Genomic DNA, 72,089 nt, shown 5'->3' with positions numbered 1-72,089 from the left:
CCGCAGACAGGCGGTCCCTTTCAGGCGCATTCACTCCGGGTGACCCCCGACCCCCAGGGTTATGACATCAGCAGCCCTGATTTGTGATCATTTTTATTGGCACACACTCAACGCTTGTTTCCTGTGTTTAACTCTGCCTCCCCCCACCGCCCCCCCCTCCTTTAGCCTAAACTTATTGGAATCTAATAGGCATCTGCCCGGCACCACAAAGTGAGCCCGCAGCGTTCTCACAGAGGGCCCTGGCCATTATGCCCACAGCGACGACCGGGCGCTCATTATCTCCGCGCAGGGACCCGCTAATCGCCGCCACGCCGAACAATCCCCAGCAGATGTCCCCAACTTTATGAGTTTTAATTAAAATGTTCTACTTATTTTTATCAATGCACCCCCCCCAAAATTAAAAAGATGTTACTTCCTCGTAGTGTTTTGCAAATTACGCCTTCCTTGGGGTGATTAAGAGACGCTTATTTGGAACTAATCGGGGTTTTTTTTTCCCCTCTCCATTTTCCTTTTAACGTGCTGCTGCTAAATTATTTTTTTTAAAGAATTAATTAAACTCGAGGTTTAAAAAGATTCTGTTTTCTTATGTCACAACAACTCCATAAAGCGGGGGGAACTGTGTACGTTTCTTCCTTCTGATGCAAAAGATGGCAATTTACACGAATTCCTTAATTTCAAACGTGGGTTGACAGAAAAACTCGACTTGGGGTTTTCAGTTCGCGTTTCTTTCCAAACTGTTTGACTCCGTGAAGGACGTTATTGTTGCTGCGTGACTCCAAGTTTATGAAAGATTCACTTTACCCAGAGCAGTTCGGGCTTTTTAAAGTATAAACTTGATACTCTTTCGCAAAACTCCTTGAGCACATATGGTTTTTAATGTAATTTTGTTTAACCACAGCCATAATTTAATTTGCCATAAAACTGAAATGAAAGGACATTACAAACGAGCTTTTGACTTGAGTGTCAGTTAAAATAACCATTTGCGGACAGGTCAGAACTTAAAGAAAATGGCATCATTTCATTGCAAGCAGGATTCCTGAATTTGAAAGAAAAAAAGAACATATTTTTTTAAAGGTAACTTGCCATCTATGATTGCAGAACCTTAACGTTCACATGAAATAATATCCCGACTCCAGGGGAATTGCCCTTGTGTTAAAATACTGTTGATCCTGAGTGAGAATTAATTAATTTTCAGGAAGAAGACACAATCGGGAGAATAGATAAAGGGTGTGCTATAAGTCGTGGATAACAATTTCCAATTGTTCAAAATTGCTAGGAGTAGTTGCAGGAAGTGAAAAGTGAAGAACTAGGAGACCCTTCATTCAAAAAAGAAATTCAAATAACCAGCTTCAGATGATGTCTCCATTAACAAATTCTTGGACTTGAATATGAAGAAAGTTGTTTTGGTAGCCACATAAATTATTTATACCTTCTAACGACCATTTGATTGACGTCCTGAAAACGTTTAAGAGTCCGCGTCTTATTTGTGCTACCTGAGATTCTGCAGTCGGCCACACTCCAGAAGACTTTCAAACATCTACTACCTTTGAGGCATCTTGAAGAACTCCAGCTTTTCCAAATGATTCTCTTCTGGGGACCTCAGACTCCATATAGAGTCAGAGATGCAGACTGTCACCCTGCTCTCGGGGTTTAGGAAAACAGACAACAGTGGCCACAGCCCAACCGAAAGAAATTAGATAGCTTCAGAAACACACACACATACACACACACACACACCCCGTAATTCTACTTGCACCATCACAACCCACAACAAGTGATGAGTTTGTTTGTCCTCCAACCTCCAACCTAAATTTTCCTTAGCAGCGATTTTAAATCCTGCACTGAGTCCCACCAGAGGGATCTGCGGTGGTGTGACCATCTAGCCTCAGACTCTAGAGAATTCCTAACTTTTCATTCCATGACCAGGTTGGGAGAGTAATCGGATTTGACCACTATAAACACCACGATTCCTTCCAAAAATACAACCACCGGGAAACGTCCCCTCCCAGCCCCACCCCGTGTGCAGATCCCCGTGGCCCGTTTCCCAGGCAGACTTGGCCTAGCGCGTCAAGCGATGTCACCACATCTCCTCTGTCGGGGGCTGGAGGAGTAAAGGCAGTGGAAATGGAAACCGCGTGCCCTGCCAGGATTAGGTTTATACAAGATCCGAAGGCATATTGGAGCTGTTAGAAATGCAACCTCAGAACCGTAAATATTTAGCCATCCAAATCCCTCGACGGGGTCCTGCAGAGAACAGGTTTGGGCTGTGGCCCCTGGCGCCCCGCGGAGCCCCTCCAGCAGCTCACCTGTTCACTCCCAGGTAAGAGCTGTTTGGAGCCTCAGGACGTGGACGGTGCTGCAGAGGGGTGCTGGCCCCGAGTCATGGACCGTGAGCCACACAGGGAGCCACCCGTGCCATTCTAAACCCTCTAGTGGCCACAGTTTTGAAAAAGGAAAAGAGCCAGGTGAAATTAATTCAGATAATATATTGTACTTACCCTACTATATCCAAAATATTATCATTTCAACATGTCGCCAATATAAAAAGTTATTAATGGGCTATTTCACATTCCTCCTTTGGTATGAAGCCTTTGAAATCAGTGTGTGTCTTATACTCACAGCACATCTCAATGAAGACCAGACACATTTCCGGCGCTTAAGAGCCGCCTCAAGGCGCTGATGGCTGTCAGAAGGGACAGCGCCCCGCAGCACAGCAAGACAGAGACTGAACATGGGACTCACCGCTTGGCCTTAAACTCTGGCTCGACCAGTTCCGTGCTGAGACCATGACAAGCCACTTGGGCTTTCTGAGCCTCAGTTTTCTCCTCTGCGAAATGGGTCTGTGTGGATGTGAATGTGTTGGGGGGGAGGGAGGGAGAGGGAAACGGTAAGAATGGTACCCCCCTCATAGCACTGGTGTGGGGATTAGAGCAGAAAATCTATGTCCTCAGAATAGTGCCTGGCACTGTCTCATTCTGCCCCCAATATATTCTTCTGCAGAGTCAACAACTGTTGATGAGCACGTACTATATGTGCCAGGCACTTTCCTAGATGTCAGAATCACAGTAGAAGGCAAAATAGATAGAGTCCCCACCTTGTAGCTAACTTTCCAGTGAGATGACAGACAATAAATTAGTAAATAATAATCACAAAATCACATAGCTGATGTGGATATAAGATATAAAGGTCTGTTCTTTTATGCAGGTGACGCACAGAAAGGTTAACACCGAAGCGAAGGCTTGAAAGAGACAAAGTTGCTAAGGATGTGGGCAGAGGGAACAGCCAGTGCAAAGGCCCTGAGGCAGGAACATGTTTAATGTGTGAGAGAAGCAGCCGGAGCAGAGAGAAAGATGAAGCAAGGACTATGCGGTGAAGTCAGAGATTGATGTGGAGGCTGGATCCCATGGATACTTGACGGTTCTGGAAAGGATGCTGACAGGGAGCCACTGGACGGCTCTGAGCAGAGGAGGGCTTGACCTGACCTGCGTTTGGGAAGAGTCCCCCTGCTTCTCTGTGGGTGAGAGATGATAAGAAGGCAGAGGAGGCAGGGAGACCACTGAGGAGGCCCTTGCAAGAATTTGGGAGAGCGAGGATGCGATGGGAGCAAGAATGGTATCTGTGCAGGGCGTAGGCTGAGAGCAGACCCAGCAGGATCTGCTGACGGATGGATGTGGAGTGGGGAGGAGAAAGCGTGGCCAGGCTGACAAGGATGGTGGCTTAAACAACTGGATCATGGGGTTACCAGCAGGTGAGGGTGGGGAGATTTGCCGTGAGTTCACCACGTCCCAGGGACTCTGGCCAACGTTTTCAGGGTGGGTTATGAATCCTGACTCCAATCGTCCGAGGCGGGCACTGTGATTATTCCCATTTTACGGAGAAGACGGCTGAGGACGACAGAGATGAGATCACCGCCGTACGGCTGGGCTCACTGAGTTCAAATACTAGCTGTTGTTATCTCCAGAGGCCAGAGGTCTCACCTCCAAAGCCAACCAGCTTGTCCAGCATCTTAGCAGAGGAGAGGACAGGACAGTTGTCCCCTCACTTTTCTCCCCCAAGGACCTCCCTGGGCTGATGGGGAAGGGGGCTGGGGCAGGAATCATTCTTTCCCTGAAGCCTTAGGACCTCTGAGCCTGGGTGCTGCCCATCTTGCCTAAGACGTTCTGGAGCTATATGCTTGGTCCTTGGGACCTTCTACAGGAAGCCAGAGACTCCTGGGGCTGTAGTGTCCCTTTCAGAGGCCACCACGAAACCTCCATGGTGAGGACCCAGCCAGTAGGACACACTTTTAAGGCCAAAGGGTAGGCTGAGTGATGGCCCCCAAAGATTTTAAGCTCCCCATTCCCGGGACCTGTGAATGTGACCTTACCCAGTAAAAAGAAATTTGCAGATGTGGTTGAGTAAAGGGTCCTTGGATGGGACTTTGTGCTGGATGGTCGGCATGGTCCCCGATGCAATCGCAAAGGCCCTCATTAGAGAAAGGCAGAGGAAGTCTGACTACACAGAAGGCCCAGGAGGGAGTTCCCATGTAGCTCAGTGGGTTAAGAAACTGTCTAGTATCCATGAGCATGCAAGTTCAATCCCTGGCCTTCCTCAGGGAGTTAGGGATCCGACGCTGCCACAACCTGCAGTGTAGGTCTCCTCGGATGGAGGCGGCGCAGATCCCGCCCCGAGTTGCTGTGGCTGTGACGTAGGCCAGCAGCTACAGCTCCAATTTGACCCCGGCCTGGGAATTTCCAAATGCCGCAGGTGCAGCCTTAAAAGAAAAAAAAAAAAAAATAGTATCCAAAAAGCCAAGGGGAAGCTGAAGGAAGATGCTAGGCTGCTGGCCTTGGAGGCGGAAGACCGGGCCAGGAGCCAGGGGAGCAAGAATACAGCTCCGGAAGCTGGAAGGGCAAGGAAATGGTTCTCCTCTGGAGCCAGAGGCGCCGGCTGTGCCCACGCCCTGACTGAGTTTGCTGAGACCTGTTTTGGACGCTGACACCCAAGAACGTAAGAGAATAAATCTCCATCATTTTAAACCACCAAGGCTGGGCTAGTTGTGACCAGAGCCCCAGGAAGCAAATGCAGCCCTCAGTCCTTCCCATGATGGCCTGGTGGGTACGCGCGCAGGATCTGGGGTCAGGGCCCCGCCCCGGCTCATAGCCTGACTCCGCTACTGACAGCTCCAAGCCCCTGGGCACGTGGAGGCATCTCTGGGCCAAGATTTCCTCATCTGAACTTCAGGGGGTGGGCAGGACTAGAGGGCGCGTGAGAATTCAACAGGAGCCAGACCCCCCCCCCAAACACCTGCAGCACCGACCTCTGCGGGCCCGGGGGTCACCGTGGACCCCTTGGAGGTTGAGATGGGCCAGCCTGTCATCATTTTATGGGGCTCCCAGCATGTTCAGAAATACGGTAACAAAAACGGTGGCATAGTTTTAATGCGTTACACTTGAAAAGGACCAGAACACGCCACCCCAAAATATCACACTCCGGCATATTAACTATTTAGAGCTGAGAGCAAGTGAGCAGCACCAGATGCAGGAAGGGCTCTCTGACCTCCCTTTTCTACTTAAAAGCAGGGCATAAACTTCCTACGCGGAAGGTGCCCTCCCAGTACCAGAAAGAGAACTTTTTTTTTTTTTTCCAGGGCTGCACCCATGGCACAAGGAAGTTCCCAGGCGAGGGGTCGAATTGGAACTGCCAGCCACAGCCACAGCAATGCCAGATCCAGATCCAAGCCACACCTGTGACCTACACCACAGCTCGCAGCAACACCGGATCCTTAACCCACTGAGGGAGGCCAGGGATTGAACCTGCGTCCTCACGGATGCTAGTCGGATTCAGCACTGCTGAACCGCAAGGGGAACTCCCAGAGAACATTCTTATTTCTCAGGATGGACAATCCTGGCCGAAATGAATCTGTATGAATAAACCTATTAAAATAGCCCTTAACTTCCATTAGTTTTCCCCATGAATTTTTCTGGTCACTTTCCCACAGTTTACTGTCCCTAACCCCAAATCCCTTTTTCTTTGGTCTTGTCACCCCTCTGTAATTTATCATTCTTTGTTAAAATAATATATAAGCTCTTAGACCTGTACGCTTTTTGTGGTCTCCCTTTTCTTATATATGAAGGCCTCCACATACACATAAAAATATTAATTATGAATAAAATGTGTATGCTTCTCTCCTGTAAAGCTGCCTTTTGCCAGTGTAATTCTCAGGCCCCAGGTACAGAACTTAAGAGGGTAGGGGCAAAGTCTCGCCTCCTCTTTACATTTATCAAAGCCATTCTTTTTTTTTTTAGGCAGCTGTACCCGTACCTGTGGCATGTGGAAGTTCCCGGGCTACGGGTAGAATCAGAGCTGCAGCTGCCAGCCTACACCACAGCCACAGTAACACTGGATCCAAGCCACGTCTGCGACCTACACTGCAGTTTGTAGCAATGCCAGATCCTTAACCCACTAAGTGAGGCCAAGGATTGAACCTGCGTCTTCACGGATACTAGTCAGGTTCTTAACCCACTGAGCCACGATGGGAACTCCAACAAAGCCATTCTTTGAACACCCAAAAGGGTGGTCTGGGCCATAGGGTGAGAGGCACCACGGTTTGAAAGCATGCCTTCTTGCCAGCCCCGTCAAGGTTCTCGGTGCTAAATGTACATCATCAGAAGTGACATCCAACTTCAGCTCCCAAAGCCTCTGGGAAGGTTTGGCCTTGGGCTGGGACACCCGCTGGCTCGGGCCCCTGAAGCCCACACAAGGACCACCGAGCGGACTGTGCACAGGCGTGAGATGGCAGGGGCTGCTGGTCCCAGGAAGGCACAGTCACCAACATGCTGGGGCCACTCTTACCCCAAAGGGGTTCAGGCTGTTAACGGAGGAACGAGGGGAGGGAGGGCGTGGGGGCGTGAGGAGGAAGACCTTAGACAAATCCTCACCCGCCAGGCTGAAAACTGGGGAGGCAAAGCGAAGCGTAAAGAGGCTGCTTTACCACCTGGCCAAACAGAAAGCAGCCAGGAGAATCCAAATGAGTTTGCTCTGGGGCCCAGGGGTCGGGGTAGGGGAAGGTGGCAACAGGAGGGCTTTCCTTGTGGTTATTGTTGCAAAGGTTGAGTACCTTTGCCTTTTTAAGTTGCGGGCCTGCATTTTTTTAAATTTAAAAGATATGGAAGTTAAACGAAAAAGTACAGGGGATAAAAATGTAAGAGCAAAATAAAGTAAAGCCCAATGAGAGAACAGAAAATGAAGTCAAACCCTCGGTGCTTTGTGGGCTGCAGGCGGCTGGTGATGCGGTGGAAGAAAGGAAGGGGCATCGTGTGAGAAGGGGGTCCCAGCGAGAGGGGGACCTGGGAAAGGGGATCCTGGGAGGAAGAGGGGGATCCTGGGAAGAGGGATCCTGGGAAGACGGGGATCCTGGGAAGAAGGGATCCTGGGAAGAGGGGGATCCTGAGAAGAAGGGATCCTGGGAAGACGGGGACCTGGGAGGAAGAGGATCCCAGGAAAAGGGGGATGAAGAGGCAGCAGGGGAGGGAGGATGTTATCAGACCCAACTCGAGTTGGGTCCCTGGGCACCCGGGTATTCAGAGCTGACTGAACCTTAGCACCTTCTCCAGCTCTTGGGAGCCAGACCACCCAGAGAAGGAAGAGGCAGAGGGCTGCCCCCCGACCCAGCTCCCCACCAGAAACAGTCAAGTCCTTCCCAGATGCGGCCGAGGGAGCCTGGACCTGGGGAAATGGTTAATTCAGTTTTGTGGGATCGAGAACCCGGAGTGGGAAGAACCAAGAATGAGACAAGAGACAAGATGAGTTGACAGGATGGGCGGCAGCTGCCCAGAGTGCCCTTGCTTGTGCCAGCCCTTTTCACTGTGTCCAGTTCTCACAAGCACCGGGTAGGCAGGACATCAGAAACACGGCAACTCCCTTTCGGGACATTTGCAAGTCTCCCTTTCCCTGGGCTCCCGTGACCCGCCGAGCGCTGGCTCAGACGTTCCATGAGCATCCCCTCACTGAAACAGGGCCGCCAGGCTCCGCAAATAGAAACGCAGCACTTAGGGCTTACATACACCAAAAACAGCATTCACTGTTTATCTGAAATTCAAATGTAACTTATTTGGCAATTCTATACTGAACCCTCCCAACAACTAGTAACTGCAAATAGCACTCCACTTCCAAAGGAAGACTTGGCGCCTCAGAGAAATTAAGTAACTTACCCAAAGCCACACAGCGAGTAAGCGGCCAAAGCTGGGACTTGCCTCTGCTCTGGATTTGTCATCACCACAGTCTCCTTTCATGAGCTCTGATGGTGGGACATCAGCGAACCGAGCAGTACCTCCCCAACCACCAGACTCTGAGCACCTGCTGTGCGTGGAGCAGATCTGCCGAGCACTTCACAAAGAGCCGCCACCAAACTCAGGTTGGGTGGTATTGTTTCTGCCTTCTTAGAAGAGAGGGAGGGAGGGAGGGAGGGAGGTCTCCACGCTTGACCCAGAGGAGGCAGAAGAAACACTTCTGCTGCACGTGAGGCGGTGGCAAAAATTATCTGGGTAATTGAGGATCCATGAACTTCAGAATTGCACGATCGCCACAGCAGGGCTTGGAGTGCCTGTCGTGGCTCAGTGGAAATGAATCTGACTAGCATCCATGAGGATGCAGGTTCCATCCTTGGCCCTGCTCAGTGGGTCAAGGATCCAGCGTTGCCCCGAGCTGTGGTGTAGGTCAAAGACGTGGCTCTCTGGCATTGCTGTGGCTGTGGTGTAGGCCGGCAGCTACAGCTGCGGTTCCACCCCTAGCCTGGGAACCTCCATATGCTGAGGGTGCAGCCCTAAAAAGACAAAAAATAAAAATAAAAATAAAGCAGGGCTTGGCCACTGCAGCCCGCAGACCAGATCTAGGTGCCCGCTGGTCTGCTTTGGTAAATAGAGTTTCATCTGGACACGGCAGCCCCCTCAGCATCCTGACCACAGCTGCTTTCCCACCTCGTGAGTCTGGCCCTTCACAGAAAACGTTTCGCGCCCTCTGCTCTATTCCTTCTGCACTCTTTCAGTAAGTTCTGTGGATGTGTTTGGTTTTCATTTGAGAAAAAAGAGAGACACACACACAAGGGAAAAGATTTCCATGTGTGTTTGAGTTCATTTCCACAACCTGTGAATAAAGCATTTTTCCTCGTCTGGGTGGTCCGGGGGAGGGGGCAGCAAAGGTGAAGGTGGATGGAGAGGAGCCCCCACCCTCCGATCCCGAGTGCCTCCTTCGGGGCAGCAGCAGGCCGGGCTCCCCACCAAGAGAGATGTTGATGCTGTGAGGATGAGTTTCTTGGGGGACTTAAATTGATGGGGTTTGGTAGGGGGGGTTGTTTGTTTGTTTTTGCCTTCATCTCATGTCCCTTGTGGATGACAGAGGTAGTGGGTTCCCTCTCTGACTGGATGGTGGCTTAGAGCTCAACTTGCTCACTACTGGTCTCCAACAGATGAGACTCTATCATTTGTTGATGAGTTTCTTGCGCTGCTATTACATATTACCACAGACTGAATGGCTCAAAACAAAAATGTATTATCTTAAAGTTCCGGAGGTCAAAAGTCCACTTCGGTGAGCAAAAATCACAGAGGTGGAGGCTCTACAGGAGAATCTGAGTTCTCCTCTTTCCTAGCACCCGAGGCCACCTGCTTTCCTCGGCTTGCCGCCCCTCCCTCCACTTCAAAGCGGGCAGCTCAGCATCTTCCAGTCCCCCTGCCCCACCTCCCTCTCTGGCTCCAGCCCATCTGACTTCCTTTTATAAGGACCTTTGAGATCACTTCGAGGCCACCCAGACAATCCAGGAGAACCCCCCCATCTCAGCGCCCTTAACCCCATCTGCAAAGTCTTCTGCCATGTAAAGTCCCTCTCCGCAGGTTCCAGGCAAGGCCGTGATACCTTAGGACATTGTGCTGCCAACCACAGCACGTGCAGTTTTATTTCTAGCTTTTTTTGATATTTCCATTATAGCCTATTCTTGTTTTCCTTTCCTTCCAACTTCTGAGTTATGTTTTCATCTTGTATTGCATGTACCCGGCAAGCCTCTTGAACTTCCCTTAGAAGGAAGAGTAAAAATAATTTGATAGGAGTTCCTGTCATGGCACAGTGGTTAACGAATCCGACTAGGAACCATGAGTTTGCGGGTTCGGTCCCTGCCCTTGCTCAGTAGGTTAACAATCCGGTGTTGCCATGAGCTGTGGTGTAGGTTTGCAGACATGGCTCGGATCCTGCGTTGCTGTGGCTCTGGCGTAGGCCGGTGGCTGCAGCTCTGATTCAACCCCTAGCCTGGGAACCTCCATATGCCGCAGGAGCGGCCCAAGAAACAGAAAAAAAAAAAAAAAAAAAATTGATAAATTTTCCTAAACCCAGCAGGTACTCCCTAAATTGCCACACAACCACTTGCATCCCCAAGCTTGGCTCTAGGGCTTTGGAGTCAGTTTGATGAACCTGACTGTGTTCTTGCCCCTAAGAAGTGAGGTGTTGCCTGGCTACACCTGTCTACCAGCAGGTGTGACCTCAGGACTCCACAGGGTTGGACCAGGTGGAGAGCTGGCCCACCCAAGCGTTGAGGTGGGCTACAGGAGGGCTGGAGTGACTGGAGGCCTTCCTGGAGGAGAAGGAATCTGAGGGTTAGAGGAGAAGGAGGCAGCTGCATGAAGCGCTGGCCTCCCTTCCCAGGCTGACCTAAGTCAGTCAATCATCATCAAGCAGCTCCGATTCCCTCGGGAGACACAGGCTGAATGGCCTGTGCGAGATGCTCAAGGCAGAAGGGAGGCTCTGCGAGGGACCAGCCGGGCCCCACCCCCATGCTGTCGCCCCCCTGCTGGGTGATCTAGGGACAAATCCCTCGGTCTCCTCGGGCCTTGATTTCTTCTCTTACAGATTGCAGCTAATGCTGATGGTGCAAGTATCAAGATTAAAAAAGTGTTGAGAATTTCAAGACGGTGATCGCAGAGCATTAAACGTGGCCCTTTGCGGTTCAGGGCCCTGTGCCGCTGCCCAGGTCACAGGCCCAAGGAGTCAGAGAAGAAGAATCATCCACAAAGAGGTAGAGGTGGACCCTCTACCCGGCTCTGGGCCTTCCAGCGAGGCAGGGGGCTGGGATCGTCCGGAGCCTGGTGGGGGTTGGAGCCAGATTCTGAGTCCCCAGGGGCATCTCTTCAAACCATTCAGCTGCATGTCTGCACAGGAGCTCAGTTGAGACGCCTCAGCCTCTCACCTTGCACGCAGACACGTGCTTCCGTGGCTGACTTGACCCAAACTGCGACGCTCGTGGCAGAACCCAGCCCCTGGCCCAAGTGTCGTCCTTCCAGCCGGCAGCAACCTTGAGCAGGCACATGAAACTTTCTGAGGCTGATGCCCTCGCCCGGTCATTGCCACATTCATTTATACCACAAACTCCAACCACGAGCCTGCCATGGGCCTGGCGCAGTCCCAGCCCAGTGAGCAGCAAGGCAGCTGGCCTCGTGATCCTTACATTCTAGGGGCAGGCAGATGACAGACCCGTAAACCACAGTGCGACAGGTGACAGAATGGTGTGCAGCACGCTGAAGATGAAACGAGATGGGAGCAGGAGGTGAACATGGGTTCTCAGCAGCCAGTACTTGGCAGGTGGGTGCCTGCGATCCGTGGCCTCTGAAGAGGTGACAAATGGGCAAAGACTTGGGTGAATATCAGAGGAAAGAGCGACTCATCCAAGTGCAAAGGCCCTGTGGAGGGAGAGAGACGGCACCTTAGGACAGGGGTCAGCCAACCACAGCGGCCACCTGCCTTTCTGGATAAAGTTTCCTTGGCAAACGGCTGCACCCATTCACCTCCCCGGCCTTTCCAGCCGCTGGAGTGCTGCTAGGGCAGAGCTGAGGAGCCGCAGCTGAGACAAGACGGCCCACAAAGTGGGGAGGCCAATGTTCCCTTTTGCTTGGGACCGAGGGGTTCCTGGGAACACAGTTTCAGTAGAACAACTAGGAAGCACTACCCTAAGCCACAACACCTAAAATATCGACCATCTGGCCCTTTAAGGAAAAGGTGGCTGACCACTGAAGGCAGGCCACTGTGGCTGGAGCGGAGTGGTGAGAGGTCAGGGGACAAAGACAGGCAGGTGGCAGGGGTGGTGAGGGGTCTGCAGGGGAGCATGCGCTAACAATGCTGCCGCCCCTTCCGGGTTGGGCACTGTCGGCCGAGAGCTTCTCCGCCACGAGTCCGCCGGGCGCGGGCTCAGAGGAAGCCCCAGGAAGAGGGAGCCCTGTGTGTAGCACCATCTCCACCGTGGGCGCTGTCCCCTGTGTGCCCAGCTCACGGTCACGTGCATCCTCGCCGGAGAAACAGGACGCCCGCCGGAAACTGACACTGGAGATCAGAATCCCCGAAGCTGCAGCATTTCCCTCAGCCTCCAAACAGGAGGCAGAGCCTGTCAAAAGCATCCAACTCGGAGAAGACAAGACCGGGAGGGAGGAGGTGTGCGAACGCGAACCCATCCTGCGAGGTCCCATCCGCAGCCGGGCGCCCTTTCCAGGCGCTGCGGCGGCGGGGAGGGGGCGGGGCGGCCCGAAATGTCAGCGGCGTGGAAAATAAACATTGATGTTAATTCTAAGGAACAAGGTTTTGTTTTATTTACTTTTATCCAGAGCAGAACGTTTTCAACATAAGCGCGGCGTCCTGACCACCACAAAGCCCACAGCATTTTCCCACATGGCCTAGCTTTTCTCTCTGCAACAGGAGGTGGGAGGGTGAGCATGTGTGGCTCTTCTGTGTGTTTCTGGAAGGGCTGGTTTCAAATGAGGGCGCTGGCAGCTGTGTGGCATCAGATTTGTGACTTCGGATGTTTTTTTTTTGGAATTCTTAAATCCCTGGAAGGGGCAGGAAGGGGCGAGAAATGAGCTTTGGAGTGTCTGTCAGATCAGCAGTTTGCCTGACAAATCAAAAGTAGGGGGTGAGAAGGGACAGACACATAGGATCAGCACTATAAACTGGCAAGTTCTTTTGTTCAGTCATTCAACAAACACTGAACAAGCTGCTATTCAAGGGAAGGTCCCATCAAGCAGGTCCTTTGGGGAACATAAGAAGAAAGCCACCAAGAAGCCCATCGACCACGTGGAGCTTGTTATAGACTGCTGACTCAAAGGCTGCGAGCCGGGGCCTGGGGTGGGCTTTTCTCTCTCCCACTTGTGAAAAAGTGGGTTATTTGCCAATATTAAATCGGAGAAGAAGTTGTGAAGAATTGGAGGACGGAAGAACACGGCGCCTGCGCTGCCCCCGGGCAACCGGAGCGGCAGTTGAATGACGGCTTCTCCCCAGAGACCGGCGTTTCTCAGCTGGGCATGCATTTACCCTGCAGGGGACAGGTGGCAACATCTGGAGACATTTTGTTTTGTCACCATGTGTGTCGGGGGGAGGTGCGACTGGCATCGACTGGGTGGAGGTCAGGGATGCCGGTAAACATCCTCCCAGGCCCGGGCCAGCCCCCCATCCTGAATGGCGAACATGCAGCCCCGAATGTCGCCCGGGCCGAAGGTGAGCAGCCCTGCTGTAGGCAGGCAGGCAGGCAGGCCCCAGTTTGCCACAGTCCTCACCACTCCCAATTGCTTCCCAGAGCAAGGCCAAGAGTGAGTTGCCCTCTGTCATTTTATCCAGGATCCCTTCGTTAGCTTTCATCCGCGAAGGGGCCTCCACAGGATCCTAGGTTAATAGCTGTTTCTGCGTTGACTCTGCGGCCAGTCCCCCTGCCCACGGCCACCCCTGCCTCCCTCCACGGCAGGCCGGCCGTCCTCCTAAACTTCAAATGGGAGCCTGCTACACCCCCGTCCCTCGGGCTAGACTACGACCGTGATGCCTCCTGTCGAAGCCAGAAGACAAACAAGGGACAGGAAGTCTGGACTTTCCAACAGCATCAGCCTGAGCCCCGGCTCTGAGACACAGAAGAGAAACCGACTTCCATCCAGCCTCGGCCGCTGTCCGTTTGATCCCGGTTACAGCAGCCACTAGGGTAACCTAATAAGGCACGTTAGCGTCTGAGGCTCAAGGATGTGACCCTGACTCATTCTGCGACCTTAGACAAGTCCTTGAATTGACGTCTCTGACTTCAGTTCCCCAGAAGTGGAAAGGGAGCGTGTGCACCATTTAGGGGTCCCTTCCGGTCCCAGTTTTCTGGGACTCGCTTCATTGTCATCCCGAACCCCAGCTTCCAGGAGAGACACAGGCTGGGCAGTGTCTCCTGTGTTAAGGGGCCCTTTTCAAGGCACACCTGGGGCCGGAGCACAGGGTGGGGAGTGGTGGCTGGACACCCTCCTCCTTGGAACACGCTTGCTCTATCATCCTCCAGAAAAGCCGGGCAGAAATGGCTGCCCTCGGGACTTCGCCATCTGGCGTGGGAGTCCTCAGGAAGACAGGGGTGCGAGAAATTCCCCCACAGAAAGGAGGGAATTAGTGATGCTCCTTCATTTATTCCAGAACGAAAGCTATGGCTTGAACTCAAGATTGCCTCAAACCCTGCTACCTGCCAGGAAACACTTGAGCCAGAGGGAGCCTCGGCAAGGGGCACCTTTTCTTATTATCATCGCGTTGCAGACCAATACGTGGTCCTGCTGTAGACACTTGTGGCCTTTTGAGGTTGTACCTTTGAGGGGAAGAGACAAGCCTCCCCATCCCCCACCCCAAACTGAGAGCTGAATCCTTGTGATCTTGCTGGCTGTTGGCCAGGGGATGGGCTGCTCTCAGCTCCCAGGGGGTTTTTACTAGGGGGCCCCTCCATCAGCAACAAAATACCCTCTTCCACTGAGTCCTCTCATGTTGAACCTCTCATTACTTCTCCTTCTGCTACCTCCCAGAGAAAGCTCTCTGCTTTCCGGGGTCTCGTGTGATCAGAACAGCCCCATCAGGGAGACTCCCTTTTGTTAACTCAGAGTCAACCGATGAGGAGCCGTCATCAGTTGTATGTAATATCACAGCATCTCTTTTGCCATAAAATGTGCCATAATCACAGGAGCGATAGCTCAGCGTGTTCTGGGGATTCGGGCGAGAAATCTTGGAGGGACCTTGTTGGAATTCTGTCTACCACGGAAGAACGAGGCCTTCAGAGATACAGACGTGTCTCTTTTTTCCTAGGCTGGGAGGCCTTTCCAAGGGTCCCCCTGGTACATTCAGCCTTTATCACAGACTTAAAGGGTTTGGTCAGAAAGGAAGAAGGTGGAGGGAGGAGATGGCTGTTGGGAGGCAGCAGCAGTGTCTGCTGTACATGCTCAGACCAGGTCTAACTCATTTCTTTCCATCTGTAATCAAGTTTTGACTCATTTACTTCCTTGTCTATCTTCCTGCAGAGACTGGTCTATATCTGTGGACATCTTCCTAGGAAGCAGCACCTGTCACTCACAAGCAAGGTCTTGATACCCACCCCCCCCAAACGTAGGATGAAATTTGGCTGCTAACTTGTATCGGTTAGCTTCCACCGTGTAACAAATCATTCCACACTTAGTGGTATAAAGCACCAAGCATGTTTTTTAAACTTTTCATGAGCCTATCAGTTGGCCGGGCCGTCTCTGGTCTGTGTTGGCTTGACGGGGGCTGGCTGATCTAGAATGGCCTTGCTCACATGCCTGGGGTTGTGTCTGAGACAGCGAGCCTGTCTCCATGTGCTGGTATTCACAGTGGCAGAAAGGTTTTCTGCAGAAGCAAGGGATGGTAAACCCAGGGAAGAAGCACTTTGCAGTCTTCTGCTTGTATCATGGTGGCTGAGGACTCATTGGCCAATGAAAGTCACATGACCAAGCCAAGATCAGAAGGGTGGGCCAATGAACACTATTTCTTGATGGGAGAAGCAACAAACTATTGTGCCACTTTCTCCCTACCGGGGTCTTTGTTTAGCACAGACCTCTGTGAAGCAGAATGTTGTTTCCTAGTGGCCCAGGGGTGATCATCCAGAGGTTGACTCTATTCTCGGGCATGAAAGAGGCGAATTCCAACACTCCGCCATCCGGCTTTGATGAGAATGGCTCGACAATCACAAGGCAGGACCAGGAACCCTCAGACGCATTTTCCCAGGAAACAGTCAATCCTGGTTCCAATCATCTCCACTCCACTCAAGTTTTCCATTTGGGGGGAAAATTCATTTTATGCCCAAAGTTTTCATGTCTCAACATTCTAAAGTCACTATTGCTGACAACCAACCAAACTTCTCACGAAACGCGGCGCATGCATCTGTCAGAGAGAAGGCGTCCTTTCAGACACCTTGACCACCTTTTCATCACAGTCTGCAGGCATCTGTCAAAATGTACGGTACCTTATAAATATGTATAATGCCAGTTCTCATAGTTTGTGCTAGGAGAGGGTATCAATGCTACAATTAATGAGTCTCATTTGCATTCAAGACTATACATAATTAATTTCTTCATTAAAAGCTTTCAACATTTCTTTGCAGAAAGTGCAAAAGATCATTGATGAGGTTTGAAGAAGCAATTAGTAATAAAATATGTCAATGCTGGAATGGGAAATAGTAACAGGAGAGCCTCACACCACTCAAAGCCGGGACCATCCTGTGTGACTTGGAGACATTTGTCACCATGTCTGTTCTAGGTTGTCATTTTCAGGTAAAGACAGTTCTTCTCGTTTATTCTTCCTCCTTGAGATGTTTTTCCTCTTATGTGGTGTCTATGAGTTGCTACAGAGGAGCTTTCATCAGAAGTACCTGATGAACAGACTGTTCTTGGTCTATCTTTATGGTGTTCCGACGGATAGACTGCTGGAAAAATCAAGCATATTCCTCTTCATGTAACAGCTGCAGTAATATGGTCAAGAAAATAATAATAAGCATCTATTGATGCTATTCTCAGGCATCACTAAAAGTTTCATAGCACTTTTTCATTTAATGCCAACAAAACAACATTCTGCTATTATACTCCCTGTTTAATACGTTAGGATGGAAGTCCACATACTACAGTCCAGCGGCCAAATCTGACCTTGTCCGTTCGTTTACCATCAATGGCAGAGACTGTGAAAGAGAACATACAATCCTCAAAGCTGAAAATATTTACCCATCTGACATTGGATTAACTTCCCGTGGCTCCTGTAACAAATAAACAGAAACCTGGTACCTTCACACAAATGTGTTATCTTATGGTTCTAGAGGTCAAATGTGAAGTGGGTCCCACTGGACAAAAATCAAAGTGTTGACAGAGGCGCTCCCATCATGGCTCAGTGGTTAATGAATCTGACTAGCATTCATGAGGACACAGGTTTGATCTCTGACCTTGCTCAGTGGGTTAAGGATCTGGCAAGGCTGTGGCTGTGGTGTGGGCTGGCAGATGTAGCTCTGATTGGACCCCCTAGCCTTGGTACCTCCATATGCCACGGGTGCAGCCCTAAAAAGCAAAAAAAAAAAAAAAAAAAAAAAAAGGTGTTGACAGAGCCGTGTTCCTCCTGCAGGCTCTGGGGAGAATTCATTCCTTTGCCTTTTCCAGCGTCCAGAGGCTGCCAACCTGCCTTAGCTCAGGGCTCCTCCCCGACCTTCCAAGCCAGTGGTGGCTGATGGAGCTGTTCTCCCACTGCACTCCGACACCACACCTCCCACCCCCTCGTTCCCCTAGAAGGACCCCTGGGATTCCATGAAGGCCATTTGGATAATCCGGGATAATCTACCCAGCTCTAGGCCCTTAACCCAATCACATCTGCAAAGGCCCTTTTGCGCAGAAACAAAACATGTTCACGGGGTCAGGGGATTAGGATAGAGATACTGAGGGCCACTGCTCCCCTGAACACAAGTCCTTTAGAGGAAAAAAGCCCTTGATTGGCAGTCTCATCTTCCAGGAGCACATATCTGGTTCCTCGACTAACTAGTTATCAGACCCTGCAGCAAGCAATTCTATTTGCCTTGTCTCTGTATTGTTTAACAGACACAGGGGATTCTGTTGGCTTCAGTCTCAAATGCTTAGAGTGTAGGAGGTGTTCAGTTAATATTTGTTGAGTAGATAGATGAATGGATGGATGGATGGGCGGATGGGTAAATGGCAGCATGGCTTGCCCAGGGTCTGATGACTAGTTAGTAGGATTGGAAATCAGGGCTGTTTGACTCCAGACACTTCACTCATTCCAATGGCCTCACAGCTGATGGCTTGTTAGGGTGAAGGAAACCTGAGTCACACAGCAAAACTCTAGTTCATTACAGTTTTGTCTTGTTTGTTTTTTGCTTTTAGGGCTGCACATGGAGGTTCCCAGCTAGCAGTCAAATCGGAGTTGCAGCTCCCGCCCTATCCCACACCGATAGCAATGCATGATCCGAGCTGCGACTGCAAACTACACCACAGCTCAGGGCAACGCTGGATCCTGAGAGAGGGTAGGGATCGAACCACATCCTCATGGACACTAGTCGGATTCAGTTCTGTTGCACCACAATGGGAACTCCCCCTTCATTGCAGTGTTTTCGTTTGTTTGATTTTTTTTTTTTTCTTTTTAGGGCCACACCCACTGCATGTGGAAGTTCCCAGACTAGGGGTCTAATTGGAGCTACAGCTGCCAACCTACACCACAGCCACAGCAACGCCAGATCCTTAACCCACTGAGCAAGGCCAGGGATCGAACCTGCAACCTCATGGTTCCTAGTCAGATTCCTCTCTGCTGCACCATGACGGGAACTCCCCATTGCAGATTTAAATGTGAAAATAGCTCAGACGTAAATGTAAGTAAATGTTACTTACCTAGTAGTTACTTACTTAGTCGAGGGAAAAGATAGCACCTGTAGAGTAAAAAGCTAAGGCAGAATCTTTTCCCCTCTACTGAAATTTTGCTGCACAACTCATGGACAGTCAGGAGGAGAAAAATTCTCCACTGATGCTGATTACTGCTGTTCTTAGCTAACTTCCACCTTAGCCAGGGCAGAGATGCCATCTGGCTGGAAGGATGCCATCAAACTAGAAACGGGGAAGAGCTGATCTTGCCCCTGTTTCCTCCTGCACCTCTTCCTCCCCACTGATTCTTTGGTCTGCAGTGTGTTGCAGCAGGAGCTCCAAAGGGAAGATGGTGGCTTTGTCTCCTCTTTAGTCATTCAACAAACACCTGCCTAGTCAGCAAATCAGCCGGGAGAGATGGACACTCCAGGGCCTTCCTTGTTTTTCTGGATGGCACCACAACACACTCCCCCCCCCCCCCCCCAGTGTCCACTTACGGGAGGGAGGAGAACAGGTGACAGGCCTGAGCTCTCCTGGAATGGGGTCACCTGCTGTCTGTCGACTGGCAGAACATAATAAACCACTTATCCTCGTGAACCTGCCTTCCTCCTCACTTAGACAGCAGTAACCCCATCTCCATCAGCGGACGTGAAGAACCTCGCCCTCCGCGGCTCCGTTTTAAGTAAACTTCAGAAGAAATATAGCATCCGGCAGGTCTGAACAATATCCTGACTGAATGACTCAGACCGCCTGATTCACAAGCCACTGGGCACAGGGGCCATTCGTTCACACTGCAAGTACTGATTAACCGCCCGCCAGGGCCCAGCACATTTCAGGAGTTCGGCAGACATCAGAAATCAAAACTTTGTCAAGAAACCTCATGCTCCTGGGGTGTACAACTAAACACGGTTTAAAATAAAGCAAAGCTGCGGAGGGAACTAAAGCTGGGCCTGAGGGGCAGTGGTCGGGGTGACATTCAGGGGAGACTTTCAGAGGTAAGCGAGGGTGGCTCCCTGGGACATGCAGGCAGAGGAGAGAGCAGTCCACGTTGAGAGCAGGCTGATGGGTTCCAGAAAGACAAGGAGGCCAGTGAGGTTGGATGGAACAAGCAGGGGGCAGGAGGAATCAAGGGAAGGGGGCCAGCTCTCGGGGTCCTGGGCTACTGCAAGAGTGAAAGGGGACTTGCTGGGGTGGTGATGAGATCCCACGTGCTTTACCAGGGCTCCTTCAGCCGCTGAACTGACAGCCAGCAGGGAGCCCAGGGGAGGCTCTTCTGAAAGGGTAGCCCTGTCATGCATGCTTTCTGCTATAAGAGAAACCCTCGTAAAATGAATTCTGCAGATTTACTCACCGCAACACACAGCATATGTCTACCTACATTTAAATTACTCTACAGGATTGGGTGCACAAACCAATGCTCTAAGGCTATCCCTCGGATTTTATTTTTATTTGTATTTTTATTTTGTCTTTTTGCCATTTCTTGGGCCGCTCCCGCAGCATATGGAGGTTCCCAGGCTAGGGATCAAATCGGAGCTGTCGCTGCCGGCCTGCACCACAGCCACAGCAACGTTTTGTTTGTTTGTTTGTTTGTTTGTTTTATCCCGGGGATTTTCAAGGCCAAGTTTTGCCATCGAAGATGTCTGCCTTTCCCGCTGCCTTTAGTATCTTACCCTAGCATTAAGCCACACTCAACTGACTGTGTCTACCTGCCCCACAGACAAGGGCTCTCTCCTAGATCCTTTCGAGCTCATTCAACTACCGAAAGTTCCCGACAAACACTTGAATAGAAGTAGTCCTACCTCCTTAGGCATTAGGAAGGCATTTCGCAGGGTTGAGTCATTGAAGGGGTCAATGTCTGGCTTCAGGCAGACCTTGCCTGTCTCATCACAGCCGCGTCCCAGCCCCAGAACAGTGCCTGGCACAGAGACACTCAACAAAGATCTGTTGAATGAATGAATGAATGAATGGATTCCTTCAAAGCAGAAGCTAATGGGGCATTTTAAAGAAGTGACGTTAGAAACTGAAGCCTTGAGGGTTTTGCACAGCAGCGTTTTGCGGGGATCCTGGTGACTTGTGCTAAGTAAGCTCTCTTGGAATCCTGTGCAGCTGAATTAAACAACATGAAAGGGCGGGTAAAAGGGCAGGTATGCGGCTCCCAGTTGAGGTTACACCTTTCACAAAACCGTAAAGGCTTGACTGACAGCCTTAGGAGAGGCCTGCCTTCCCTCCGCAGCCAAGGAGGAGATGAAAGGGCCCTGTTCAAAGCACAGAGCCTTCTGTCCTGGCTTTTAGTAGGCCTGGCATTTCAAATGCCTCGAGCCGCTCTTCCTAAGTGCTTATGCCTAAAGGGGTCGGGAGGACCCGAGGTGTCGCTAGCCACTCAGGCAAGACCCTCCCTCCAAGAACATGCTGGAAGGCTGGTGCCTGGGCGGTAGTGAGGGGCTCGGAGAAGGCGGAAGCTGGAGCCAGATGCCAGCACATCCCGCCCCCAGCTTGTGTCTTGCCTCTCCGTGTGCAGAGGGCGACAGCCTTGTTCCTATGTTGACTTGTCGCATTGTACGGGGGACTCGGGAATCAGGAAACTAAAGATGACTAAGAGGCGATCCCTTCTCTGGGGTTCAGGGACAATTTAGAAACATTCGATTGTTTATTTACACCAACGGCATTCATTTCTGAAGTTCTGCCAGGTTAAATAATCTACACGGAAAGACTTAAAAAATAACAGACAGCAACATCATGGCAAGGGGTGGGGCGGGGCTGGAGCGGGGTGACCTGGAGTCTGGAGCAGACAAGAACACCCAGACATCAGTCATGCCCGGCCTCCAGCCATCCTTACACAAAACGACACACAGCCACAAACCACACAAAACTGGGAAGCAGGGAGCTCGCGTCCCGGCTCTGACGGAGGCATGCTCGCAAATCATCCTCGGGACACAGCCTGTCCACTGGGGAGAGAGATTACTGGGTGGGAACTGAGGACCGGCTCCAAAGACCCCATGAGCCCCCGCAGCCCCCGCCCATACACCTTACTCTCTGCCCGCAAAGAATACACTGCTCAGACTTTCTTGGCGATTAAATCGTACCCCAGACCAAAGAGAGTGGGAGTTCAGAATTTGGGCATCACGGCAGGATCAGAGAGGATGGTGATAGTAGTGCATAATTAATAAATATTCACAAATAGTGCATAATTAATCATGATGCTCCGATTGACCAAAAAAAAAAAAAACACACACACAAAATAAAACTCTCAAGCAATACATGGATTTATGTATTGGCTCAGAATCAGACAAGTCAAGAATAATGTTAGTTTCAGGAACAGCTGAATCCAGCAGCTCATGCATATCACCGAGGACTGAGGTCTAATTCTCCCTTCTTCCTTCTGCAGCTGAGTCTGTCCCCAAGCTGTGCCTCACAACTGCTGGCAGCACCAGGCTCTCCCTCCTGGCACCAAAATAGCACACTCACATTTAAACCCCATATCCTTATGCTCTACACATGCTGCAACCCAAGGGAGCTGTATTTCCAGAAGCCCCTATAAATATCTCTTTGTATCAGATTCTTTTAAATAATATTTTTTAAAAACGTTTGCATAGTTTCAGATTTACAGAAAAAATTGCAAAGATAGTACCAGGAGTTCTGATGTTATTATCTTAGATGAGTAAGATATGTGTGTCACAATTAATAAGCAGTACTGGTACATAATCATTAACTAAAGTCCAAAGTACACGCAGATTCCCTCACCTGCTCTCTGATGTCGTTTTTTGGTCCAGGATCCCACCCAGGACACCACGTGACATTTAGTCCTCATGCATCCTTAGGGTGCTCTTGGCTGTGGCAGATGCTCATTTTCCTTGCTTTTGATGCCCTTGGCCGTTTGGAGGAGAACCGCCCTAGGCTTCCCTAGACTGTCCCTTAGTTCAGATTTGTCTCCCGTTTTCTCATGAATATCCTGGTGGCTTTGGGGGAGGAAGATCCCAGAGATAAAGTGCCCTCCCCCTCGCATCACATAAAGGGACCACACTATCGATGTCATTTATCACTGCTGTTGACCTAGATCGCCCGGCTGAGGTCACATTAGCCAGATTTCTCCACTGTAGAGTCACTGTGCTCTTTGCAAGGACATGACAAGATGCAGCCCACACTGAAGAAGTGGGGGGTGATGAGAACCTACTGCATAGCACAGGAAAATCTACTCAATAGTTTGTAATAACCTATATGGGGAAAAACGGATATTTTTAATATATGATTGATTCACTTTGCTATACACCTGACACTAATAAAACATTGTAAGTCGACAATACTCCAATAAAATTAAATGAAAAGATCAAAAGGACTGGGGGCTTGTGCTCCACCTCACTCGGGGTCAAACATCTACACACATTATTTGGAATTTTTCTGTATAGGAGATTTGTTTTTTTGGCTGGGGGTCGGGGCTGGGGTGGGGCAGGCATCTGCAGCATGCAGAAGTTCCTGGCCAGGGACTGAACCTATACCACAGCAGTGTCCCGAACCACAGCAATGACAACCAGGTCCTTAACCCGATGAGCCATCAGGGAACTCCAAGATTTGTCTATTTTTATGTATTTATCTAGTCATTATTCAGTCATGTACTTGTATCAATGTGAATTGTACATACTTATTTTATTCCTTCGGCTACAATCCAATCCTACTTCCCTGTTCTGCTCAAACTGTTCCAGCTTTGACCTTTGGGAGCTCTTTCAGCTGGCTCTGGTGTCCCTTTGACACTCGCCATTACTGAGGGTGTTCTTCGTTTGTTTGTTTTTGAACAATTCCCTGCTCTCTGGCACCTTAAGATGCTGCAGGCTCATCTTGTGTATCTCCCACCTGGGGCCTGGGATTCGCAGTTTTTCCAAAGAACCCTGGTTCCTTTTACATGAGAATGGCATCAGAACTCAGATCTAGACTCTAGTGTGGGCCTGTTCCCCCGGTGTCCGCCTCCAGGCCCTCTCAGCTGACAGAGCAAGGAAAAAGGTTCTTCTCATCTTCCGGAAGCAGATCTGGTGATTGCCCACCCACCGAGCCAATCCCTGTGTCCCAGGGGTGGAACCTGACGACTGGTTTTAGCCAATCAGGGCCCATCCTGAGACAGGTGGTGGAACACTACTTACTCAAAATTCAGGGCTAAGAGCAGAGGCGATGCAGGCTCACCAGGAACATGCAAGATGTTCCCAAGGAAGAATGGAAATTGATGTGCAGCTGCAAGGACAGCATTGGGGAAAACCAAAAAGAGGGACGAGAAAGAACCACGAAGTCTCTCAAGCCTAACAGCTAGAAGCCCCTTTCCTTAGGGAAAGGCACTGGGCAGTCAGTGACTCAGAAAAATGATAAATGCCTCGAAGATCTCTTCCCATTGCCACATGTGCATTAATGAAATATTTTTAATCTTGTCCTTCAAACCAGCTGGTTTGTCTCCTAATAGGTTCCAATTAAATCCTTTTTTCAAATTACATTGTTGGTAAAGACTTTGCTGTCTTGACATGATTCTTCTCCCGCCCCTTTCGGCCCCGACCCTCTCAAAATTGCCTTGCCACCCCCCCTTTCCTATTAAAAAATGGAAAATTGCACAATGCACCTAATTAGTCAAATCTGAATTGTATGTGGCTATCACAGCCCAATGGTTGAATTTCACACACCATTTGAAAAGATACGGTAGAAATGTCACTGCTGATTTCCTCCCACACTCCAGTGGTACTATTCAATTACAAAAGGAATTATTCGGCTTTCCGTCATTGCGATGCTCTAGCAATATGCTATTAACCTTTATTGATTTTTGCTTAAATATATTCAAGATGGGTACATGTTTCCAAATCTAATGTGCTGGTATTTAAACAGAAATATTTCATTAAATGCATTTTCGTTTTAAATGAAACTTGCCAAATGAGTATAAATGACAGGAGATGAGTTTGGAACTTGAGTGAGACGTGGGGACGTTCTGCGACGAGGGTTTTCTGTGCTACCAAGGGGGCCGGGACGTCGGGGAAGATTCCGAAAGGAATGTGTGCCGCACGGAAGGTCGATTCTTGCCCCGGCATGCAGCTGGGGCGAGGAACGCACAGACAGGTCCCTCGCAGGTTGTTGTGGGTCTGGGAGCCAACACAGGTGAGGGTAGGGTGGGGAACGCTGGCTGGCAGGGATGGTGATGAGCATTGGCGGCCATCAAGCACCAACCACTTGGGAGTTCCCGTTGTGGCGCAGCGGAAATGAATCAGACTAGGAACCATGAGGAGGCGGGTTTGATCCCTGGCCTCACTCAGCGGGCTAAGGATCCGGCATTGCCATGAGCTGTGGTGTAGGTTACAGACATGGCTCAAATGTGGCATTGCTGTGGCTGCAGCTCCAACTAGACCCCTAGCCTAGGAACCTCTAGATGCCTTGGGTGCAGCCCTAAAAAAGAGAAAAGCCTCAATCACTCGTGTCTATCATAGATCACCACTGTCACCCCTGTTCATGGCTTTAGAAGACACGTCTACAATTCGCGGGACCTTCACGGAGGTCCAGTCTGCTTTGTGTCATTAACCGGAAGCAGCAGGGAGGGCGCCTCTTGTGGAAGAGCCTCCTTCCACCGTCCACCTCCCTCCTGACCCCGGTTTACTAAGATTCCTCTATCTTTGGAAAAGGGTTTGTGGCTTTTTTTTTTTTTTTTTTTTTGGTAGGGCTACACCTGTGGCATATGGAGGTTCCCAGGCTAGGGGTCAAATCAGAGCTGCAGCCGCTAGCCTACACCACAGCCACAGCAATGTGGGATCCTAGCCTCATCTGTGACCTACACCACAGCTCATGGCAACGATGGATCCTTAACCCACTAAGCAAGGCCAGGGATCGAACCTGAGTCCTCATGGATACTAGTCGGGTTCGTTACCGCTGAGCCACGATGGGAACGCCCCTGTTTTGTTTAGTTATGGGAGAGCAGTGTTTGGCCCATGCTCATTCAAGACCAAGCTCACCGAATAGGCTAAGCAATGCCTCACAAAGACGAGGCGTTTTTGTCTGCATGAGAACTATCCCGCAAGGACAATTTTCAGTGGAAATGTCCCCTTCTCTGGATGGTGCTAGCCGAGAGCTGAATGTATTTCAGATGCACACAGGTTTGCATGCAGGTGCATGTAAATTCATCAGAAGAACTTCACTGCGTCCTCTCCACACCCAGATTGTTGAACTGAAGTTTCCTTGGTAAACATTTCCCAAACCGCAGAAGAAAAACAAGGTGCAGTTGACTGCATTAAACATACGCGCACACACACAAACCAAAAACCAAGCAGGGGTGTCTGTGCTGTCCCCACCTCCGGAAGTAGACCCATATTCTTCTGCCGGGGCCCTTCCCCCCCCAGAACCCCCAGGAGCGCCCGAGACGCCTGCTCAGTATGTACTGTTTAAGAGGTGCCATGGGCACAGGCACTGGTACAGGCCCCTAGGGCTCTGACATCCCAGGGTGCACAGCCGAGTCTCCTAGACCAGCCCCGCCGCACAGAGACAAGTGGGGAGGCTGGAGACAATTTTTAAGTTCCCGTTTGTTTACTAAGTACCCAAGAGGTACCTTCCATCCCCGGCCCCGAGGGCTCTCAGCGATGGCGAGGAGAGCCGAGGCTTACTGATTGCACAGCGCAGGGCAGCGCCAGGGCCGAGGGCCTCCCACAGGACGGGGACACAGGTGCTGTCTCTCCCCTTTACATGTTCATTCCCCCAACCCACAGAGACAGACCCAGAGCCACTGCGGACACGCACAACTCCATGCTCCGTCCTGAGATGTGCCCAGAAAACCTGGAGGGCATCTGAGCAGGCAGAGAGCATAAAGGGATCCAGTAGGCAAGATTTCTGTGGGGCCAAAATAGTGGACAAGAGCAGGGGTTGGAGGTTCTCACTTCCAGCTCTGCCCCATAGCGGCTGTGTGACCTTGTGCAAGTCACTTGGCCTCTCTGAGCCTCCTATTCTGCACAGTAGGAGCTGGCCTGAGGGGCTGCTGCTACTACTATGCCCAACTGCAGCTCACAAACCGGGTTCCCAGCTGGACCCTGCCTGCTCAGGCCAACGTGGAAGCTGATTCAGCTGCACTGCCCCGTTTGGGAAAAGCATCCCCCCTGGCAATTGTTTTAAACATCCAAGGAGGACAGAAACCCCTGGCTGCCCGTCGCCTCTGCCGCAGCCATGCCTCCATCTCAGTTTTGTTTCATTTCTAAGCCTCCTCGCTCCTCCCCTTCTGCCACCCAGATGACAGCCCCAAACCCTCCGTCATGTTGGTGCCATCTTGTCACCTGTCAAAAGACATTTTGTCTCCGGCTCCGTTCCCCTGAGCATGAACTATAACAGAGGAAGACCGGGAGAGGCCGAGGAGAGAGCGAGCCAGAGAGACAGAGAGGCACACGGGGCAGAGGGGCTCGGGTGGGAGGACCAGATCTCGGCCCGGGAAACATCAAAGCGGACAAAACCACAAGGATTTTAAAAAGGTTTCTGCTGCCTTAAAGCTACAGACCTTGCATTCCAGAATTCGACTTGGGGGGGCTCCCTTGGAAAATAGCTCACTTTTGCTCGGGTGCCGACACCATTTGGGGAAGGGCCTTCTGAAGCTCAGCTTGCTGTGGCTGCAATTGCTGGCTCCACCACAGGAACCAATCCAGCAGGGAGACGTGGCCGTCACGAGGCCCCCACAGACCTCTGCTTTCCTTCTCTGCCTCCAAATCTGCTCCCTGTGACATCCCCAAATGAAACACAAGAGCCAATTAAATTGGAATTTCAGATAAACCACGGATACATTTCTTTAAGCGTAAGTATGTCCCATGAAATATTTGGAACATACTTCTAGTAAAATTGTTGGCATAATAAATTTGGAATCTAGTATAAGAATTTCAGAATTTTAGTAGAAAAAAATTTTTAGCAAAGTACGTCCCATAAGAAATCTGGGGACACACTGATACTAGAGATTTCAGTATAATTTAGAATTTAGTATAATAATTTCAGAATATTTTTTTTTTTTTTTTTTTTTTTAGAGCTGCACCCATGACATATGGAAGTTTCCAGGCTAGAGGCTGAATCGGAGCTGCAGCTGCTGGCCTATGCCACAGCCACAGCAACATCACATCCTAGCCGTGCCTGAAATTTACACTGCAGCTCGAGGCAATGTCAGGCCCTTAACCCACTTGAGTTGATACTAGTCAGGTTCGTTACCACTGAGCCACAACAGGAACTTCTAGAATAATTTTTAACGAAAGTATGTCCCATGAAATATTTGGGATATACTTATCCCAAAGATTTTGGCATAATAAAATTGGAATTTAGTATAATAACATCAGAATTTTAGCATGATAATTTTTGAGTGACTCTTTCTTTGTCTTTTTGTCTTTTCTAGGGCTGCACCCACATATGGAGGTTCCCAGGCTAGGGGTCAAATCGGAGCCATAGCCGCTGGCCTACACCAGAGCCACAGCAACGCGGGATCCGAGCCACGTCTGCAACCTACACCACAGCTCATGGCAATGCCGGATCCTTAACCTACAGAGCGAGGCCAGAGATCGAACCCAAAACCTCATGGTTCCTAGTCAGATTCGTTAACCACTCACTGAGCCACGACGGGAACTCCTAGAGTGACTTTTAATATAAAGTCTCATGTAATATTGGGGGGGATACTTATGCTAAAAACTCATTTGTTGTTTTTCTGAAAATCAGATTTAACTAGGTGTCTTGTACTTTTATTTGTAAGTTGGGCAACTGTTGGCAGTACATGCAGAAGAGGGTTTGGCCTGAACATCTCCTCTGAGGGAGAGGGGACCGCAGCCTGGCATCCCAGGGTTGGGGCGTCTCCCTCTGACATTTGCTCCAGGTCAGAGGGAAGAATTCACCACCTGCTTTAAGGGCCTACTTTGTGCTGCACCCTGGGCTGGGCCCTGTGTCCTCGGGGTGTCTTTCCAGAGGCACCCTCCTGCCGACAGGGCAGCTGAGAGCAGGTGCCCCTGTGCCAGGGTCTGCAGCCCTTTTCTGTAAAGGGCCCAAGAGTCAATGCTTTCAGCTGTGAGGACCACGTGGTCTCTGTAGCAATACTGGATTCTGCGCTGTAGCAGGAAAGCAGCCAAAGGCAGTCTGTAAACAAAGGGGTGTGGCTTTGTCCCATAAAAATGTGGTTCCCCCAACGGGCAGAGGGCAGCCAGTACTGAGTCCTTGGGCCATCGTTTGACAGACCGCTCTCAGGGCCCAGGGCCAGGGTGTGGGCCTAAAGGCTTAGCAAGACACGAGGTGAGTGGAATAGAAACCTCACATGAATTTTTAAAGTCACAAGTCTATTAGCTCAGACTTAGGAGTGTGTTATGAGCCAACGAAGGGCAGTGATACAATCGGCCTGGGGTCAAATCCCCTTTCTTTCATTTTCTAGCTCGGTGACCCTGGACAAGCACTTTGCCTCTCTGAGTCAGTTCCCTCACTCGTTAAATAGGGCTGATGACAGTGTGATAATAACGACGATAATGGTAATAGTGACAACGGAGGGAGGGACGGAGGAGCTTAGAGACTCCAGTCATCAGGTTCTTCAAGCTTCTAAATGTTCAGTTGGATGCTGCAAATATGGTCCTTGGGGCAGGGATGCAGCTGTGCTGGGGTGCCCTCTGAGGAGCTGGATGGGCAGAGGTGACAGGCGACAAGCGGCCCTGTCACCTCCCTGCTCTCCTGTCCTTGCTCTCCCCCCAGCTCACTCAGCTCCAGCCACCCTGGGCCCCTCCTGTCCTGTGAACACACGTCCAGCTTGCCCCCACCGCCAGCTCTGCCCTTGCTGTTGTTCTGGACAGAAGCTTTCTCCCTGGAAATCCACAGCCCCCCCCCGCCCCCGGTCATGCTTCTTCTCGAATGTCACCTGCCGGGACCACCAAACCAGAGCAGTTCCCACCTCATCTTTCTCTTTCCTTTTCTTTGGGACACCTGTCATCACCCGCAACTCTCCTATTTGGGGGGGGGGGCTGTTTACCGGCTTAGGATCTGACTTTGCCCAAATGTAAGCCTTTGAGCACAGGGCCCCGGTCAAAGCCATCATGGCTGTGTCACCAGGACCAGCCCACTGCCTGGCGCAATATCCGGCGACAAACAAACAAGTGTGGAGGGCGGGAGAGGAGGGAGGGGACTGGAGTTAGAGCTCCAGCCCATTCAAATCGCTTTACCTCTCTGAGCTTCACGCAGGGGGGAGGGCGTGAAATGGGCGTGTGGACTTCTGCCTCCCGGTAGTGAGTGCAGACGCTCCGGTTACCTGAAAACACTGGACAGTGAACAAACGCAGCCCCTGGAGGGGAACTGACACTTGGAAGGACACAGGGCAAATTTCCCATTTTTATCATTCTGCGTAGACCCTGGTCTTTGCCCTACGAAAGATGGAGAGCTGGGATCAAAAACCCACGGCCTCACGATTATAAAAAGTAACTGAGTTCGTGGTGGGTACCAGATGCTCTTCACGCATCACCTCAATTAGTGCTTACCAGACCTCTACAGGCTGAGCCTGTTCCGTCCACAGGCGCGGAGAGGGGCCGTGATGCGCCCTGGGCCATCTCTCCTGTGGGGATGGGCTGGGGTCCTGCGTCTGCAGGCTGCGCCTCCTTAGGCGTCCTCTCCCTGCACTGTCGTTTGCAGCTTGGGGGGACCAGTTTGGTCAGTGCCCGTCTCATACTGACTTAAGCACCCTCTCTTTCTCCACCACTCCCAGGGAAGCCAGGCCTCCCAGAGGCATGCGGGCAGCAGCCCAGGACTGCTTATTCTGCAAAATCAGCACACCCGGGGCTGGCAGCCTCTGAGTCAGAGCGGTGAGTGTACAACCTGCAGGGCAGCCCCGCAGGATCCTGAGCTAGAGGACCGCTGGCCTCGCCTCGCCGCGCCCTGTCTGCACCCCCAGGGTGGTCCCGGCCAGACCGGTGGCCCTGCCAGCTGGAGACCAGGCCAACTCCCGTGTGGAAACGTCAAGGTGCTGGGCGATGCCCACTGGCCTCCCTAGGGCCTCTTCTGCGGCAGGGAAAGCAGGATCACGCGGGGTGACGCCCGGAGCTCGGGTGTCAGGTGAGCCTACGTGCAAACGCCCGCCCTGCCGCCTCCAACATCCTGGTCCCTCATCTTTCTAAGCCTCGGTCCCCAGGTCTGTAAAATGGAACAGCGGCAATGACAGGACCTGCCTCTGGGGGTTGCGGTGAGGGTCACGTGAGAGTGGTCTCTTCATCCCCTCCCCCACGGCGGGCCCCTCCCCTCTCCTGCCCGCCCCTGCAGCCGCACCCAGCGGCTGGTGCGCGGGTGCTTCTAGCTCCCTGTGCAGCCGTCCCAAGAGAATTACCTGGGGGGTAGATGCTGCCTTGCCTGGAGATGCCTGGGAAGAGGCTTCCCCACCTTCACCCTGCACTAGGACCGCCCAGTGACTCCTTGGGCTACAGCCCGACTCCCTGCCTCAAGCTGTGAAGGCTGTGATGCTTCTCAGACTCCCGAGCTCCCCGTGGGTCAGGCTGAGGCTGAACCACGGCTTTGCTTGGTCTTCCCCTGGCCTGCCTCTGTCTGTCTCTCTCTGTGGGCTTTTCTTTGGCAAACGCCCCTGCCCCCAAATAAGCCGCTAGCTATTTCTAGGGAACCTGATCTAAAGTAGCTCCTGGTATTTGTCTGCCTTTAAAGAGGATGGACTCTCATCCCTTATCAAACAGTTAATTTCCGAATGAAACTGTAATGCACAGAAGGATAAACAGGAACACGTTACATGCTGAAAGGAGCTCAAGTTCCCAGAAAGAACTTGGGGTCGGCAATGGCCTATGCCCCCGCAAAGGCAAGGCCCAACCAGGAACCTGCACACCCGGCTGTGCTCCTGCCTGCCCAGTGCAGACCCTTTGTTGTCTTTGTTTTGCTTGTTTTGGGGGCCTCCCTCACAACAAGCAGAAGTGCTTGGGCCTGTGATGGAGCGGGAGCCACGGCAGTGACCCGGGCCATGGCAGGCAACATGGAACTCCTCTCCGCCGTCTTTGCACGATGGTTCCCACCTGCCAAGCACTGGTTTCCCACTAGCTACCTCTTCTGACTATTCCACAGGTGCACAGAGTGTATGGAAAACCCTCAGCCCGTTGCCTGACCTCTGTGATTACCACTGAGTCTCGAAAGATAATAAATCAGGGAGCACATCGGACCAGATACCACAGAGCCCACTGAGGCATGGAGGGAGGGTCTGTGGTCTGGCGTCTCAGCAGCGAGGCAATTCCTGGAGGGCAGAGTTCTCTGCCTGGCTCTGTGTCCCCAGGAGAACCGGGTCCCTTCTAGACACACCTGTCTGGGCCTCATCTTTCCTGGAAGTGACGCTGTCACACGTCCACCCACCAGCTCCTGGGAGAGCAGCAATGCCGGTGAGGGGGAAGGCCAGCCGCAAAGGACAGGAGCAGCCAGCCCGGGGCAGGCCTCGGGGAATGCAAGGACTGTCCCAAATCGGGATGTCGTACAGAGTGGCCAAGCCCTCTGCTCACCCTCTGCACAGATCCAGCTTGGCTGTGAGGGCGGTGGCAGCCAGTGGGGACGTCTTTCTAATGATTGTGGACACTAGAGCGACGGGAACCGATTCCAGTGAAGGCCCACCCTCCCGAGGGGCACCTCGGGGTCGCTGAGCAGGTCGGGGGAGCACTGCTGGCGGGGTCGGCAGCCTGTGGACACGCAGGCCAGCGGAATGCAGGCCGGGCTGCCCTCAGAAGGGGCTTCGGAGGGAAATCAGATGCTGATCTGGTGGTCCGGAAACGGGACAGTGTGCACCCCACACCCGCGTTCAGGACAGGCTCTCAGAAGGGCTGTTCCCCCCTCCAAGTGTTTAAAGGCCCTCTCTCCCACCCCGGAGCCCCCACTTTCTCTGCTCCCTTCCCCAGGGACAAAGAAACCCCTATTACTGAGTTCTTGGATAACCAACTTGAGATTGCTTACATTTCTCTTCTTTTCTTTTTTTTCCCGTTTTTGGCCTCACCCACAGCACATGTAAGTTCCCAGGGATCAGATCCAAGCCACAGCTGCGACAATGCCAGCTCCTTAACCCACTATGCCAGGCCGGGGACTGAACCCGCGCCTCCACAGAGACAATGCCAAACTAGCAACCCTCTGCACCGTAGCAGGAACTCTACTTACATTTCTTTCTTTCTTTCTTTCTTTTTTGTCTTTTCCCCTTTTCTAGGGCCGCTCCCATGGCATATGGAGGTTCCCAGGTTGGGGTCTAATCAGAGCTGTAGCCGCCGGCCTACACCAGAGCCACAGCAACCCCAGATCTGAGCCGTGTCTGTGACCTACACCACAGCTCATGGCAACAGAGGATCTTTTACCCACGGAGCAAGGCTAAGTCGCCGTCCCTTTTATACCCTGACCTCCCCGTCCTCCTGCAAAGGCAAAAGGAGGGTTACCTCTTCTTCATCGAGGTTAAATGAGATACATCTTCTAGATTTAGCTCCCATTTCACCGTCCTTATCACTTCGGCACAGCGTCGGGTTTTGGGACACATCCCGCAAGTGAAAACGTTTCTTTCTTCCCCTGATTACACGGACCGAACCCGATGCTCTGCGGGGAGTGAAGCCTCGGGCGCTGGGCTGCCGCTCTCTTCCCGGCTTGTGTTCCTCCCGAGGCCGCCGCAACGCGGTCAAACAGCCGCGACAGAGACGGCGATGAAACCCGGCCAAGCGGATGCTCAGAGGGTCACGCCGCAAAGAAGCGTCGGGTCAGGGGAAACCAAGGTGTCCAAGGTGTGGGACTCGCCTCCTGTGTCCACCAGTTGGGGGACTGTTGCCTGATCCCCAAAATGACGCCAATGGTCACCCCTTGTGTGGGGCCGTGTCTGCACGTGCGGGCGGGGCTGACGGGAGGCCTCTCGCTCATTCTCTAGGGCCTCTACCCCAAAAATGTTTTAGAAAACCATTTAAATAGCTACAAGTTGCCTTTCCTGAGTCTTCTTGGCTTTTGCTATATTTACATAATATTTCCATCTGTTTTCCCATGGCAGATTCTGTGTCTGGCAGTAGAATTATTTTATAGGCTTTGCCAGACACATTAATTTCCTTTCCTTCCCACTTGAGTTACAAATCTCTCCCTCACTGTGTCGGCGGCTAAATCAGCTTGGGTTGGTCTCTCGGGCCGCCTCCTGACAGAGGGTGAAATGTGTCACCGTGCCAGGAAAACGACGATGTGGGAGACGATGAAAGAAGGTAAAATGACCAACACTGAAAGACAAGCCACAACTTTCTTGGCTGGGGACCCCCTCCAGGAGTTTGCCACTGGCCAGAGTGAGCCATCGCTTCTGGTCCAAGGAGGGAGGGAACGAACTCAATGCATCTGATGGGGTGACTGTCCCCCAGGATGCCCCCCAGGGACCCTCACCCCCCGGGCGTTCTCACCTCCGGGTCCTCCCTCTCACACTGCCCTGGCCTGGGTGACCTCAGATGCTCTGGGGGGTTGCAACTTCTCTGAGAGTCGGGCACAGAAGGCATCACGCCCCCCCCCCCCCCCCCCCGCACCTTGCTCCCGGATCACCTGCTCGGGAGAAACCATACTGTGACGATGCCAAGCATCTCCATGGAGGCTCCCACGTGGGGAGGAACTGAGGCCTCCTGCCCACAGCCAGCACCAGCTCTGCAGCCATGGGAGTGTGCCCCTTAGAGATGGACCCCCAGCCCCATCCCCGCCCCCGCCCCCGGCGGACAGCAGCCCCGCCTGACCTCTTGACTGCAACCCTATGACAGACTCTGAGCCGGAACCACCCAACGGAGCTGCTACCACATTCTTGACCCAGAAAAATCATAATACATGTGTATTGCAGCTTAAAGACACAAAGTTTGGGGATAATTTACTCCACAGCAATGGTAACTAATACAGAGCGTCGGTTATTAAATGATGAGACTCCTTATGAATCACATATAAGTAAGATCATTCATAAATCTTAGTGGCTATGAGGGAACAGGAAAAAGCAGAAACAGAGGGATAAAATGTGGGAAAACAGACATATTTGCTTTGTTTCAAACCTAGTTATAAGAACAATTGTTTTAAAAAAGAATGTAAAGAAAATAGCAGAAAGAGCAACCATTATACAGTAACAACACAATGACAATTTCAAAAAAGAAGAAGAAGAAGAAGAACATTTTCCAGGACAGAAAAGGCGCATGATGTGACATTTCTGAATACCGGGGACAAGAACGCAAAATTATGCAGAAAGTACAAATATATTCATTTACAAATGATCTGTCAATATCATTCAAATTCCTTTTTTTTTTCAAAAAAATGCAAAATATTGTTCAGAGCTAGTCTTTTTTGGTACTCTTTAATCCACCTGCTTCCTTGCTCTTTCTCGTAGCCTGCCGCCGCTTCAGAGACGCTGCACGTGCTGTTCCTCTGCCCGGAACAGTCTCCCCAGATGGCCATGTGTCCCCCAGCCCCACCGTCCCTGTGGCTCTTTCTTTCCTTGCTCAAGAGGCTGCCCCTCTCCCACCAGTCCCGCTCTGCCTCTGGACCACGCGCGTTAGCTTTTTGTACACCTGTCCTCGGCCAGGATGGGCGCTCCATGTATGTAGGACCTCACCTCTGCTGCTCATCGCCGTGACCCCCGCCTGGCCAAGAGGGGGGTTAGGGTTATTTACCATGTGCCACTGGTGTGGGCCTTGGCCGGACATCAGCTCAGCCATGCATTAACCTTATTCAATCCTCCCAGAGCCTGAAGACCAGGCCCGTAATGACCCCATTTTACAGGGATCAATTAAAAAAACTGAGACTGGGGAGTTCCCGTCGTGGCGCAGTGGAAACGAATCCAGCTAGGAACCATGAGGTTGCAGGTTCGATCCCTGGCCTTGCTCAGTGGGTTAAGGATCCGGCGTTGCCGTGAGGTGTGGTGTAGGTCACAGACACGGCTTGGATCTGGCGTGGCTGTGGCTGTGGCGTAGGCCGGCGGCTACAGCTCCTATTAGACCCCTAGCCTGGGAACCTCCGTATGCCGTGGGTGTGGCTCTAAAAAAGCAAAAAACAAACAAACAAACAAAAAGAACAACAACAAAACACCAAAAAACCCAAGATTGGTTTTGTACAGCCAGCAATCATTAGAGTCAGGACTCCAGCCCTGGCCTGTCTGCCCTGAAGTACAAATAAATGCTTAACCAGCACGCTGAGTTAAGGGGGTGTGACTGCAGGTGACGGGTGTGCTGAGAAAGTTAAGGCACTGTGGGGAGGCTGTCTCTGGGATTTGTGGGGCAGGAGATGGAAGTACGGGGTAAAATGGGCTGGCGTGATGGAAATTAAGAATCCTTGGTTTTGTTTGTTAGTCCCTCTACAAATTTCATAATTCCTAATTTTGCACTTGAGGACACTTTCAGCTTAAAAGTCCTAAAGCAGCTGTTGTTTCTTACACTGAACCAATGAATACAGTAGGTATTAGTAAGTGCACAGTCATGTTACTGAATGCCTACTGTGTGCCAGATACAAGAGGAGGCACTAAGAGACACCCATAATCAGGCAGACGAAACGTCCTGCCCTCATTCTCCTGCCTTACCTTTGAGGGAGGGAGGATAGCAGAACAGTAAGTAACTGAATAAAACAAACAGCCACATACGCAAAAGACCAACAGCTTTCAAAAGCCCAAGCAAGGCTCAGGGGTAGAAATTTCCAAGAGAAACACCCTCTAGTTGGTGTGGTTAGGGAGGTTTTGTAAGGTAAAGCTTTGACTTGGAAAATGGGGCAAAACCGGTTGTGGAAGGAAACAGAAGGCCCAGCAGGTGCAAATGCCCTGAGGCCTGTTCAAGGGACTCATGGAGGTCAGAGTGAGAAGTGAGAAGGCAGCAAGGACCACTGGGGGAAGGAGGGGTCCGATGAGTGCGCAGGCACAGACCACATCACTGGTAGACTTGAGGACAGATAGGGTTTTTTTGGCAGAACCTGCAGCTTATGGAAGTTCCCAGGCCAGGGATGAACCCCTCACCACAGCAGTGGCAACACCGGATCCTCAACCCATGGAGCCACCAGGGAACTCCATGATTTTTTTAAATTAATAGACTTCAAAAAATAGTTTTATGCTTATAGAAAAACTGAGCAAAAAAAAAAAAAAAAAAAAAAAGTAGGGCGATTTTCAGTACACCCTCTCTTCCCAAAAAAGTAGGGCGATTTTCAATACACCCTCTCTTCCCCGCATGCTCGTTTCACTACTCCTAACATCTTGCAGTTGGGTGGTGTGTTGTTACCCCTGATGAACCACTACCGATACGTCGCTGCGAACTCAGTTCACAGCGTACAGCAGGACTCGCTCTGGGCGCTGTGTCACAAATAATGACCTGGGCCCACTGCGGCCGCGTCACACAGAATCGCTTCACCGCCCTCAACGTCCCCCGTGCTCCTCCTCTTCGTCCTTCTCTTCCTCCTCCTGCCCCAATGCCCGGCAACCGCTGATCTTCCTGTTTCTCTACGGTTTTGCCTTGTCCAAAATCTCATATAGTTGGGACGGAGCATGTCACCTTTTCAGACTGACTCCTTTTACTTCGCACGTACGGTCTCTCCCTGTCCTTTTGTGGCCTGAGAACTCCTTTGTTTTAATTGCTGAATCATATCCCATTGTCTGGCCGGACCACGGCTTGTTTATCCATTTGATCTTTTTAGAAAGAGCACATGGGTGCTGTGGGAAAATTGGGCAACCGATCGATGGGGTGATGGTCCCGTTCTGTGAGAAAGGGCAGGAAGCGGGCTGAGCAGGAAAGGCCAGCTATGAAGCCACACTGTCCTCCTCGGGGCGGCTGGCCATCCTCCCTGCCTGCCCCTGTCCCCCAGAAGCCATGCATTCGCGGAACGCGGCCACCGACGGGTGGAAATCAGCCCGCGAGCCCCGGGTTCTCACAGCCTCGACTGGGGACATCGGACGCCTACCCCACACGAGTTCCCCGGGAGTGACAACACAATGAAAAATTAGACTACAAAAGGGACTCCCTGTGGTGAAATCATCCCCAAAACCACTGCCACATTCAAAAATCCCATTCAGTCAATTTTTCCGCGCTGGTTCCCAGGCCACAGCCATGTCTTGCTGGAAACGCAGCCGACGGGACTTTGAAGAGTTTCCTGTGGATCTGGAGGGTGACTCAGAGCTGGGTTTGGTGGCTGTGTGTGAGCATGTTTTCAGAGAGGCCACCAGAAGCTCTGCATTGTTTGGGCTCCCTTCAAACATGGGCAGTAAATCAAAGTCGTCCAAGGCACACTGGGCAAGGGCAAAGCCCATCAGGGGTTTTGTTCATGGTGTTAAGCGGCTCTCATTGCAATGTTTTAGATCAAGGGCAGCCCAAAGCAGGTGGTGGGGGGGGGAGAACAGGCGCCTCCTGCTTTTCTCTTGCTCAATCCATTTTTTTTCAGCTCGGTCTTTGCCACCCAGGCTGGGAAGCGGAGCAGGAAGGGACTGATTCACAGACTTCAGACTCAGAAGCCGGGACTGGGGAGGGTTGGTCCCAGTTGCAGGGCTCCAGGCCTGCAGACTACGAAGAATCCACTCTGGGTGAGAGCTCATCACAGCTTAGGGAGCTGACTCCACGCGGGGGAAGTGACTGGCCCTCTCAGAGCCTGGGTTCTCTACTTCGTGACGTGGGAATGATTTTCAGGCAGGACCATTCACTCTTTAGCTCCTGGGTTTGTGCCTTACCAGCCTGCGCCACCATCCAGGGCAGCCTCGTTTGTGTGACTCCCTCATTATCAATGACTCTTCCTGGGGAAAAAACTGTATCTCCTGGGGAAAATACTCAAGATACAACAGAAAGTGAAATGGAACAGGAAACTGGAAAAGTACAGTCTTAACTTGTTTAAAAATGTTTGTTGTGGTCTAGTGTTTAGGGCTTGGTACTTTCATTGCTACTGCCTAGGTTCAATCCCCACTCTGGGAAATGAGATCCCACATCTGCATACCACCTCCCCCAAAGAATTCTTCTTAATTAAAATTTTTAAAATTAAAAAATATGGAGTTCCCGGAGTTCCCCTGGTGGCGCAGTGGTTAACGAATCCGACTAGGAACCATGAGGTTGCGGGTTCGGTCCCTGGCCTTGCTCAGTAGGTTGAGGATCCAGCTTTGCCGTGAGCTGTGGTATAGGTTGCAGACGCGGCTTGGATCCTGAGCTGCTATGGCTCTGGCGTAGGCCAGTGTCTACAGCTCCGACTGGACCCCCTAGCCTGGGAAGCTCCATATGCCACGGGAGCGGCCCAAGAAATGGCGAAAAGACAAAAAAAAAAAAAAGATATGGAGGGAGTTCCCGTCGTGGCGCAGTGGTTAACGAATCCGACTAGGAACCATGAGGCTGCGGGTTCGGTCCCTGCGCTTGCTCAGTGGGTTGACGATCCAGCGTTGCCGTGAGCTGTGGTGTAGGTTGTAGACGCAGCTCGGATCCTACATTGCTGTGGCTCTGGCGGAGGCCAGTGGCTATAACTCCAATTAGACCCCTTGCCTGGGAACCTCCATATGCCGCGGGAGCGGCCCAAGAAATAGCAAAAAGACAAAAAAAAAAAAAAGATATGGAGTTCCCATTGAGGCTCAGTGGAAATGAATCTGACTAGCATCCGTGAGGACGCAGGTTCCATCCCTGGCCTTGCTCAGTGGGTTGAGGATCTGGTGTTGCCGTGAGCTGTGGTGTAGGACACAGACATGGCTTGGATCCCACTTGGCTGTGACTGTGGTGTAGGCCAGCAGCTACAGCTCCTATCTGACCCCTGGCCTGGGAACCTCCATATGCCATAAGAGCAACCCTAAAAAAAAAAAATTAAAAAATAAAAATTAAAATGTATGTATACATACACAAAATAAAAGACTAGAAGGAAATATATCAACTTTTAAAAATAATAATTACTTGGGGTGACAGATTTAGTTATGATACTGTTTCTTCTCTATGCTTTTCTGTGTTCACCACATTTTCTTAAGATACATGCAATATTTATGACAAAATGACTTATTTTGTTAGAAAATGGAGGTAACGCCCCTTCTTCCAGTCCTTTTTTAATACAGGTGGATTGATTCCCATGGTGACAGTGTCAGAAAAAAAAAAAATCCCTTTAGGACCCTCATATTAATTTTGTTTCCCCAACAAAGTGAGGAATAATAAACAGAATAGCCCTCACTTCTGTTTTGCACATGTCAGCACACACGCGGGCGCAAAAACACACACGGTCCTAGATAAGCCTGCTTCACAAGACGACTTATCGACCTTGGCCCAGTGAGATTCTGCAAGACAAGTCTTCTTTGTCCAGTTGTGTTAGACAACCTTTCACTGATAGAATCTCAAGACAAGTTCAAGAACAAACAACCTCCTAATTCTTCAAAGGAGGTCCCCCCCATTTGTAGGAAATCAAAAATTCTCGTACTATAAACTCCCTGTACCTGTTTCACTTTCATAAAAATCAGCTGCATGAATAAAATACCTATTTTTGAACTATTTCAAAAGCAGTTGCTATTTCACTACTTCCGGTAGGACCCCCCCCCCCCCGCCCCCGTCTGTGGCGTTATGGGGCAGTTCTTCTTAAAGAGCTATTTTCTCTTCATCAACAACCGTTTTTCAAGTCTGTTGGAAAAGCTCTCTTTACATCTGATATGTAATAGTATCCTCCAGTCAGGAAGCTGGTCATTTAGAAAAAAAAGAAATAAAAAGGTTAAATTTCCCCAAAGCCCCCCTTTTTTGACTAAATGAAATTAGTAAATGTAATGCAATGCTAATTGTAATTGAATGTAATAGATATTAAAACATGAGTACACACACACACACACACAAACCCAAACCACGTGGAATCTAATATTAGCTGTATCGTGATTGCTCGTCCTCTCGCCTCATTTGCTCTTTTCTTAGGCAGGATCCCTTTAAAAACACCATCCTGTACAGACCGATATCACAAACTACAGCCTGGGCTCTGTTTATGCTTGGGGAGATGTAAAGATGCTTCTTCCGGGAACTTTCTAGAACAACAGTGATTCTGTCCCCCCAGGGACCTCTGTCTACAGATGATTTGGGTGGTCATGGGGTTGAGGGGGCGATGGGGGGGGGCGGTGAGGAGGGGTTTCTGCTGACTTCTTGTGGGTAGAGGTCAAGGCGGCTACTAAACAGTCTTCAGCACTCGGCTGGCCCCATAACGAAGACCTAGCTGCTCCATAAAGCAAATCTATGCATCAATCTACTAAGGCTGAGAAACCACGTTCTAGAACAAATGAAAATTAATATTGCGAAAACCATTTAAATATTCACATTTGACTGCTGGTGTGCCAATTTCCTGGAAAAAAAAAGTTTATACTCTTGGAAAACAACTAATCCGACGAAAATGACAACTAATCTGTTTACAGGAGGGTCGAGCAGGCTTTGGGGGGTGCCTTTTAGCATTGCTTTTTATGCGACTGGGGCTCCCGGTTCTCAAAGAACAAAACCAAAAACAAACCTCTATCCTCTTCACAGCTCCTGTCTCCTTCAACCTCTCAAATCAGGCACCGCTGCCAAAAATCTTGGGACAAAACCACAGACAAGCAGCCAAAACTCTGAGCTGCAGATTTATCGTCCCATCTATGGATATGTGATTTGAGTTAGACAAGAGACCTGTCTGGGAGCGGGCTACGGGTGGTGGTGCTTTCTTCTTCTAAAAATTACCTGTCTTTCCGAAACCGACAACCACAGACATGTTGGCGAAAGCGGGGGAGTTACTCATTACCATAAACGCATCTCTCTGACTCCTCTGGAACACTCCAAGGGCCACTTCCGGCTGAGAAGAAAGAAGTACCCTGAACTGTTGTCGCTGGCTGGGTACCAGGGTTGAGTCTCCCCGCTGTGGGCGGCAGGATTAGAATTAGGATGTGTTCGAGTTCTGCTGTGAGGGGCACAGACCCAGGGACGGGCAGGCTTTGCCACTGAGGTCACAAACTAAGGAAAATCCAAAGGCCGAAGAAGCTTTGGTTCCCATGGACATGATGCTTAGAGGCCCAAGATACGATGTGGTGCCTCACCCGGCTGATCCAGGGCCCCTCACAGGAGCCGATGGAGCAGGTACCACGACCTCGTTTTACAGCCAAGGGCCCCCAGACTCAGGACAAAAGTGACGTGCTGTGCTGGGTGAGGGTCAGTCTACTTCTGCCAAAGCCCAGCACCATATATGATTCTTACCAAGAGGTTTTGAGAAAGGGCCTTTTCTGTAGTATTCTCTCTCTCTCTCTCTTCAGGAGAAGGGGATTTTTCCTAAAACAGCATCCATTCTACAGTTTTCTCTGGATGTTGAGCCCACGGGGTAGCCCACGACGGGGCCTCTTGGTCCCCTTCTCTACAGGAACTCTGTAAAGTCAGAGAATGCAGGCAGCCCCAGCCAGGTGCGCCTCCCGAATCTGAGCCCCTGGGATGGGCTGGAATCACGCCCTGCAGGTGCTTGGGACGTGGGCTAAAAACTGATCTACGTCTAGACGATACAGCCCAGATTTCACAGACCACGGACACATCGTGCCTCACGTTCTCTGCCTGTGAAGGAGGGAGGAGTAGCAGCATCCACCTAGGAGAGTTACTCCCAGAATGCAGTAAGTCATCTCAACCCCTCGGACAGGGTCCAGCTCAGAGCAAGTGCTCGATTAACATGGAGGCTTGAATACAATTATCCCAAGAGCCTCATACAGGGAATCAACTACCAGCTCCAAAGGGCGCTGACACACAAGCAGGGCTCTGGGCCCCTCCCCTTCCTCCTTATCGCTCTTCTCGATTTCAGCACATGTCCGCCCTTCTCTTTCAACCAGGACTTGGGCCGCCTATCTCAGCCCAACTCCTGGGCGAGATCCCACTCGTGTTTTCTTTCTATTTCTGCCTTAAAGTTTTGCTTAGAATCAAAACCAGGAGTTCCCTGATGGGCCTAGTGGTGAAGGATTCGGCATTGTCACTGTTGGGGTGTGGGTTCAATCCCTGGCCTGGGAATTTCCACATGCTGCAGGCACGCCCCCCCCCCCAATATACAAAAGCAAAACAAAACAAAACACTTTCATAAGGGAAAAACCCAAGTATCCACAGAAGGATAAGTGGATAAACAAAAGTCCATCCACACAGTAGAATATTATTTAGCCTTGAAAAGGAAGGAAATTCTGACACCTTGAGGACATTATGCTGTGTGAGATAAGGACACAAAAGGACAAATACTGTACCATTCAGCTTATGTACGGTTCCTAGAGTTGTGAAATTTACAGATACAGAAAGTAGAATGGTGGGTGCCAAGGCCTGGGTTGGGGGGGATTATTTAATGGGTGCAGAATTTCAGTCTTGCGAGATGAAAAGAGTTCTGGAGATTGGTTTCACAACAATGCGAATGCACTTAACCCTGCTGAATCCTACACTTAAGACAGCTAAGTGTAGAAGATGGTCAATTTTATGTGTTGTGTATCTCACCACAAGTAAAAATAAAGTTAAAAATGAGAAGAATCTTCCCACCATATGCAATCTTCCCCTGGCTGGCAGCACAGAACCACACTGTCCTGGCAGCTTTATAGAGAGGCAGGTGGGTGGCCTGGGATGAGCCCTTATTTCCCCAGCAGACACTCTCTGGCCTCCTGTGGGCAGCCTGAGGCCCCCGAAGGGAAATAGGAGGCAATGACAACTGCAGGGGGCAGAGGAAACCCCCTGTGTGGGTGCGCCTAGTGGGGGACTGGACTCCGCTCCCCAAGACAGGAGGCGAGATTGTAGGACGGGGAAGGGACCTTCGAGAGAATCAGGCGTCTGGATGGGCTCAAGGGAACAGCACGGGGAAGGAACTTGTATGGGCTCCTTTTAGGGTTTGCCTGGAACTAATGGGGTTCCCAGGACATGGGACTTTCAAAGCAAAACACAGAAAAGTCCCAGGAAGACTGGAACAGGGTTAATTACCTTACTTGCCCAAAGTCACTGCTCTTGCTCCAGAAAGAGGGGTCTTGAAACCAGCCCCCACCCTGCCTCCCTCCACCACACCCCAACCCCCTGCCCGAAGGGAATTCTGATGTGAGAGGCCACCGGGGCAAGGCTGCTTCCTAATTTCCACTGTCTTGAGAACCACCTCTGTGATCTTTGCTCAGCCTGGGGCCCCCTGTTCTCTTCCCTTCCTGATAGATTCCTTTAAACTCCACCTCTAGACATTAATAAACTCAGCCTTGCACATTAAAATAGACGACTGATGAAAAAACAAGCATCTGTGGAGGAGCAGTCCCATGGTCTCACCTCCCCCCCGGGGGTGGCTGTCCACCACTTTGGGGACACTCGTGAAATCTCCATCAGCAGCAGCCTCTGTAAGGAAAGGGCCCAGAGAGGGGGCATGATGTGAAACCATCCCCAGGAACTACCCTGGGAACTGATCTGATAAAAGCGAGCCCCCGAGGGTCCTGGAGGCCACGGTGCTAGAAGGACAGAGGGAGGGCTGGAGAGGGGGTGGGGAGCTCAGACCAGGGAGGCTGGGGTAGGGGCAGGAGCACTGGGGAGGGGGTACGAGAAGGGAGAAGGGCCCTGGGCAGTCCCGGAGCCATGGGGCTCCCCCACCTGAGGTCAGAATGGCCCCGGGATTCAGGGGTGCACCCTGGGTAGGGGTGAGAGGATCTTTTTTCTTCAGGATAAATAGGATGGGTTTCCTCACCAAGACAAGTACTTCCCTGCTTCTCGTGTGTGTGTGTGTGTGTGTGTGTGTGTGTGTGTGTGTGTGTGTGTGTGTGTGGTGCACCCAGCCAGCCTCAGCAACAAACAGAACAGCCCTTGCCTTGCTGTAGCTCCTTGGGGCCAAGCACTCAATTCCAAAGAGTGCTGGAAAGGGATCGAGATGGGAGGGGTGGCCTTGGGGTGACTGAGTCAGTGATCTAGGAGAGAAGGGACCCCCCGAGGAGCTGACATTTGAGCAGAGACCTAAAGGACGATGAATGGGTCCGATTAAAGGGGGGAGGGCGGTGTTCCAGGCTCGGGGTTCAGCAGCACAGAGGCTGAGCCCGACGCTCCATGGGAGAGGAGCAGAAAGAGAGCCTGTGAGTGAGGAGGGGAGAGGAGGCGGGTAGGTCCTGCTGAAGGCAAGGCTGGGATGCGGGCAGGACTGGCTACACGAGTCAAGTTATCCAGAGCAAAATTAAAATGCAGGCCCCTGGGGAAAAACTTATGCAGAATTTCAAGGTGGAGACAACAGAGCATGTGAATTTGGTGGGGTCTGCCTGGGTGCTGGCTCGCCTGTGAAGCCAGCTCTGGGTACAGGTCCCCAGGGTTTGGCCAGCTCCAGAGTATGGACTTGACCTGGCCTTTAAATCAGGAGAGCTTCCTGGAGCCTGCAGGCTTTGTAGGGTGAGAGGTGGGGATAACCTTGACTTTGACCTTGAGCCTCCTTGCTTGCTGCATGAATCGTGGAGTCGATGGAGTCTGTAACTTGCTCTTCTCTACATGGCATCCTGAGGGACCAGGGTTCCACAAGGCCCACTTTGGGAAACCAGGCTTGGCACCTCCGTGCTACGAAGCCCCTTAAAGACCAATACTTTCTCATGTCAGACTGGGGGGAACTGAGGCCCAGAGAGGGGCCAACAGTCAGCTCAGGGCCCATGGGCGCGACAGAGGCAGGAGCAGGGCAACAGTTTCCAGGTCCAAAGCCAGGGCCCACAATTCATTGAAGTCACAGGGCCTGGAAACCAGCCAAGTGGCCCCAAATGTCACCCTGGGCAGGCCATGAGCTCAGAGGGGGGTGGGGGGGAGGCAGTGGTCAGACATCTGAGCTTTGGGACCTTTGAGAACAGACAGATGCACGCCCTCCATTCAGAAAGAGGCTCCAGCCCGCTGCTTCCGAGCGAGCTGGGTGTATAATTTAAATCTTATTAAATCATGAATCTGGGTCAGTGGTAATTTATAGATTACCTTCATTAACTGGATAAAAATAATCGCCAACTCAACAGTGAGTCATAACAGCAATTAAAAAAAAAAAAAAAGGTACAGCTTAGCACTGGTTGGGGTGTGAGGACATGTCTCCAATTATTTCCCAAAGATTCTGGAGATTTGGCAAAAATCAACATGCATTTGGCCCGAGACAACTCCCTTTTCCCCCCCCTTAATTTTTAAGCCCTTCAGGAGAAATTTAATCCATATGTTTCGGATTTGTTTACATTTAAACCATCAAAACAGTGTTTGTTAGGAGCATCTGATGGCCAAGAACCGTTTTTTCCCCCCTTCTTTTTGAAAGGCCTTTGGTCTTTGAACCAGGAAGCTGTCTTGTACCAAGATGAAATGAGGCTGCCTCCACAGGCAGGCTGAGGGCAGAGCGGGGGCCCTCTCCCACCTGGGTCCGCCAGCCCTCCGCCCCCGGGGGCCTGCCAGGGCCCCAGGGAATGCCCTCCACCCTTGGGAGGCTCTGAGGATGGGAAGGCAGCCTCTGAGGAGCAGATCTCCCCTGAAATGAGCTTCCAGGCTCCTGCCCCGAATGCTTTTTTTTTTTTTTTTAATTTTTTTTGGAGTAAAGTTGACTGAGAATATTGTATCAGTTTCAAGTGTACAACAAAGTGAATCCATTATACATATCGTATCTCCATTCTTTTTCAGATTCTTTTCCCATATAGGTTACTACAGAGCACAGAGTCGGTTTCCCTGTGCGCCCCAGGAGGTCCTTGCTGGCTATCTATTCCCTACACAGCGGTGTGCATATGCTAATCCCAACCTCCTGATTCATCTCTCCCCAGCCCACGATTTCCCCTTTGGGAACCGGAAGTGTGTGTTTGAAATCTGTGAGTTTGTTTCTATTTCCTAAGTGCTCTGGAGCATTTTTCTTTAGATTCCATATACAAGTGATATTTGTCTTTCTCAGTGTGACTTACGACACTTCGTATGATAATCTCTAGGTCCATCCACATTGCTACAAATGGCATTATTTCATTCTTTTTAACGGCCGAGTGATACTCCATTGTACATATGGACCACATCTTCTTAATCCAAACGTCCACGGACATTTAGGTTGCTTCCAAGAACAGCAGCTTGAGTGTAGTGAGCATCTACTAAGTGGCAGGCACAACACTGGGCCATCATCAACTCAATGAGACAGGTGTCCTATCACAGCCATTTTACAGATTGGGAAACTGAGGCCATTAGAGACTAAGCTCATGAGCCCAAAGCCTAAGGGTGGCCAGGACTGGAAGTAGAGGTCTCAAGCATTTCAGAGCAGGAATCTGAAGCTTAAAGTACATGAAAGCTGACACATGAATTGGAATAAAGGATGTGAAGTATTTCAAAGGAATTGCTTGCTACACATACACATGATGGACTGACATCAGCCCAGTGAATGCGCAGGGCTGGCCCCTTCCCCTCGCTCCCGTCCTGTCCACTTCCCTCCTCTCCTCTGTCTTCCTTTCCTTCTTTCCTATATTTATGGATCTAAATGGCTTTCCTCTGACTTCCTGAGCGTATTTCCAGTCCTTTCCCTCCATTTATTTCTACATAATTGTAATCATTCTGCACAATTTTTCACTCTTCTTTTAGCTGCTTAACCTTATCACTCAGGATGTTTCCATAGTATCAAAAATGTGACTAAATATCCCTTTTGTTTTGGCCTCATCCAGGGCATGCAGAAGCTCCCGGGACAGGGATAGAACCCCAGCCACAGCAGTGACAACACCAAGTGCTTAAGTGCTGGGCCCCGGGGAGCTCCCTCTAAATATCCTTCTGTGGCTTCCTTCCCACCACGTCTCCCTCCCGTCATATCCTACATCACTCCTGTGGGCGAATATCAGGACGTTTCTGTATTTTATCGTCAGGCTTGTGACTAAAGGCCCATGAACATATTTGTGGACAGAATCTGTTCTGGCCTCAGATTTTGTTCTAATACAGGACTGCTGGGGACACTTTCCAGAATGATAAAAGAATAAAAATAGTTCACTTTTATTGACAACTTGCCCAGTGGCTGGCACCCAGCCGAGTTCTTACATGTATTATCTCATTGAATCCTTGCAAAGATACAGCTAGAATCCCCAGTTCACAGATGAGAAGGCAGAGGCTCGGGGGCAGAAGCAACCTGCCAGCGTGCAAACCTAATTGCCCGCAGCGTCTTAGCCGGGATATGGAAGCCCTGGTCTGTGTTGGTTTCCTAGGCTGCCATAACAAATTACTGCCATCTTAGTGGTTTTAAAACAACGGAACTTTATTCCCTCACAGTTCTGGAGGTCAGAAGTTCAAAATCAAGGGGTTGGCAGGACTGGTTTTTCTAGAGTCTCTGAGGGCAACGCATCCCATCTCCCTCCAGCTTCCGGTGGTCCTGGCTTCCCAGATTTACAGACACATCACTCAGTCCCTACCTTTTCCCCAGTGTCTCTCTGTTTCTCTTCTTTTCTGTCTCCTGTGAGGACAACTGTCACTGGATTCAGAGCCGCTCTGATCTAGAATTACCTCATTTTGAGATTTTTACCATAATCATAACCGCAAAGACCCTCATTCCAAGCACGGTTCCAGTCGGAGGTTGCAGGTGCCCCTTTGGGGAGGTGCCGTGTAACACGCCGAAACTGCATGGTTCCAAGGAGAGGCCTCATGGAGGAGGGGACAGTTTGGCAAGACCTGAAGGATGAGGGGTCCCAGGCAGGGGACTGGCATGGCTCTGATGTTCCTGCCCTCCCATCCTAGTAGCTGGACAGACCCTGCTGTGTGGGAGGACAGCTCACGGCTCTGACAGTGACATGGAACACGCCAGCCCGGGGGAGGGCATTCAGCTCGGTGGGCCCAGGTGTGCTCTGTGGGAACCAGCAGCAGCTGCCTCGGGGTCGGGGGAGCACGTAGGTCCAAGGAGCAAACCATCGGAAGAGTTTCCAAGACCAAGCACAGCCTGGCGACAGCCCCCTCCTCGCCTCACCCGCAGACGTCCCCGGCTCTGCCTATGAACTCTCAGAAAGAACACGGTGTCATCGTTCTGTTATTGCTTTCATTTTTCTGATTATAAAATGAATTCAGGACGCTGTTGGAGGGAGTGCAAACTGACAAGCCTTCAGGGAAAGCACTTGGACGGTGTCCCTCAAAATTTAATTTGCACCTCTCTTTGACCCCGTGATGCAACAGTTTTCAACAGTTATTCAACAGCTTTCCTCCCACAGATGCGCAAGGGTCCCTGCGATCCCAAAGTTTCGACTCAGCATGTTCACAGAACAAATCCCTCTCAGCCATCTAGAAAGGCGGGACCTTACCAAAACAGGCATCCAGACCAATGGAACAGAAGAGAGAACCCAGAAGTAAACCCAGGCACCTATGGTCAATTAATCTTCGACAAAGGAAGCAAGAATATAAAATGGGAAAAAGACAGTCTTTTCAGTAAGTGATGCTGGGAAAATGGGACAGCTGCATGCAAATCAAACTGGAACACACCCTCCCACCAGGCACAAAAATAAATTTTAAAAAGACAAGACACCATATAAACTCCTGGAAGAGAACACAGGCAAAACACTCTCTGATTTCAGCCTTACCAATGTTTTCTCAGGTCAGTCTCCCAAAGCAACAGAAATAAAAGCAAAAATAAACCAATGGGACCTAATCAAACTGACAAGCTTTTGCACAGCAAAGGAAACCATCAAAAGAACAAAAAGACAACTTACAGAATGGGAGAAAATAGTCTCAAATGATGCAAGTGACAAGGGCTTAATCTCTAAAATATACAAAAACCTACACAACTCAACAGCAAAAAAGCCAACAACCCAATTGAAAAATGGGCAAAAGACCTGAATAGACATTTTTCCAAGGAAGATGTACAGATGGCCAACAAGCACATGAAAAATGCTCAACATCCCTGATTATTAGAGAAATGCAAATGAAAATGACCACGAGATACCACCTCACACCAGTCAGAATAGCCATCATTAATAAGTCCACAAATAACAAATGCTGGAGGGGGTGTGGAGAAAAGGGAACCCTCCTGCACGGTTGGTGGGAATGTTAAATTGGTACAACCACTATGGAGAACAGTTTGGAGATACCTTAGAAATCTACACAGAGAACTACCATATGACCCACCAATCCCACTCTTGGGCATCTATCTGGACAAAACTTTCCTTGAAAAAGACACACGCGCCCACGTGTTTATTGCAACACTATTCACAATAGCTAAGACATGGAAACAACCTAAATGTCCATCAACAGATGATTGGATTAGGAAGATTTGGTATATATTCACAACGGAATACTACTCAGTCATAAAAAAGAACAAAATAATGCCATTTGTAACCACTTGGATGGAACTAGAGACTCTTGTACTAAGTGAAGTAAGTCAGAAAGAGAAAGACAGATACCATATGATTTCACTTATATCTGGAATCTAATATAGGGCACAAATGAACCTTTCCACAGAAAAGAAAATCATGGACTTGGAGAACAGACTTGCGGTTGCCAAGAGGGAGGGGGAGGGAAGGGGAGGGACTGGGAATTTGGGGTTAATAGATGCAGACTATTGCCTTTGGAATGGATAAGCAATAGGATCCTGCTGGATAGCACTGGGAACTATGTCTAGTCACTTATGATGGAGCATGATAAAATGAGAAAAAAGAATGTATACGTGTATGTGTGACTGGGTCACCTTGCTGTACAGTAGAAAATTGACAGAACACCACAAACCAGCTATAAAGGAAAAAATAAAAATCATTATTAAAAAAAATAGAAAGGTGGGACCTTGACCAGAGACATCACCTTTTTGACCTAGTTTCCCTGCCTATAAAACAGGGTAGTAACTAAACCCTCCCAGGGTTGCACGAGTTAATAGAAGGAAAGCCTTTACAAGAAGCTCAAAATTCTCTAGCTCTGGTCTATGGTATTTACTAATTCCATATGTATTACTGAGCACCTACTGTGTGCCAAGCAGTGTCCTCCTTTGAGAAGCACAGAGAGGAACTCAATAAAGTCACTGCCCTCAGGGAACTTGCAGTCTAGTGCAGAAGATGGAAGAGAAACAGAGGCAGTGGGATGTCGGGCGTGCTAAGTCCAGTCAAGAAAAATAAAAGAGGAGTTCCCTGGTGGTGCAGCAGGTTAAGGATCTGGCATTGTCATTGCAGCAGCTTGGGTTGCTGCTGTGGTGCGGGTTTGATTCCTGGCCTGGGAAATTCCAAAGTCCATAGACACGGCCAGAAAGAAAGAAGGAAAGGGAGAAAGAGAAACGGAGAGAGGGAGAGAGGGAGGAAGGGAGGAAGGAAAAGGAAAGGGAAGAAAGGAAAAGAAAGGAAGAGAGGATGGGGATAGAAGTGATGGGTTGGGGGAGTTCCTGTCGTGGGTCAGGGGTTGACGAACCCGACCAGCATCCATGAGGACACAGATTTGATCCCTGGCCTTGCTCAGTGGGTTAAGGATGCGGCGTTGCCGTGAGCTGTGGTGTAAGTCACAGGAGCGGATCGAATCTTCATTGTGGTTGTGGTGCAGGCCAGCAGCTACAGCTCGGATTCAACCCCTAGCCTGGAAACTTCCATATGCCGCGGGTACAGCCCTAAAAAGACAAAAGACAAAAAAAAAAAAAAAGAATTGATGGGTTTGGAGTAGGGTGCTGTTTTAGACAAAGGGGGCTGGGAGGGCACTCAGGAGCTGACATGCAAGCAGAAACCAGAAGGGAGAGAGGGAGGGGAGAGGAACCCAGCACTTCTCACCTGGGGGATATTGAGGGACCTCTGGCTATGACTGAGGATGTTTTTGTTGTCGCATCTGGGAGGGTGAGGGACGTGACAGAGATGTCACTGGCATTTAGTGGGTGGAATCCAGGGATGCTGCTAAACAGACCCCCCAACAAAAAGTTTTCCAGCTCCCAAGGTCGGCAGTGCCAAGCCTGAGAGAACCAGCTCTAACCTCCATCTTTCCCCCATGCCCACCTGCTTAAAATACCAAGAATGACATCATACAACACATATCGTTTGTAACCTTCTTTGTCTGTGTGATGACGTATTGGGAATTATCTGTATGAAATGAGTGTATTATTTTATAATTCTTTTCAATTTTTATGGCCACATCTGTGGTATGCGGGAGTTCCTGGGCCAGCGATCAAACCCACATCACAGCAGCAACCTGAGCCACAGCAGTGACAATGCCAAGTCCCTAACCCGCTGAGCCACTGCAGAACTCCTAGCTTATAATTCTTTAAGAGCTGTGTCATAGTCCCACATATGCAAATACTGTAACAGAGTTCACCAATTTTCTATTGAGAGACTTTTAGGTTATTTAAAACCTCTCCTGGTTTTAAACAATTCTGTGAAAATACTCCTGTCCCAAACTGTTTGCCCATCCATAACCCTTTCCTCAGCATCAACGCCTCGACAGGGACTTTTGCGGTGGATGAGTAAGGATGCCTTGAAGGCTTTCGTTGCAAACTTTCTGTAAGGTAGCAGCGTAGATAAGTAGGAGGTCTGGTTTATGCTCATGAGATTCTTGACCATGGGCAAGGTACTTCACCTCTCGTTGTATGGTGGTGTCCTCCACTGGGAGATGGTCTTAGGAAGAGTTCCCCCCTCGTGGGAGGTCTCTAGGATGAATGCAAAACCCACAGCACAGTGACGGGCCCCCCCAGCATCAGTGTGACTCCCACATGGCTGTGGACACTCCATTTCCTCGTGCCCACCAGCAGGGATCAAGACAGCCCGACTCCCTCCAGGTCTGCCAACACCAGGAACTTTACGCCTTTTCCATCTCCACCAATCAGATCGCCAAGGCTGACATCAAATGATTTTAATGAGTATCTACCAAGGCCTCTCTGCCAGTCATGTGAATAGGCAGTAATTTGCCAGCTGGGAAGGTTGGGGGCTGGCCTAACTGTATCCCCGGCAAGTAAATGCCAAAAAGAACCATCTTTCAAAAATTTCCAGACAGTTAGGTAACCACATCCACTGCTTGAATGGGAACTACACAGGTATATAAGACAGATCTACATCTAAGATATAGATACAGGTATTTAAAATATCTCTCTACCTTAGGCGGCTGAAAGACAACTGGTTTACAAATTGAGCTGCTCAGCTGGCTACTGTAAGGACTGTGGCTGCCTATTTTAGTCAAGGTGCCCTCGAGGAGTTTCTCGGGAGAATGTAGTAGTGAAAAAAATAAAGGGAGATTCCTGCCTCACACCATACGTGAAAATTTATTCCTAGGGAACCAAAGATTAACCAGTAGTTAAGATTAATTAATTAGCAGTTAAAAGTAAGTTAGTAGGCAAATGAATCAATTAATGAATGCATCTAAAAGAACTAGAGAAATAGGTATGAGTCAATGTTTTATAATCTTGGAGTTGGAAAGTATCTTTTGAGGTATGGCCCTGAAGACTGAAATTATAAAGAACAATCTAGACTACCTAGAAATTAAAATGACAAACTGTGAACAGCACATGAAACATTATAAACAAGCTGCGAAGTAACACCATTGGTAAAATTAAGGAAAATATGTAAAAATGTGACAAATGTATGACCTAAACCTTAATGTATAAAAAGTAATTGCTAGTTGATAAGAAAAAGGTCAAATATACTAATAGGATAGGCAGCTCTCCACGCAAGAAATGCAAATGACAAACGTGAACTTCCAACCACTTCATTTACTTCAGTGCTGCCGCACCAGAGATGTTCCGTAAAATGATTGTTTGATGCCTGAACCTGTCCTGAGTCACATACTAATCGTTCACCAGCCTTTACCAGAGCGACAGAAAGTAAGGACAAGCAGAGAACTCAGCTCTGTCCCCAGCCTGCAGACCGTCAGGGTCCCCATAGCAACCACGGAGAAAGTCCCGGCCACTTCGGAGCTATGTGACCTTGGCCACAACCAGTCTGACTTCTCCTTGCCGGAGACGTTGAGAAAATGAGGACAGGGTTAATGCCTGCCTCCTGGGACGGCGGCAAAGCAAGAAGCAAGTTAACACACGTAAGGTACTGAGAACAGGGCCCAGCTCATCACAAAGGCTCAGCAGCGCGCTGCCAAGTGCAGAGGTGAGGCTGGAAGGGAGGCTGGGAAACGCCCACCATTCATCCGTCTGTTCCTTCGGCCAACGCTGGTCAGAGCCTGGGCCGTGCCAGGCCTCAGCAGTCAGGCCAGACGCCCCTCAAGGACCACGACACAGACGGAAGTAGTCGCAGTAAACGGGAGCTGAGCCATGAGACGGGGAACACCTGTCGCGGGAGGGACCCCAGACGCGGGGCCTGACCAGGCTCAGCTGCCCCGGGGAGCTTTCTGGAGAAGGCAGTTTTCAAACGCCGCCCGGAAAGATGAGGAATTTTCCAAGAGAGGATTAAGCCGGGCGGGGGAGCCGTCAATTCAAACTCTCAGAGGTGCAAGAGATGTAAAGCCATTTCCGTCCATGTTTTCTCACAGGATCGCCCTGTCCCGAAGGGAGTGGGCTTGGGAGCAAGTCTCCTGAGTCACACCCAGGCTCTTCCAGCTTTCTGTGTGTGTGTGTGTGAGTGTGTGAGTGTGTGTGTGAGTGTGCGAGCGCACGTGCCCCAGTCTCATCAGTGCAATGAGGATAAAAGTGGTGCTTCTTGGAGTTCCCGCTGTAGCTCAGTGGATTAAAGACCTGATGTTGTCTCTGTGAGGATTCAGGTTTGATCTCTGGCCTCGCTCAGTGGGTTAAGGATCCGGTGTTGCTGTGACTGCGGTGTAGACCGGCAGCTACACCTCTGCTTCAAGCCCTAGCCTGGGAACTCCCATGTGCTGCAGGTGTGGCCCTAAAAAAAAAAAAAAAAAAAAAAAGTGGTGTTTCTCACGGGGTTGCGGGGATGTGGTGATTTCAGGCATATGAAACACCCGAAGGCCGGCTCGTTGGAAAGGCGCATGCGGCAGGCCTCTCAGTCAGACATCCATCTCTTGGATGGGATTTTCAACCAGTCATACAGCCGACCCCAAAGGCCACGCTCAAGAGTTAGCACTTTGGGCGGCCCTCCGTCATCGTCTTCGGGATGATTCTAGTTCAGATGTCCCACTATTATCATTTGGAGCCAGACCGTTCTTTCGGGGTGGCGGGGGGAGGTGCTGCCCTGTGCACAGCGGAAGTTCAGCAGCATCCTTGGCCTCTAGCCACTAGCTGCCAATAACCACCACCCTCCATAACCCACCATCACCACCCACCACCCATTTTGGATCGTGGCAAATGTCTCCAGACATTTCCAAATGTCCTCCCGGGGACAAACTCGCTTCCTGGAGAACCACTGTTCCAGGTCAGCGCAGGGTCTTCTGGGAACAGCCCAGCTGGTAAAGCAGTCCTCTCCCCCTGGGAGGAAGAGCTGCACTCCCCTGGTGTCCAGAGACTAAGTTCCAGCTTTGGGTATGTTTTGTTTGGTGCAGGGGACAGTTTAAATTCTTCTTGATGAGCTGACAGCTGTCTTAAAACTCGGGACATTTCACATAAAAATCCAACTTTCCGGCTTCTCTTGAAAATGGGACTCTCTGGTAACACGAGGTCTGCCCTCCACAGGCAGCAGGTGCTGAGAACTGAGTAGCATCCTCTTCCTTCCGGTGGACACAAGCTTCCTGCTTGCCACGGTCCCCACCACTCCCTATTGCCGCCTAAATTCTGGAAACCAAAATCAGTTTCCATCCACCCAACTCCATTTTCACAACGCTGCCAGCCCTTGAAGGAATTGGGAATTTGGAACTCTTGATCGAGTGTGCGTGTGCGCACACACACACACATACACCAACACACATATACACATGAATATGTGCACACACATATGCACAGACATGCATACACGTACATACATGTACACATATATACACACATGCACGAAGGCACACGTTCACACCCACACACCTCTGCACAAACGCAGAGACCCGTGTAGCTCACCTACCCCGTGGGCTGCAGCCCAGGGCGCGCCGTGTGCCTGATGCGCACACCTGGTTGTGATGCTCTGGGCTTTGAAGTGCCGCCTTCCTCCCCACCAGGACTCTGGGTGTCACGCTGGATTGATGGATGGGACAGCTCGGCTCTCAAAAACTGCCACATGTGTTTATTACGGCGATGAGTGTGGGCCGACCCGCTTCTGGCTTGTGTCTAAGTGTCAAATGGTGACAACATGTGCTCCGCAGAAGGCAGATGTCAAAGCGGGCCGGGGCCGCGGAGCGCGGTGAGACCACCCAGGGGCAGCGCTCACACTGGCCGCACTCCGGTCCCCGTGTGGCTCCCTGGCCTTGGGCAAGAGCACTAAAGGATGAGGAGGGTGACACTGCCACCAGGACCCCGAAAAGACCGAAGCCGCTCTGGACAGTGCCCTGTGACCAGCTTCACCTGGGAGAGCCCACGGGCTGCGCAATCCTTCCACTGCCTTCTCTCCTGAGGTGTCCCAGGGCCCCCTCCAGCCCCCTCGAGGCCACAAGCTCAGACACCAACGGGGCAGAACAATTTCCTCACCTCTGCTTGAATAATGACAGTCGCACACTGCGGCCTGACGCAGGACCACACTATCAGTCACTTTAAAAAAAGTTACCTTGGAGTTCCCGGCGTGACTCAGCAGTTAACGAATTTGATTAGCATCCATGAGGACACAGGTTCGATCCCTGGTCTCGCTCAGTGGGTTAAGGATCCGGCATTGCCGTGACCTGTGGTGCAGGTCACAGACGAGGCTCGGATCCTGTGTGGCCGTGGCTGTGGTGTAGGCTGGCAGCTGTAGCTCTGATTGGACCCCTAGACTGGAAACCTCCACATGCCGGAGGTGCGGCCCTAAAAAGCAAAAAAAAAAAAAAAAAAAAAAAGTTATCTTGCTGAATTTCCCTGGCAAGATAACTTTTTCACCTCACATGGGGAGGGTGGCTTCCTAGCCCCATTTTGTTGAAGCTCTAAAGTCTTTCGATAGCTAAGATTTACTGAACACGTTGTATGTGCTGACTGTAATTTAACAGACATTCTACCAATTGATCTTTTCTACAGTCTCATGAAAGAGGATCCCCCCCTGCCTCCTTTTTTCATTTTAGGGCCACACCAGCAGTATATGGAAGTTTCCAGGCTAGGGCTTGAAACGGAGCTGCAGCCAGCAGCCTACGCCACAGCCACAGCAACGCCAGATCCGAGCTGTGTCGGTGACCTACACCACAGCTCCCGGCAACGCTGGATCCCTAATCCACTGAGTGGGGCCAGGGATCGAACCTTTGTCCTCACGGATGCTAGTCAGGTTCTTAACCTGCCGAGCCACAACGGGAACTCTGAGGAGGTTTTATTATTGTTCCCACATTGTGATTAAAGAAAGTGAGGCTTCTCTCTCGCTCCTCCTCCTCATCAAAACTCTTCCAGCTGAGGTCTTTCAAGCCCTCAGAGATGCCAGGCACAGTGTCAAGCACCTGACTGGCACCATTGCAGTTAATCCTCGCAACAGGCCTGGAGGTCGATGCCTCTGTCACCTGGGAGCTTCAGACCCAGCTGGGACCTGGGAACCAGTGGGGACTGTCCACCCTGCTGGCCTCAGAGGATGCAGGTTCTCAACCAGCATGGCCAGGACAGCATCCGAGGACCAGAGCTGACCCCAGAAGCTCTCCACCCCAGTGGCCTGCAGCACCAGCCGTGGCCGTCGTGCTGGAGCAGGCACTGGCCTCCTGGAGGAGTCTCCACTGTGACGGAGACCGGGAGTTCAGGAGCCTCCCCTGGGAAGGTCACTGTGGTCTCTTTATAAGGTGCAAAACCTGCCCTGCAACTTCTAATCTATGAAATTGGCCCTAGAAAACCGGATGCTTACAGAGAGGCTGGATGCCAAGCAATCTTGAGAAATAAGCAGAAATAATTTTTAAGTGCAATGACACTTGTTTTTTTGTTTTTGGGTTTTTGTTTGTGTTTTTGTTTTTTGGTTTTTTTTTTTTTTTTGCTTTTTTTGTTCTTTAGTGCCACACCTGTGGCGTATGGAAGTTCCCAGGCTGGGGGTCCAACTGGAGCTGTAGCTACCAGCCTACACTACAGCCACAGCAACGCCAGATCTGAGCTGTGTCTGCGACCTATGCCACTGTTCACGGCAATGCTGGATCCTGAAACCACGGAGCAGGGCCAAGGATCGAACCCTTGTCCTCATGAATACTAGCCAGGTTCTTAACCCACTGAGCCACAACAGGAACTCCACAATGACACTTGTTATCTTAACAACATGGGGCATTTTAAAGCGCCTGATGCCTTGAGAAACCTAAATTGCCAGGAGTTACAATTGGTTTTCCTTCATTCTACTTTAAGGGTGCTTCTAAGTCAGAGCCGGGTGCAGCCGGATGCTGTTCCTTCTTTTTCTTTTTCCCTACAGACTTGCGTGAGACCTTGGCTGAACCCAGCTCTTTCCAAGAGGCAGAATACACTAACCACACTCTGGAATCAGCCAAATGTGGCTTCAGGTCCCAGCGGCACCACCCATTCCCTAGCTGTGTGGACTTAGCAAATTATTCAGCCTCTAGAAGCTTCCGTTTCTTTAGTTGCAAAATGGAGCAGAGACTGATCATGAAGATGCAACAGGCTGAGGGTGTAATTTAGCCCAGCGCCTGACACCAGGAAGTGGCTGGTGAATGTTTGCTGGCAATTTTTTTATGCTGGTCGTGGTTTCTCCCTGGCCACCCCCTTTCCTGAGCTAAGAGGCCTCTGGCAGGGTTCATGCTTAGTTATAAGATGTGTCTGTTATCCCAAAGGCAGGTGTTTGCCATTTCCCACTCCCACATCGGTCCTCTGTATCTGGAGATTTTGCACAAGCCCAAGATTGTACCTTTTTAGTGAACATTAAAAACTGAAGTTTTGGAGTTCCCATTGTGGCGCAGTGGTTAACGAATCCGACTAGGAACCATGAGGTTGCGGGTTCGATCCCTGCCCTTGCTCAGTGGGTTAACGATCCGGTGTTGCCGTGAGCTGTGGTGTAGGTCGCAGATGCGGCTCGGATCCCGCGTTGCTGTGGCTCTGGCGTAGGCTGGCAGCTACAGCTCCGATAAGACCCCTAGCCTGGGAACCTCCATATGCCGCGGGAGCGGCCCAAAGAAATAGCAAAAAAGACAAAAACAAAAAACAAAACAAAACAAAAAACTGAAGTTTTAGTACCAAGAAGATATATATGAACTTGGGAAAAGGAGGGAAATTTTTCATTGAAAGGGAAAAGTGCGCAGAGAAAATGTGGAAACCTAACTTTATTCCTAATTGAGACAGAGTTTCCTCAGCCACATAGATAAGTATCAAATAATTACAGCTCATCTTCTGTAATTCCAGCACCTGGACTAGGTGAAATTATTTTTTAATGTATCACCCAGGCTGTTTGATGTTTGATTAATGCCTAGATGTCAGGGTATTAAACAAACAGGTAACACCATGTTCCTAAGGCAGCTGCTACTGTGGAACCGAGGCGGGTCGGCGGGTTGGAGACTGGAGGTTGCTCACCAATGGGGACCATCCATCCCGTTGCTGGAACTGAGGGCTTCCTGGAATGCAAGCCTTTCAGTACGAAAGCCGAGAAAGTCTTGGGCAAACCTGGATGAGTGGGCCAACTCACCTAACCAACACATATTATTGCTTTCTTCCAAACAAGCAGAACACATTTTAATCAGGGCAACAGTGCCTTTTGCTCAAAAATATCTTTCCCTCGTAGTCGGGAATGGTCATACAGCACAGTTCTGGTCAATGAATTGCGAGGCGAAGTCCGGAAGAGGGCTTCTGGGGAAGCCCTTTAAGGGGGCTAATTCGACAGGTCCCTACCCTTTTAACCCTGCCGCTTCCCTCCATCTCTATGCCTGGGATGTGGCTGTAATGACTGGAGCTGCAGCCTCCGTCTTGGGATCACAAGGCAACTGTGAGGATAAAAGCTACGCTTTTAGGATGGCAGGACAGAAAGCAGGAGTTTTAGGTCCCTAATGACGTTATGGAGCCATCACCCAGCCCTGGACTTTTCTTTTACTTAAAAGAAAAATAAACCCTGCATGGCTGTAAGATCCTCTTACAGGCTTTTGTTTGTAGCAGCCAAATCAGTAAAGTGACCAAGCATCCTGGTTTCCCTGGGATTGTCCCAGCTTTAGCTCTGCAGCCCCTCAGTCCCCAGCAAACCAGGGTAGTTGATTAATGCAGAATGAGAATCCTAATGTGACTGGGGACTTGGGCAGGGGTGGGGAGGGGTGCTTCATTTGGGGGAGCTTCTGGAGAAGATGATCCTCGCTGAAGCCCGTCGATGGAACAGCATGGAACACAGCCTCCCCCGCCCTCAGCAAAGGGACCGAGGGATAAACCAGAGAGAACACACCTCAGCCTGCGCCGGCGTGAAAACAAAAATTACCAATGAGTACTGACAGCGGGCATGTGCACGGCGCTTTGCTGATCACGAAGCGCCCTCCAAGAAGGGGGTCCGGAGGCAGGCCTCTCTCTCTGCCTTTACAGATTTGAGCTCCTATCATGTGCCGAGCAGGGCTTGGCCCTGAGAACAGAGTGAGAAATAAAAAAGCCCCTGGTTCTCACCCTCTGGGAAAGACAGGGACTAAAAGACCAACAGGTAAATAAATACATAATTGTAACTGGTGAGACTGGTTGTGAGGCACAGGCTGTAGAGGAAGCCGGGAAAGGGGTGCCCACTTAGACAGGGGAGCAGGGGACACCCTCCAGCCTCGGACGTGACAGGTAAGGGAGATCAAAGGACAGAGGCGCCTGTGAAGGTGCTCCAGGCAGCGACAGACTCGGAGGCCTGGGGGCAGGAAGAGCTTTCTGCCCCCAAGACTCAGAAAGGCCGGAGCGGACCGAGAGGGAGGGGAAGGCTGGAGCGGGGGGTGGCCGGGGCAGCAGGGGCTGCGTCCTGCGCAGCGTGACGGTCTGGCCCCTTCGCAGTGTGTGCCTGTGTGTGAGCCGACCCCGCTGAGCCTCAATTTTCTCACTTGTGAAAAGGGGCCACCACAGGACGGTTCTGAGGCTAAGGAACAACACGACTGAGTACGTGGCCCGCACAGGAAAGGGAAGCTACTGTGACGGCCCCGCCCCGTCCCGCCTGGGGTGGGGGGCTCTTTTCGCAGATCATCGTCATCTCATCAAGGACCCGGTTCGGAGCCCGGCCTTGCTGAAGAAAGAGCGTTTTCATGCAAAGAAGCCTTTATAAAGGTTGAGCTCCTCTTTTCAGCCCCGGAGAGGCTCCCCTGTTCCCCCTACCCTGCTCTGCCCAAGTCGTGGGAGGCAACACCCGAACAGGTAATTGCAGCTCTGCAGACAGAGGGAGGACACTGCCTAGTTTCTGGGGTGTCTCCCCCACCCCTCATCGCGCCTCTGCGGCAGCACAAGGGGAGACTTCCCACCGGTCATGAACCGGACACGGGGAAAGCCAGGACGTCATTTTCATCAGAAGCCCTGACAGCCCAGGCCCGGCCCCAGCCCGGCCCCACACCGGACCCTCCGGTGTTCTGGGACTCGGACTGGGGAGAGCACAGTGGAAGCAGGAAGCCACGTTTTCGCGCCAACGGCTTCGCTCCAACAGCTTCCTTGTCGTGTCTGCTGGCTGTATGCGGCCATGAAGAATCTCTAATATACATTATAAGCCAAAAACCTCTAGAAGACTTTATTTAACTTTCTCCATAACAGCGTTAATTAAACAGCTGGAAAAGGGCCCCTTTTGCTGTTGCATCTCGGAGATCTTGCTTTCTGAGGGGCCTGGAGGGAGACCTTTACAGAAAGTTACCCCACCGACTCTCAGAACTTCCCCATCCTACTCCAAATGCCTTCTAGGTCCGCCTCCGGGCACCTGGCCCTGGCCGCTGACCTCATTCCATCGCATCCTGCAGATAGCATCTGTCTGCGGTTGGCGTCCCCAGAAATCACACGAGGATTCACGGCATGTGCTTGATTACGGGGAGAACGAAAGGTCAGGGCCAGCAGGCCCGGGGCACGCAGAGCCCAGGAGGGTGGGATTTCAGGGGAGTCCAAGCGGGTGGCTTGGGCCTGATCCCTCGGGGACCGCCCGGGGGTAAGGAGCTAGGCTTTCACAACCCCCGCCAGCCTGCCTCCAGCCAGGGCCATCCTGAGCCTGCAAATTCCCAAGTATTTCTGGATCTCTGGCCCTGTCCGGCGTCATCAGTCCCAAGGCAATTCCCCAAAGACCCGTCACTGGAAACAGAGGTGCCGAGGGGAGCGGCACACAGATCCGTGCGGACCCTCCTCCTACCTGGACGTTCCGCGAGTGACTACGCGCCCTCATCTCACATCCATCACGGGCCGAGAACACCTAGCTTACACCAGACGTTCACTTTCCACATCCTGGAGCCTAGCTGACCCTCAGATTCCAGGAAAAGGGGAAACTGGCTGAGGTCAAGGACCAGAGCCAGCTGGCTCCTGACAGCCCCTGCTTTGGGAGGCCTACCTGGCCCCAACCTGCTCGACTCTCATCCACAACCTCCCTTTCCCCACTGTTTCTCAGCCGGATGGTGGGGCCTTGGGCGACACCAGGTCTCACAACCTCCCAGCAGCGGGACTGCCCAGGGGGGTCCAGGACCAGCAGCATTGGCCTCTCCTGGGAACTTACTAGAAATGCAAATCTTAGCGCTCCCCTGAGATGCCCTGGGGTCCTGAGATGCAGGAGTGATCCCTGGCCTGGCATAGTGGATTACAGATCTGCTGTTGCCACAGCTGTGTCGTAGGTTACAACTGCAGCTAGGATCTGAACTCCATACACTAAGGGTCGGGCAAAAAAAAGAAAGAAAGAAAGAAAGAAAGAAAGAAAGAAAGAAAGAAAGAAAGAAAGAAATGCAAATCCCAGCCCCCACCCCAGACTAAGAAGCAGAAACTACAGGCGTGGGCCCAGAAGTCGAAGCCATATCCAGCTCCCCCCGCACGAATAAGGGCCTCTGCTCTCGCACGTCTGTCAGAGCCCCACATGGCTGAGACTACTGCAGCTGAGGCATCTGTAGTGATGTCTGACCCAGGTGGGACCCTGCCTTTCTGCATCCCCTCCAAGGTCAAGGCCCATCTCACCCAGCTTCATTCTGTACTTAGCAACCCTGCAAACCATGACGCAAAAAGATACATGTACTCCAATGTTCACTGCAGCACTACATACAATAGCCAAAACATGGAAACAACCTAAACGTCCATTGACAGAGCAGTGGATAAAGAAGACGTGGTACATATACACAGTGGAACATTACTCAGCCACGAAAAGGAAAGAAATAACGGCATTTGCAGCAACATGGATGGACCTAGAAATTATCATGCTAAGTGGAGTCAGTCAGACAGTGAGACACCAACATCAAATGCTGTCACTGACATGTGGAATCTAAAAAAAGGACACAATGAACTTCTTTGCAGCACAGATACTGACTCACAGACTTTGAAAAACTTATGGTTTCCAAACGAGACAGGTTGGGGGGTGGGGGGGTGCGCTGGGAGTTTGGGATGGAAATCCTATAAAATTGGGTTGTGATGATCAGCATACAACTATAAACGTAATAAAATTCATTGAGTAATTGGGAATTACTCAATGAGTAATTGTGCCAGGTACCACCCTAGGTGCTGGGACACAAGGCTGGTTCCAGGTGTCTGGTCACAGTGATTTCGGAGGAGGAGCAAAAGCTGACCCCTGGAGTTCCCGCTGTGGCTCAGGGGTTAACAAAACTGACTAGTATCCATGAGGATGCGGGTTCGATCCCATGCCTCGCTCAGTGGGTTAAGAATCTGGCATTGGAGTTCCCGTGGTGGAGCAGTGGTTAACGAATCCAACTAGGAACCATGAGGTTGCAGGTTCGATCCCTGGCCTTGCTCAGTGGGTTAAGGATCTGCAGTTGCCGTGAGCTGTGGTATAAGTCGCAGATGCTGGTGGCTACAGCTCCGATTCGACCCCTAGCCTGGGAACCTCCATATGCCGCTGGAGCGGCCCTAGAAAAGGTGAAAAGACAAAAAACAAAACAAAATAACAACAACAACAAAAAGAATCTGGCATTGCCCTGAACTCTTGTGTGGGTTGCAGACACAGCTCAGATCCAGCATGGCTGTGGCTGTGGTGTAGGCTGACAGCTGCAGCTCCGACTGGATCCCTAGCCTGGGAACCTCCATATGCTGTGAGTGCGGCCTTAAAAAGAGAAAAAAGAAGAAGCCAACCCCCATGGGCTCAGTTACAAAGGAGTTTGTTGTAGGAATGCAGAGGACTGCCGAAGATGCCAAAGGCAAGAAGTACACTCGCCTCCAGGACCGGGACTGAAGACAAGGGGCACTTGCTTGCCCTGCCTCCAAGAGCAGCCTCTTTAGCCCTGTCCCATCTCTCTCTCTCTCTCTCTGTCTCTGTCTCTCTGAGACTCTGGTTCTTTCCATCTCTCCACTCTGCCAGCCATGGGGTCTAGGCTTTGCCCCTGGACAGCCTCCCCTGGAGGCTGTAAGATGGACATCAAAGTTCCAGCTCCTAGACAACCACATCCGAGGAAGAAGGACCCCCTTTTCTGTGCATCTCCCCTTCCTAGGAGCAAGGGATGCTTTCCTGGAAGCCCCTGCAGCTCACTTGCAGAAACGGATCATATGTCCACCCTTCACCAGGCTTGTGAAGGCAGCAGGGCTGCAACAAACCTGCCACAGCCCCATCCTCTTTTTTTCGGTGCTTTCCGAAGGCCCACACTCCTGTCTAGACCGTCCCTCCAAGCGGCCTTCCATCTCCCCTCACCTGCATCCGTCCTGCAAATGGCTGCCAGGATACGAATCCCTATTCCCTACTGCACTGAACCATAACACCTCTGTCTAGCTTGCAAGACCCATGACACCAGATGCACCTGTCTATTGATAATCAGCCCTGGTAGATCCTAATGGCTACCACTAACCAAGTCAGATTATTCTTGTACGGCGTCCAAACACCATGCCGATTCCATGTCCTCGACTCTTCTCGAGCTTGACTTTCCACCTGAAATACCCTCTGCTCACGTCCATCTAATAAAGACCTACCCACCCTTTAAATCTGGTTACAGGCAGTGCTGACACAGGAGCAGCATCCAGGATGCCACACAGGGACAATGGATGTGACTGGGACACACAGTATCTCAGGTTCAAGTTCCATTTCTACCAGGGCTGTGTGACCAAGGCATGCCAGCCACCTGCCTGAGCTACTGTCTCATCTTTAAAATAACAACAGGAAGACATATCTCATGGTGCTGCCTGGACATTTTAAAAGGCAGAACACACAAAAAGTGTCTGGCACTTACTAAGTGCTCATTAAACAGTACAGATAATAAGAACTCTTCCAAATAAGCAGGCTTCGGCATTATTGCTGCAGTCGAGTTGGTGTTGAGAAATCTCTTTTCCCCAGCCAACTTCGTGACCTCTTATCTCATCTGCCTCAAGAGCCGGAGTGTGTCTGCCCCTGGCCCCTGGGTGGCTTTGCTCGTGGGTGTGGGGCAGAGATGTTTCCTACCAGATGTGCCCGGACCTGTGTTCACATCGTGGCCTACCGACGAGCCTGGCTGGGGCGTGCCGTCCTGGGAGCTGGCTGGACCCAGCTTCCTCGCCCCTCCGGGCAGTTCGCTCCCCTTACATGACCATCCCTGGACATCCTTCACCCCAGGTCTGGCTCCCAGGCTTGCCCAGTCAGGTGATGATTGCAGACTCTGAAATTCACTCCCTGTAGCAACCAGGGAGGACCAGTTCCTGTGAAGCAACACTGGGCAAAAGTGAGAGCCCTTCTTGGCAAAGCAAAGGGCGGCTGGCGAATCCTGACTGTGGTCCACCCTTCACGGGCAGACAGAGGCTGCCCATCTCTGAGCTGCCCCAGGATGGGACAGTGGCTTTCTCGTCTCACTCCTCTCTCGACTGCCAAGGCCAACCCCCACACTTGGAGGTTGACAGAGGACAGATGTTGTACTGCCTCCAGAGACCTTGTCTGAATGGGAAGATGCAAGACTTATGAACATATCCCAAACCCCAAGAGCCCCCGGGGTGTCCTGACCTCAGCGCCCAAGCCCAGGCTGAGAGCCTTTCCATGTGCCTGGAATAGAGGAGAAAATGGGACGAGGGGGCGGGGTTGACACATGGTTGAACCAGAGCAGAGCCCAAGGCGTCCAGCCCTCTGTGAGACCTTGGGCCCACGGCTTCAACTTCCTGGGTCTCTTTTCTTATCTATAAGCGTTGGATCCCAACAGTGATGGCAAAGCAGATTCCCCCTCCCTGCCAGACTGATTGGTAGTGGCTGTCTGCTATGCTGGGTTGAGAAGGCTTCCGAAGCTGAATCGAGTGTTGGCAGTGTTGCTGCTACAGCTGCTAGCTAGACTGAGGGGGGCAATATGATACCTGAGACAGTGTTACGTGCTTCACACAGATCTTGTTTTATTCTCACAGCAACTCTGTGAGGTACTACCATTTACGTCTATTTTGTAGATAAGGAAATAGAAGCTTAGAGGGGTTACATATCTTGCCCCAGGACACACAGCTAGAAAGTGAAAGATCCTGGATCCAAAGCCAGCCAGTCTGGTTTGGGTGCATTTTGCAGAGTGCTACAATTGATTAGTGATGTCTGTCATGGGTGCCTACGTGCCATCGATGGTAGATGTGCTATGAAGAACTAGCAGTGGAAGCGGAACTTTTAAAAATAACTCACATTTAATATACAATGGTAACTCTGAACTGCATCAGTTGTTGGGGGATTGGTTATTTAACTGAAATGTAATAACTGAAGTTTGTGAACAGCAAAACCAAGTGAAGTGAAGTCCTTTCCAGAAGGAGCCCTTAGAGAAAGACTGACTCTAGAAACAAATCAGTGAAGGCTCCACATGTTCACACCCTGCCCTGACTCCCAACCCATTCAAGCCCAGCCTCCTCCAGGAAGGCTTCCTGGCTTTTTCTGTGATCTCCTTCCCTCTGGTCCTGCAACTACTTCCATTCTGAAGCAGCTGCTGCTCTCCAGGGGGTGAGGGTCATTTTCTTCTGTCTCCCCCCACCTCCCAGGCACACTGGGGCTTCTCTCTGGCTCTTGCTTCTCCTCAGATCCCCGAATTTGGCCATGTTGTCCCACTTGCCCCCTTCCTCTGGTACCCCTTTCCGTAGCTAACATACAAGCCCCTAAATCTCTTCCGGCATTAGCCGCAAGGTCCCAACCTCCATCACCATCCCGAAACAGAGCCTTGGCCCACCTTAATTTATCCAAAAAAAGTTTCAAGAGTTTTCCTCCCAACCAAGGGGCCTCTTCCACTGGGAGCTGGTGGAAGTTTTGACAAGAAAGTTCTTCCTTTAATCTATCAAACATCCTTAATTGGTCTCCCGCTGGCCCTGCTCTCCCATCAGTCTCTCAAAGCTGATGGGACCGGACATCCCAGGGGTCAAAAGCAGAAGCTGGAGAGCCTGCTCACCTCGGTTCTGCTCCTGACGCCCCACATGATCTTGGAAGGGATTTGGCAAACAAGAACACCCGGGAGGTCCCATCGTGGCGCAGTGGAAATGAATCTGAGGAGGAACCATGGCGTTTCGGGTTCGAGCCCTGGCCTCTCTCAGTGGGTTAAGGATCTGGCATTGCCATGAGCTGTGGTGTAGGTCGCAGACGTGGCTCGGATCCCATGTTGCTGTGGCTCTGGCATAGGCTGGCAGCTACAGCTCTGATTCGACCCCTAGCCTAGGACCCTCCATATGCCACGGGTGCGGCCCTAAAAAGACAAAAAAAAAAAAAAAAAAAAAAAAGAACACAGGACATCCTGTTATACGTGAGTTTCAGATTAACAACAAACATTTTTTTAGTGTAAGTCGTCCTGTATTTCATCAGGCGACCCTAGCAAATGCTTCAACCTAACCCAGCCTCCTTTCCCAGATCTCGGCTTATCAATTCAGTAAGTGAATTCCTGATCCGGCAAAAAGTTAGTGAGAATGACATCGTGGTCCCAGGCACATAGTAGGTGCTCCATGTACATTATTTACCTTGATTATGTTGCCAAGCCCAGAATAAGCCTTGAGAGTTATTACTAGGTTTTATCTCCCTTCCAGGTATAGGGAAGTGTTTACGCAGCTATTACTGGATGACTCATTGAGTGGTTTCCACAAAGAATGGAGACCACAGCCTTCTGCTCAGCTAGAACGTCAGGAGAGGATAACGAAATGCCGGCTAAAGGGCTCCCAGCCCACTTTTCTAGCTACCAGCATAGAAAAAAGAGCCCTTATCGGACCTTGCCAAGGGCGACATGACCCGGATTATTGCTTCACTGGGAACAAGCACAGTGCTGAGACCCGGATTCCACTGATAACTAGCTCCCTGGCCTTGGGCAAACCATTTCAACTTCTATAGACCTCAACTTTCTCATCTGTCAAGTGGGGATAAATGAGGGTTGCTCAGTCTGCCACATAGCTCAGATAGACCTGATGAAGACTGCCCCAGAGGGTGGAAGTGAAAGCATTTGGGAAGATAAATGTGCCAAATTTACTTATTTATTTCTTATGGCCTCACTTGGAGCATGTGGAAATTCCCGGGTCAGGGACCGAATCTGAGCCGCAGCTGTGGCAACACCAGATCCTTTAACCCACTACGCTGGTCTGGGGATGGAACGTGTGCCTCTGCATCGACCCAAGCCACTGTGTTTGGATTATGAACCCACGGTGCCACAGCGGGAACGCCTCCATTTTTATTACTTATTTACAAATATTCCTTATTATTGATCATCTCTGCAGGAGGTAGGCGGAAACCACAGGGCTTCAGAAGGCTCATCACTCTCATCTGCCTAGCGAATCTCTATCCTTCTACACATAGGACTCAGGAACTTAAAGACGGTTATTGCTGTTTGTCCCAGGGCCAGCACTGAACGAAGGAATGAATGAGTGAAAACATTCGGAGTTTCCTCATGGCTCAATGGGTCAAGGATCCAGTGTCGTCACTGTTGTGGCTCTGGTTATAGCTGTGGCACGGGTTTGATCCCTGGCCCAGGAACGTCTGCCTGCCTCAGGCGCAGACCCCAAATAAATAAGTATGATAGGAAGGATTCAGTGGCAGGGCTGCGAGAAATACCCAGTGCCCTCAAGGTTGTCTGTTCTGACTCTCTGGTGCCCCTTTGAAAGAAACCCAGGCCCTGGGGATAACAGAGGGCTTCCCCCCTGCCCCCCCTTCTGCCCCGCAGCATCCTGGCATGCAGAAGGGGCATGGCCTTAGAATCAGCATAGCAATGGTGATGGTCCCAGCCAGCTTTGAACGGGTGGAGCGGGTGACCTGCATGCCGTGCAGAGCGTCACAGGGATAATCCCCTTCAACCCTCCCACCCCAGGCCGAGGTGGGAACTTAAGCACCCTCGCTTTACAGGGGAGGAAACCGAGGCACAGACAGTGACGTCATCTGCCCGAGGTGTTCTCCACCCTTCTTTGCCCCGGCGCCTCCTGCAGGGCTCCACCCCCTTCTCACTCTGTGACCTTCAGCTGGGATGGAACCTGCGGAGGCTCGGTTCCCTAACCTGTGCAGTTGGGCAAAAATAACGCTGCCACAGCGAGGAGCTCTGGATGCTGGGATCACGTCCTGGGACTGCCGTTTACCTGCTGTATGACTTTGGATACCTGACTTAGCCTCACTTTCCTCCTCTACGGAAATGGGAACAATGATAAGAGTGCCCACCTCACGGCCTCGTGTGACGCTTCAATAAACACTCCCACACCTGGCTCGGTAGCCTGGCTGCCAGAACACAGATTGAATTCAGCAACCAGCGCACACTGGACGTTGAAGAAAAAGATGTTCGGAGCTGTTCCCGCACATGTTCCCAGGCTTCTCAGCTAAAGCTCTTTGCTTCTAGCACCTGCTTCCCCCAAAGGGAGGGAACCCCATCTACCTCTTCTATTCAGTCTGTAGACACAGAATGTGCACTTCTGCTGATCAAAACACACTTTCCCACGTGGCAAACTCACTCAGCATCTTCGTTACAAATGCTGCAGGAAAAGCTAACCGTCAGATGCCTCTAAGTACTCAGAATATGGGCTTTTTTTTTTTTTAACATATCGATGTTATTCGATTTTAAGGTAATTTTAATTGTTTAAGGGCAAAACAATATTTTGCTTGAAATGAAGTGCCCAGGAATCAGAAGACTTTTAATCTGGATTCATTTTCACTCCAGTGGAAACAATAAGTGCTTCTTGGAAGCTGTTCTTCATCCCAGGCTCGGCTTTCTTCTAATTAGCACCGAATAACAAAAGTATAACAGTAGCACCTCTCCTCCCAACTTTTCTAACAGCCTGTCAGAGACAGAACAGTGTGAAAAACAGCTCGGGCTTATGAGCGACTTTGTCATTTTTTTTCTGTTGAGAATAAAACGTGCCCACCCAGGGGAAAAGGCCCTGCCGACCTCACGGGAGGAAAAGGGGCCCAAGGTAGAAGCCAGGAGGTTTCGGGGTGAGAAGGGGGGCAGGAGGCAAAAGGCAGGGCCTTTCACCTCCTTGATGCAAGGGGGAAATTCAGACTTGCTGTGTGACCTTGAACAGGCCACCTCCTTCCTCTGGACGGATAAATGGACGCAGGGGAGCACTGCCAAACAGAAACAAGCATCTCAGTACATCTCTGGGCCATGACTGGGTACTTCTAGGCCTGCTGCCTGCTTGGCCTCAGTTGATGCTCACAGTTGAGCTGTGAGAGGGGACTGCTGTTCTCCTACTCGACAGACGAGTATCTGACGCCCAGGACCACGGCGTCGGGAGACGGCAGACCCAAGGCCCCGATACTGCCCTCCCTGGCTTCATGCTGTCCCCATTCCCCCAGTCCCCCACGGGAGGCTGAGAGCCGGAACCCACAGAGAACGTTCTGTCACCCTGGCTTCCTCGGAGACTAGCATAGTACCAGAAATCCTTTGTTCATTCAACACTCATGCACTGAGGCCTCACTCTGGAACAAATGGACCCTGGGGGTTCAAAACAAGACAGGTTCGCAGTCTGCCAAGGAAGCCAGACACGTAGGTAACTCATTCATTCATTCAACAGATTTTTTTGTTTTGTTTTGTTTTTTTGTCTTTTTAGGGCTACACCCACGGCATATGGAAGTTCCCAGGCCAGAGGTCAAATCAGAGCTGTAGCCACCAGCCTACACCACAGCCACAGCAACATCAGATCTGAACTGAGTCTGCTACTTACACCACAACTCACAGCAAAGTCGGATCCTTAACCCACTGAGCGAGGCCAGGGATCAAACCCACATCCTCAGGGTTATTAGTTGGGTTTGTTAACGCTGAGCCACAACGGAAACTCTTCAACTGATATTTATTGTGCATCTACTGTATGAATGGAACTTCTAGGTCTGGGGACAGAGTAATCAAGAAGATGGAGTTTAAGAGTTCCCTGGTGGCTCAGTGGGTTAAGGATCCAGGGTTGTCACTGCAGCAGCTTGGGTCGCTGACTTCCCCAAGGCTCAGGTTCAGCCAAAAAAAGAAAAAGAAAAAAGAAAAAAAGATGGATTGGCAGAGAAAAAAAAAGATGGCGTTTACATGGTGGGGCAGAGGGCTCTGACAGGCTGACAAACACGGCACATGACTGTGGGCGGTGATGCGCCATGAATGAGATAAAGCAGAGGAACTGATGGGAAGGGGGCTGCGCTGGGCAGTGAGGGAAGGCTCCCAGAGGAGGCAGCATTTGTTGGGAGAGTTTTAAGGATGGAGCCACCAGAAGAAACTTGGAGAGGGTGACGCAGGCAGAGGGAGCAGAGAGGGCAACGGCCCTGAGCAGGGACTGGGCTTGGTGGGACCCAGCTTGCATTTAATCACCACCCAGGGGCAGGAGGGGAGAGTGGAGGCAGAGAAGGAAGGACCTGCCGGGAACAATCACTAAAGCTGGCCAGACGGCGCTAGGAGAGGGAGGACTTCCCTTGCTTCCCAGGGTGCACCTTGCTTGTGCCTTCATCCACCCACCCATCCCTCCTCTCCCCTTCCTTGAGTCCATTCTGATTCAAGCCTCAGGCGCCTGCGGCTCGCATCAGAAAGCCAACGGGAGGAGTTCCCGTTGTGGCTCAAAAGGTTAAGAAACTGACACCGTGTCTGGGAGGACGTGGGTTTGCTCCCCGGCCTCACTCCGTGGATTCAGGACCCGGCGTTGCTGTGAGCTGTGGTGAAGGTCGCAGAGGCAGCTCCGATCTGGCGTGCCTGTGGCTGTGCCTGTGGCCGGTGACTACAGCTCTGATTTGACCCCAGCCTGGGAACCTCCGTATGCCGCAGGTGCGGCCCTAAAAAAGAGAAATTAAAAACAAAACAAAACAGAAAGCCAATGGGAGAGAAGAGATGGCCTCTGAGCTTCAGGACATTACAGTCTAGCTGAGGAAACCCAGGGCAGCAACGATACCTAACACTTACGAACGCTTAGCATGGGCGAGGCGTGGCCAGGCCCTTTCACACATGGAGTCAGTGGGGCCTCTTCTGTCAGGTGTGGGAGAAACTCCAACTGATTTAGGTAAAGTTTAGGTTTATGCAGAAAAGTCCAGAGGTAGCGATGGCTTTGGGGGTCTCTCCACCGGGAATCATCTTTTTCTCCCCACCCCTCAGCTCTACTTTGCATTTCTCCTCTCAGGAGAGCCCCCAGCCGCGCCCGCCTTTCAGATGCCAAGATCAGGTTCACGGGATAAAAGCATGTCTCGCTGAAATCGCCCCGCAAAACCGCGTTATCTCCCATTGGCTCTGCTCGGGTCACATGGTGTCCTATGAGCCAATCGTTGTGCCTGGAGGAGTGTGA

The sequence above is a fragment of the Sus scrofa genome, chromosome 17 (genome assembly GCF_000003025.6).
Source record: "Sus scrofa isolate TJ Tabasco breed Duroc chromosome 17, Sscrofa11.1, whole genome shotgun sequence".
NCBI lineage: Eukaryota > Metazoa > Chordata > Mammalia > Artiodactyla > Suidae > Sus > Sus scrofa.
The sequence above is the reverse complement of the archived record's forward strand: the minus strand, read 5'-3'. Positions refer to the sequence as shown.